Raw genomic sequence first — 56,509 nt, forward strand, 5'->3', positions numbered from 1 at the left:
GCAATACTCAACCATCCCATCCTATTCCTAATCCTAACGAAATTAATCTAGAACAATTGACAAACATTATAATGCGAACATAAACTTTTCCAAAACAACGGACGTCCATAGACCCCACATTAACAAACAACATTAACGAACTAGACAAAATACCCAATGTGGTAAGATGCCTCCGTGAATTTTCCGGGAATCCGGGAGAATTTAATTCATGGAAGAAGAGCGTAGACCGAATACTAGAAATATACAAACTTCAAAGAGGATCGCCAAAATACTATGGCATCCTTAACGTGATAAGAAACAAAATCGTGGACAACGTAGATATTGCTGTCGAATCATATAATACACCTACAGAGTGTAAGGCTATTTCGAAATGCCTCACTCTTCATTACGCTGATAAGAGGGACGTAGGTACCTTAGAGTACCAAATGACATCATTAGTGCAAGGTAGCTATACCATTCAAAAATTCTACCAAAGGGTATATTTCCACCTATCTCTTATTCTTAATAAAATTGGCTGCATCAAACTTGCAGCTTCCTCTACAGAGTTTAAGCAAGGACGATTTGATCAGTCTCTCCACAATATGGTAGCTGACTTCTTCAAGACCGAGAATTTCGCTGTCAGAGCCGCATCCCCTATAGAGAGTGAAGCATACACTCGGGCCAGAGCTATCTTGAAGTCTGCTACATGCCGCGTTGATGGACGGTTTGAAACAGGTCTCATATGGAGAACTGACAACGTCTAGTCAGCGTAGAGCAAAGAATGCGTCGAGATGCAATTTTCGCCACTCAATACAAGGACATCATGAACGCCTACGTGAGAAAGAAATATGCCCGTAAATTGTCACCAGCAGAAGCAGCTATATCTACACCTAAGACTTGGTATTTGCCGCACTTTGCCGTTGCCAATCCCAACAAACCCGGAAAGCTACGCATGGTATTTAACGCCGCTGCTGAGGTAAGTGGAATCTCCCTCAATTCACAGCTCCTGAAGGGTCCACAAGAATATCGGCCTTTGCCGTCGATATTATTCCACTTTTGTGAAGGCGCGATCGCCGTATGTGGAGACATCAAGGAGATGTTCCACCAAGTCCTTATACCAAAAGACGATAAATGCGCACAGCCAAATGTGCGTGATGCCGCAGATTATGTCGATGACTTCGTTGATAGCTTCTGCTCGGAAGAGGAGCCATTTTTATATCCCAAGAGGTCCGAGCGATTCATATGGATGCTGGTTTTGGGCTTCGCAATTTTACATCCAATGCATCGAAAGTAGTTGACGCACTCAACGGTACTGATGTCTCACGTCCAATTGATAATAAAGAAGGTTTCGTTGGAGAGCGGGTACTTGGTTTGTTATGGCAGTCATCGTCAGATTGTTTCGGTTTTAAATTGAAATTCCATAATGTTGGTGAAGCAGTGGTAAATGGAGAAAGACCTCCCTCTAAAAGAGAACTCCTAAGCATTGTTGAAAAGCGACATTAACCCTGTCTGGGAGAAGTGGCGTAAACAACTACCAGAAGTTGTGAAATACGCCATACCTCATTTTTATTTTGGAAATGGTGTACCTCAAATACTTCAGCTCCACGTATTTGTCGACGCTAGTGAAGATGCCTTCGCCGCTGTTGCATATCTTCGATCGCAAACCTCATCGGGTAAAATTGATGTAACATTCGTTTCTTCTAAGTCAAAATGCGCGCCAATGAAAACTCTTACCGTGCCACGACTTGAACATCAGACAGCTGTTTTAGGCACTCGTCTCATGCAGTGCATCCCCGATGAACACATTCTTGACATCACAGACTGCATTCTGTGGAGTGACTCAAAAACGGTAATCAAATGGATTCGAAGAGAGCACCGTCGTTACAAGCCTTTCGTACAGCATAGAATAGCAGAGATATTGGCCACTACAAACGTTTCCAATTGGAGATGGCTGCCCACAAAGCTCAACGTAGCCGACGAAGCTACTCGTATAAATGATTGCATCAATTTTAGTCCAGTGACGCGTTGGTCACGTGGTCCCCCATTCTTACAGCAGGATGAGCAATCTTGGCCTCTGAAGATGTCATAGTCGTTGGAAATGATGAACCTGATGAAGAACTACAGTCTAAATTTGCCTTACTCATCGTGAGTCGTAATTTTTTGAACTTTAATTATTTCTCTTCATTTAAAAGATTGGTAAGAGCTGTTGCCTGGCTTTTACGCTTTATCAACAATTGTCGCCGCCGCGGACAGCTAGACCAATGCTATGGTTTAACCGCTAAAGAAGTAGAGAATGCCAAACGCCTCTTATGCCGCCTAGTACAACGTGAAGTGTATGCAACAGAGACCCAGTCCATCGAAAACGGTCAGGAAATTTCCACCAACAGCCCGTTATTACAACTTTCGCCATACATAGACGAGGAAGGTGTTCTCCGAGTGCAGGGACGCATTGACGCAGCTAGCTGGCTACCAACACGGCTATTATTCTTCCGCCAAATCATTCGTTTACAAGGATGTTAGTGTTACATCATCACAGCCTCATAAACCACCAGAACTTAGGAGCTACCATTGGAGATATCCGTTGCAATTATTGGGTGCCGCGATTAAGAAGTTTGTTGCGTAGTGTGATTGCGAGTTGTGGTGTATGCCGTTTAAATAAAGCTGCCCCGGTAGCTCCAAGGATGGGACTGCTTCCTGTGGACAGACTCACTCCCTATGTGAGACCGTTTAGCTACACAGAACTCGATCACTTTGGGCCACTAACTGCCACTGTTCGTCGCAGCACTGAGAAGAGATGGGTGGCACTATTTACGTGCCTTACTGTGCGAGCTGTGCACCTAGAACTGGCTCATGACTTGAGTACCGACTCCTGTATCATTGCTATACGTAATTTAGTGAACCGACGAGGTATGCCCCTAAGGATTAGGTCGGACAATGGAAAGAATTTCGTTGGTGCTGACCGAGAAGCCAAGCGATTCACAGAAGTATTCGACTGCGTACGTCTACAAAGTGAATTATCATAGAAAAATATTCAGTGGGTATTTAATTCACCATTTAATCCACCGAAAAGTGGTTCATGGGAGAGAATGGTACAGTGTATCAAGCGAGTTTTATATCACACTTTGAAAGAAGTTGCACCAAGGGAGCATACCCTGAATAGTTTTCTTATTGAAGCTGAGAACATGATCATCACCGATTTCATTCTGGGAGCCGCAAATGTAGCACACACTCCGATAGTAGACACAGACTTGGAAAAAAACTTGTGTATCACGCAAACAGTGGCGCATCGCTCGTCATTTGAGGGATCTTTTTTGGAATAGGTGGATTACTGAATATCTTCCTACATTGACTCGCCGAGTAAAACGGGGCCAACGAACGCAGCCGAAGAAAGAAGGGGACTTGGTGTTCACCAACGATCCTAATGTTCCACGGCGAGAATGGTGCCGAGGGAAGGTAGATCGAGTGTATCCTAGGCTTGATGGAGAGGTGCGTCGAGCAGACATACGAACTTCCAGAGGAGTGAAACGACGAGCAGTCTCAAAGCTTGCTGTTCTGGACATTGATGGTGGTGAATCAGGTTGATTCACGGGGGCGGGGATGTTGTAGATTCGGGCCCCCCCTAAAATTATATTTAATTTCTATGTTTATTTTACAGTTGTATGTTTCAATTCCAATTTCTTTATATGCTCTTGATTTGTCTCGCATTCCATTTACATACATACATTTCCCGCTATACCTTTGCCATTCTCCCTTCGCATAAACAGGTAGGCACAAACTACATATGTTAAGTTATCTATATGCTTGTTTTTGTAAACTGCAGTGTGCAGTTCTCCTATTCTCCTGTGTTGATCTGTTCGGTAAATGACAATATTTGTTCTAAAAGTTAGTTAAGTTCTGGCAAATCATGTTCGAGCTTTGTCATCAATCAGCCAGCCAGGAAGGTGGAAGGACACACTGCGGTAAGTGAAATATATTACAATTCTTTGTAAGTGAATAATTTAATGCTTGTGTATTTAGAAATAAACCATAAACCAAATATGCGTTAAATTCGCTCCACCTCATCGGTGACAAATTCTTCATTTCGCATGACCAAACGTTTGCGTGTTTGGTTTGTGAAATTAATTTTCGATGCGTAAGTCACCCCGCCGCCAGACTACAACCGGTTCGCCAGGCATGGATGACAGTGCTCCTACATCATCTGCAGCATCGTCAAAACCCAGCCAGGGTAACAATGCATCAGCCACTGCCAACATAGCCACTGATTTAACAGCCGCCCCTACAGCCACCGGAGCCACCACTAGAGCATCATCAAAACCCAGTCAGGGTAGTAATGCATCCGCTGTGATGTGATGTGATTTACCAGCCGCTCCTACAGCCACCGGGACCATCACTCGAGGATCATCAGCTGCCTTCGCACGTCAAGAAAATCTTATTACCGCTCTACAGAAACGCATTGCTATGCTAGAGAGTAGTTTGTGTGATATTAGGGAGCACCAATCGCGTGGTGAAGCGTATAATACATCCAACAACAATATTGCCTCCGAGGTTCCATTACCGCAAACATCGAGGACAACAGTACAATTGGGAAGCGTTCAATTAACGGAACAACTGTTCAGTACCGTTGTCGCAGCCTACCGATTCCCATTACACTCCGCCAAACTTTGGAATAGGTACAGCTGCTACAAACCACATGTACAGTACAACTCATTTGGGGATGTATACACCTTCGATCCAGTCTCGATTGTCTTCAACGACAATGCCTACATTTGCCAATATAAGGTTCTACTGCCGCTCAGTCATCGAGTTTGCCCAGAAAATTGCAGGATTTGTCAGACTTTTCTGGACAGCCGGAAGATTGGCCAATATTTTATACGGCTTTCATCGAGTCAACCACGGTTATTGAAGAGCCTGAAGGGTTACGAGCGTGAAGCGGTCAAGTCATTGCTGATCCACCCGAACAATGTCGGCAATATAATTGAGTTGTTAAAATTTAGATTTGGGCGCCCGGAGCAGTTGATCCGTAGCCAACTGGCCCACGTAAAGGAAATCGCACCTATTTCGGAGAATGCAATGTCGAAAATCATACCATTTGCAACAAATGTATGTAACATCTGTGTCTTTTTGCAATCTGCACATGGTGGGGAATTACATTTGTCAAACCCTACATTACTCGACGAACTTGTGTCAAAATTGCCTATGAGCAAACGCGTTAAGTGGGCAAGTTTCGCAGCGTTCATACAGCTATATGCAACAGTGAAACATTTCAGTGAGTGGTTATCGAAATTAGCCAATATAATTTGTACGGTTTGTGTTGATAGTTCGTCCAAGGAATGGAAGTATCGCCCGGTTCTGCACACAGTACAGCAGCAATGATCAATGAGATATCCAATTTGTCAGGGGCATCATAAGCCAGCAGAGTGTGCGCGTTTTCTAGAATATTCAGTGCCAAACAGATGGATAGAGGCGAAACGACATCGCTTGTGTTTTGCTTGTCTCAATTTGGGTCATAATACACGAAATTGTCAACGTCGCAAGCTATGTTCAATTGAAGGTTGCCGGAGAGTGCATCATAAGCTCCTACATGAAGCCGTGGGGAATACTACAAATTCGTCAAGTCAATCAACCACGCATTTCTCTTCTGCGTATACCCAAGCTAATCGTAGGCCTACATCAATGCAGCATACACTCGACAGCCAGCATCCATCAAAAGATGCGGGCCAGCAGTCTTAAGTTGCAGTTCCACTGATAGTAAGCTCCTGTTCCGTATTTTGCCGGTCACCCTATACGGAAACCAAAGGCGTGTTGACACTTACGCACTCCTGGACGAAGGTTCATCCATCACAATGATAGACAGTGCTCTTGTTTGAGACTTGGGAATGCGTGGATGTGAGCAGCATTTGTATGTTTAGTGGTTTGGAGGACATGCCGCGCAGGAGTCAACGTTTGTGGTAGACTTGCTTATTAGTGGTGCCGGTATGCAGAAACAACACAAACTCCGCAATGTGTATGCTATATCAAACTTGCAGCTTCCTCTACAGAGTTTAAGCAAGGACGATTTGGATCACAACTTTAAACATGTAAGCCGGCTTCCAGTACAACCTTATGCCCAGGTCAGGCCCAGACTCTTGATTGGTCTTGATCATTGCCATTTGGGATTGTCATCGACAACTATGAAGGTAAACCCGCATGGTCCATTTATTGCCAATACGGAGTTGGGATGGGTGGGGTTTTACCAACTTTAACTACGCTACCATCTCCAGCTGATCAGTCTCTCCACAATATGGTAGCTGACTTCTTCAAGACCGAGAATTTCGCTGTCAGAGCCGCATTCCCTATAGAGAGTGAAGCATACACTCGGGCCAGAGCTATCCTGAAGTCTGCTACATGCCGCGTTGATGGACGGTTTGAAACAGGTCTCATATGGAGAACTGACAACGTCTAGTCAGCGTAGAGCAAAGAATGCGTCGAGATGCAATTTTCGCCACTCAATACAAGGACATCATGAACGCCTACGTGAGAAAGAAATATGCCCGTAAATTGTCACCAGCAGAAGCAGCTATATCTACACCTAAGACTTGGTATTTGCCGCACTTTGCCGTTGCCAATCCCAACAAACCCGGAAAGCTACGCATGGTATTTAACGCCGCTGCTGAGGTAAGTGGAATCTCCCTCAATTCACAGCTCCTAAAGGGTCCACAAGAATATCGGCCTTTGCCGTCGATATTATTTCACTTTTGTGAAGGCGCGATCGCCGTATGGGGAGACATCAAGGAGATGTTCCACCAAGTCCTTATACCAAAAGACGATAGATGCGCACAGCGAAATGTGCGTGATGACGTTTGGTGCTGCCTGTTCACCATGTGCCGCAGATTATGTCAAAAAAGTAAACGCATTGGAGCACCAAGATGATCGCAGAACGAATGTCCGTGCGGTTAAGGCGATATTGGACCACCACTCTGTCGATGACTTCGTTGATAGCTTCTGCTCGGAAGAGGAGGCCATTTTTATATCCCAAGAGGTCCGAGCGATTCAGATGGATGCTGGTTTTGGGCTTCGCAATTTTACATCCAATGCATCGAAAGTAGTTGACGCACTCAACGGTACTGATGTCTCACGTCCAATTGATAATAAAGAAGGTTTCGTTGGAGAGCGGGTACTTGGTTTGTTTTGGCAGTCATCGTCAGATTGTTTCGGTTTTAAATTGAAATTCCATAATGTTGGTGAAGCAGTTGTAAATGGGGAAAGACCTCCCTCTAAAAGAGAACTCCTAAGCATTGTTATGTCGATTTTCGACCCTCTAGGATTTCTGAGCAACTTCGTCTATGGCGACAAACTACTTATGCGTGAGTTATGGAAACACGACATCCAGTGGAACGACCTGTTGCCAAACGACATTAACGCTGTCTGGGAGAAGTGGCGTAAACAACTCCCAGAAGTTGTGAAATACGCCATACCTCGTTTTTGTTTTGGAAATGGTGTACCTCAAATACTTCAGCTCCACGTATTTGTCGACGCTAGTGAAGATGCCTTCGCCGCTGTTGCCTATCTTCGATCGCAAACTTCATCGGGTAAAATTGATGTAACATTCGTTTCTTCTAAGTCAAAATGCGCGCCAATGAAAACTCTTACCGTGCCACGGCTTGAACATCAGACAGCTGTTTTAGGCACTCGTCTCATGCAGTGCATCCCCGATGAACACATTCTTGACATCAGAGACTGCATTCTGTGGAGTGACTCAAAAACGGTTATCAAATGGATTCGAAGAGAGCACCGTCGTTACAAGCCTTTCGTACAGCATAGAATAGCAGAGATATTGGCCACTACAAACGTTTCCAATTGGAGATGGCTGCCCACAAAGCTCAACGTAGCCGACGAAGCTACTCGTATAAATGATTGCATCAATTTTAGTCCAGTGACGCGTTGGTCACGTGGTCCCCCATTCTTACAGCAGGATGAGCAATCTTGGCTCTCTGAAGATGTCATAGTCTTTGGAAATGATGAACCTGATGAAGAACTACAGTCTAAATTTGCCTTACTCATCGTGAGTCGTAATTTTTTGAACTTTAATTATTTCTCTTCATTTAAAAGATTGGTAAGAGCTGTTGCCTGGCTTTTACGCTTTATCAACAATTGTCGCCGCCGCGGACAGCTAGACCAATGCTATGGTTTAACCGCTAAAGAAGTAGAGAATGCCAAACGCCTCTTATGCCGCCTAGTACAACGTGAAGTGTATGCAACAGAGACCCAGTCCATCGAAAACGGTCAGGAAATTTCCACCAACAGCCCGTTATTACAACTTTCGCCATACATAGACGAGGAAGGTGTCCTCCGAGTGCAGGGACGCATTGACGCAGCTAGCTGGCTACCAACACGGCGTCCTATTATTCTTCCGCCAAATCATGCATTTACAAGGCTGTTAAAGTTACATCATCACAGCCTCATGAACCCCCAGAACTTAGAAGCTACCATTGGAGATATCCATTGCAATTATTGGGTGCCGCGACTAAGAAGTTTGTTGCGTAGTGTGACTGCGAGTTGTGGTGTATGCCGTATAAATAAAGCTGCCCCGATAGCTCCAAGGATGGGACTGCTTCCTGTGGACAGACTCACTCCCTATGTGAGACCGTTTAGCTACACAGAACTCGATTACTTTGGGCCACTAACTGTCACTGTTCGTCGCAGCACTGAGAAGAGATGGGTGGCACTATTTACGTGCCCTACTGTGCGAGCTGTGCACCTAGAGCTGGCTCATGACTTGAGTACCGACTCCTGTATCATTGCTATACGTAATTTTGTGAACCGACGAGGTATGCCCCTAAGGATTAGGTCGGACAATGGAAAGAATTTCGTTGGTGCTGACCGAGAAGCCAAGCGATTCACAGAAGTATTCGACTGCGTACGTCTACAAAGTGAATTATCATAGAAAAATATTCAGTGGGTATTTAATTCACCATTTAATCCAGAATGGTACAGTGTATCAAGCGAGTTTTATATCACACTTTGAAAGAAGGTACACCAAGGGAGCATACCCTGAATAGTTTTCTTATTGAAGCTGAGAACATGCCCATCACCGCGGACTAGGAGCAGTCGATAACTCCTAATGATTTAGTACGATACTACGATAGTAGACACAGACTTGGAAAAAACTTGTGTATCACACAAGCAGTGGCTCATCGCTCGTCAATTGAGGGATCTTTTTTGGAACAAGTGGATTACTGAATATCTTCCTACATTGACTCGCCGAGTAAAACGGGGCCAACGAACGCAGCCGAAGAAAGAAGGGGACTTGGTGTTCATATGCGATCCTAATGTTCCACGGCGAGAATGGTGCTGAGGGAAGGTAGATCGAGTGTATCATGGGCTTGATGGAGAGGTGCGTCGAGCAGACATACGAACTTCCAGAGGAGTGAAACGACGCGCAGTCTCAAAACTTGCTGTTCTGGACATTGATGGTATTGAATCAGGTTGATTCACGGGGGCGGGGATGTTGTAGATTCGGGCCCACCCTAGTATTATATTTAATTTCTATATTTATTTTACAGTTGTATGTTTCAATTCCAATTTCTTTATATCCTCTTGAATTGTCTCATACATTTCCCGCTATACAGTTTCTGTTTCCTTGTTTGTGCGATTTATATGTTTGCCATTCTCCCTTCACATAATCAGGTAGGCACAAACTACATATGTATGTTAAGTTATCTAAATGCTTGTTGTTTGTAAACTGCAGTGTGCAGTTCCCCTATTCTCCTGTGCTGATCTGTACGGTAAATGACAATATTTGTGCATATAAGTTCTGGCAAATCATATTCGAGCTTTGTCATCAATCAGCCAGCCAGGAAGGTGGAAGGACACACAGCGGTAAGTGAAATATATTACAATTCTTTGTAAGTGAATAATTTAATGCTTGTGTATTTAGAAATAAACCATAAACCAAATATGCATTAAATTCGCCCCACCTTATCGGTGACAAGCATCTTTACTTATTTAAGTAACCAATATTCTTTTTCATTAAGCTAAGACCACCCACAAAATATTGTTTACATGACTGAATAAGCGAATATTGTAAGAATTAAGCAAATAAGAAAATTGTATAAATAAGAGTAAATTGAAATAAAGACTGGTCATCCATCAGGATCACTCAAACCATCATATTTGATTTCTTCCGCGCGTTTGCGGAAAACTATATTTTTTAACACTTCCTAAACGAAGGAAGTTAATTGACGCCCAACAACGTGGGGCACGACGCGAATAAAATGCCCGAAAATAAAAAAGTACGGCTACGCGGGTGCACAAGTAAAAAAAAAAAACAAAAATCGATTCAAATAACAAAACAAAAACCGATTCAAATACCAAAAAACAAAAAGTTCTAATACTAAATCTCGAAGCGATTCAAATGTGTATATAATATTTTAAACAAACAAAAATCATAATACAAAACCCAACATTAAATACTAAATAAATAAAAAAACAAAATAAAAAAGAAGAAATAAGACATTGCACGCTAAGCCGAAGCGTCGCCAACGAGGGACACAATTAGTTAAAAACAAAACAACCAAGGGATTTATAACTATTATATAACCCAAAACGTGATACTAACCAATGGGAAGTTAAAACAGCAATCAACAAACCCCTTAGAAAAGGACGAAAAGTAGTAAGTTAATACTTTAATATATTTAATTTATATAAACAAAATTGTATAAAAATCCTAGTAACATAAAATATTTTAAGCCTAAGTATTGTGAGCATTGTAAATCTGAAACTTACAAGTACTCAAATTTATAAAAAAGCATGCTATAAATGAAGGCTCGACCAACCATATAACAAATATTTCCGCGAAACCGCGATTCACCACCGCAAGGGGGACCAATCACGGAACGGTTCTTAATTTCGATGCCATTTGTGCCAACTCGATTTTGCTTACGCGGACAAGCGACCAGCTCATATTATCGAACAGGAGATGAGCATTTGGCGACAGGGCACTTATTCAATTATTGAATACTATAATAAGGTCAATGAAAAATTAACTCTGCTTATTAATAAAACGATAATGACTTACGAATCGGATAGTGCCGTAACTAAAAAATTAAACGCAAAAAATAAGCGGGATGCGTTGCTTATATGTATATCAGGTCTAAATGGAAATTTAGCCAATATATTATTTTCACTATCAGCAAGTGATTTGCCAAATGCGTTTTCAAAAGCACAAGAATTAGAATCAAATAATATGCGAGCAATTTTCGCATCACAATTCGGGAAAAATCCGAATTATTACAGACAACGTACTAACATTAATAACGGAAATTTCAATAATAATTTACGGTTTCAACAAACCCAATTTCAAAGAGGCTACAACCAAAGGCCCTAACAACAAAACATTCAGACAAGACCTATCCCAATGGATGTCGATCCAAGTACTCGAATCCAAAACCGACCACATTATAACGTAAATAATAATGTACAGAATACAAGAATAAATACTACACATAAACGACCATATGCCAGCGCACAACTAAGTAATCAACTACCAAATAAAACACAAATAATAAATAATATTAAAGAGGATAATTTTTTAGATCAAAACTAAATCTGCCATATATTTTCTTACATGACAGGGTTAATGGCCAAAACTTTAAAATACTAGTAGATACGGAAGCAACATGTTGCTATATAAAATCAGGAATTTATGAGAATAATGCAGTGATGAACTTGAAATAAAAAAAGTTGATATAAATAATGAAAAGGAAGAAGACATATTTAGCTTAGGAGACGAATCTGAGCAACATGAGAGTAAAGGAAATTTAAAAGATGAAAACATTAAAGGAAATATAATTATTTTGGAAGCAGAGACTCCTAAAGCGCCAGCTGAAGATTAATACCAGCGCAATGAATATATTAAAAATAAAAAATATATTATGGAACAAGAAAGTTCTTCAACGCCAGCCGATGGTAATACCGGCAACAAAACAAATAAATTTACTGTGGAACAAAAAAGTTTTACAATGACAGTCAATGTACTTACCGACAATAAAAAGAAATTATCTAAACAAAATTACTTTGGAGAAAGAATTCTCTGAAGCACCAGCCGAAGAAAATACCGGCATAAATAAAAAAAATTGAATATTTGAGGGGAAAAATAAGAAATAAAATAAATCAAATCCATTCTTCAATAAAAGTGAATTTACCATTTCGAACGGATATAAAGGCAGAAATCACGACAATAACTAAAAATAACAATAAACAATACCCATATCTCTTTCGCTAGATATGGAATCAAAGGCAGAATATATGAGTATGTAATATATTGTACTTAAAAGAAAATAATAGGGGAGAGAAATATGCTAAAGCCTAAATACAAGAAACAAATAATAAAAGAAGATTTAGGCAATAAGGTTACAATTAACTACAGAAATAGAATAGTACATAAAGATAATATTAAATCTTGAATATATATAGTTCAAAATGAACACAGAAGATTGACTATAACTGATTTAATGGACAATTCTAACTTTAAGATATTACAAAATAAAGATGTAATTGTTATACATATAATATTAAGTATCCAAAAATTATAAATGATTGCAAAAACTATGAAGTAAGAGCAATCACACAAGAAGACGGTATATTAGTAATTGGGAAAGAAATTGCAAAATGCAAAAAATAATATATTAATATAAAAAATTGTAAAAAAGAAATGATAAACAGCTATTGTAAAATTAATAATACTTGTCTATCAGATATTTTGTCCAGAAAAAAAGGTAAATGTAATAAAATCAAAGACAAAAATAAAGAAATGAAACTTGAAAACATAAATATTTTAGCTGAACGAATGAAAGTTTTTAAACATCACTCATTTTTATAGTACATACTTGTAATTTTGTTAATAATGTACATAATTTATAGGATTGTAAAATTTAAAAAAATCTTATAAAACTTCTAAAATAAATAGAAATTCAGAATATCAAAAAATATCATACTTGTATAACGCTATTTTGGATAAAACAAATAACCTATCTAAAATGATATTAAATCGGTGACGATTCATCTTAGAGAGGGGGGCTGCCATTAGCCTCCACACAGTAGCTTTACGCTAATTATAAACGAAACTGTATCTTTGCACTTAGCAATAATACAGCTTCTTAATAAGCATATTTGCTTATTTAAGTAATCAATATTATTTTTCATTAAGCTAAGACCACAGCTTCTTAATAAGTATCTTTGCTTTTTTAAGTAACCAATATTCTTTTTCATTAAGCTAAGACCACTCACAAAATGTAAACAATAAAACCAATAACTGAATAAGCGAATATTGTAACTGACACTTATTGTAAGAATTAAGCAAATAAGAAAATTGTATAAATAAGAGTAAATTGAAATAAAAACTGGTCATCCAACAGGATCACTCAAACCATCATATTTGATTTCTTCCGCGCGTTTGCGGAAAACTATATTTTTTAACACTTCCTAAACGAAGGAAGTTAATTTGCATATCTGACGTGACATTTGTATTTTTTGTTTCAAGTATTTAATTTTTGTCTTTATGTTAATTTGCATATCTGTCGTGACATTTGTACTTTATGTTGGGAGATACGTATTTCTACAAGAGAACGTTGTTATAAAGTTTCATTTATGTTAACAGCGAATACAACAGAAAATGGTGAACTCCTTGATCTCAATTTTTCAGCTCTGTTAGCCGTCCAATCGAGCATCATACAAAATTCAATTTGCACCTTCTCGTTTTTCTAAGTTCTCTGGTCCAACTGCGGGCAAGCGTGTGAATTGTCAAAACCTAATGGCACAAACAGTTACCGACGCAAAACCGTGGACCGAATCAGCTGATACGACCTATCTTATGAGAGCGCAATGTAAATGAAAAATCACCACCGCTTCTACCGTCTGCTTCAACAGACCGTGCGGTAGAATATCCGCGTAAATTGGATTTTCTTCGTAGAAACGAGTGAGCTGAGAGAGAGAGAGAGCAATCTCTTGCAACGCAGGGTTCCCAATCTCGATATTTTGTAGTAATTAAGAAATTAACTTGAATATATTTGAAATATTTTTAAAATACCTCAAAATCACAGTCGAATACACTTATTAAAGGCAAACTATTTTTAATAGTTGGATTTTAGTTTTGAGTTGTTACATTATCAAAAATAATAACTAAAAAACTAAATGTGTGAAAATTCGTGCATACAAATAGATCATCCAATGGCAACATTAGTGAAATGAAAACAAAAGAGAACAACCGATTTCTGCGTTGCAACTACGGCATAACTTTTGACAAATTTGGTTTGATGCGGGACAGGGATAATGGGATGCCCAACTCTTTCCAGTGTGAGAGCGCCTAAAAATTAGCGTTTTTTACAACACTTTCCATTGTAGATTTTCATTGTTTTCCAATTTTGTTAGTGATCTGCAACAGCAGCACAAATCTCTCTGTTTATATATTTTTCTGTAGGATTTTAATCTGGCCGTCCCTCTTTTTCCAATTGCTAAACGTCAGACCTACTGAACTTTGACAGTTGCTTGAGTTCAGTAGGTTTTGACGTTTATCAATTGCGCTCTCATTTCCAGTGAGAGACGAGTTGGGCATCTCTTTATCTCTGATGCGGGCGGTAGGTACGGAAGGGAGGAATGTGCGTACTGCTCTATATGTGCATATAACAAACCTACATGCATATATGCATTATCGAAAATATTTTTCCGTGGCAACACAATGCTTTGTCGTCGCGTCAGTCCTTCGACACATTGACTCTTGGCCGTTTCAACGGAGATTTCACATGAAGCAATGAGTGTACATACTTACATACTAAGTCGTATGTAGACAAATTTACAAACATTATGCGCATGGTTCTTTCATATTTGTTTACATGCATACATAATAATACATATGTATATGTATGAGTATATGTGACCTGGCCTTTTCAGATGTTATCAAAACCTTTAATGACCAAAGCAAATAAATATATAAATACAACATGAACGAGTATATATCTAAATACAACATGAACGAGTATGCATACATAATAATACATATGTATATGTATGAGTATATGTGACCTGGCCTTTTCAGATATTATCAAAACCTTTAATGACCAAAGCAAATAAATATATAAATACAACATGAACGAGTATATTTATAGATTATCTATAAAGTATATGCGTCGTTTGCGCATTTTAAATAAACAAATCTGTAAGAGTACATATCTTAGCATTGGAATTAGCTTTTTTTTCTCATTTAACACTGAAAATATTCAATTCTACTTTTTTTGAGTTAATTGTGATGAAACACGCCAACACGCCCAAAAATTGAAATATTATAATAATGACCGCACCGTGGACCTTCTCTATAATATACGTTCTCTGCCCGCGGTACACATCACAAAACTTCACCAGTCCACAAACTGGGGCACCCTAGTATGTACTACTATGTACCACACTACACAAGATATCAGCACAAAAGACCGCCAGCTAACATAAAGGATGGTCCCCCAGCGGATTCAACACATTTGCTTCGTTTAGAGCCTGAGCGATACATCAACCTTTCATATTCACTTATACATCTGATTACGGCAACGAAACTGCGCGCCATTTCCTTCGTCATATACCATTCGCCACATCACAAATTCGATACAGTGATCCTGTGCTAATGGTTGAAACAGCGTATTTCGTTATATCAAACGGATTATGTTTCATATGCAACCTTATAGCTTTTGCTACATAAACTCCTACCCTCTTAAGTTCGATCGATTAGAAAGGAAGTAGGTTGATGGGTCTAATGTTTTCTTGATGTTGATTTTCTCCTTCGATTGTGCTTGTTGCCAAACACTGCTAACCGCTTAGATAATCAATGCGTTTTGTATTGTTGATGTGCAACTCGTTTAGAGCTTTCAACGACAATATGTTTATTCGTTTACTCTCAGATGGGGATAACTAATGGAACTGTTGCTAATCTGAGTGACGGTATCTCAATGTAGCGAAAATATTGATTGTTTATTTTAAGTGTTGTATTGTGGAACTTTATAAGAAAGGAACCAACAATTTTGTGGTCTTCTACGGTGGTCTTCTATGATGGTCTCAACTGTTCCGTTGAAATCATTTAAGATAGTAGGGCCTCTAGTTCTTCTATCGTTGGTATGTGGTGACCGCTTCTCATGGTACACGACGAATTCAGACTTTTTATTAATCTAGATATACAATTATCATTACTTATATCTACTATTTGATCTCTTTTACATATTTTGGAAAAACTATATTCGGTACATTTGTCTTTAATGCAAAGATTTACGTCCCATTTGTCAAAATTTGATAAAATTTTAATGTAAAGTTTTATTTATCCTTTTTACAGGTTTTATAATAACATTGTTGTAATTTTCTTTTTGTGATAATGTAATTTTAATGATATATAGTAACGTGGTTGCGTTAGTTAAAATGTTCACATTGGCATACTCTAGTGCTTCTTCTACGGTGACGAATGGCATATTCTCTTCTTGAAGATTTAAAACTGCATTTTTTATTTCGTTTTTATTTATTGTAACAACATTGACTTAGGCATATTTAATATAAACGAATTTTTCTTTAATTATTCTATTTCTACTTCCAATACTTAAGGCTAATTCGTTTTCGATACTATTATCTGTCTTAATATAATTAGATATTTCATTTTGTTTATTAAATTATTAATATTTTTATTAAATGTTTCGGTAATGAAAATTTGTTTGTTGTTTTTATTATTTAATTTGTTTATATGGTTACTTATGATTTCAACATCGACATAATCTGGACTACCGGCAATATACATACATATTTCCATGCCGTCCCAATAAAATTAATTGCCCTTTTACTTCGAAAGTTTTGCATTGGTTTTACATCTTTTAGAATTTCTACGGCTGCGTGATTTACGTATTTCGTGATTTAAAAATTGGTAAAAGATATCTTTCTGGTATTTTCCTGTCCACGTTGATTTGAGCGTTGTTTAATTATAGCTTCTAATTGTTTTGCATTTTCGTCTCTATTTCTGTGTGCACGTTTATGTTCTTCTAATATTCTTTCGTTTTGAATGTTTTTGTTCGTAATGTCATCAACTTTCTTTTGAGTATATCCAGTTTTATAATTAAAAACTGAATTGGGTATATTCGTTGAATTATTCCCATTATTTCTTCGGAAGTAAATATACCGTTTGTTACCGAGGGATTTACGTAACGTTTAAAAAGTGAAAGTTTTTCTGAGGAAAATGTTTGTTTAATTATTACATGTCTATGGTATGTACAGAATGGTATTTTAAATTGGTAACTATCTTCGTCTCCTAATGAGATGAGCTGTCATCTGAATGTGTGGCTACTGATAAAGAATTTATTTAAAATGGTCTTAAAGGGTATCTGCTACGATATTGGCTTTGCCAGGTTTATATCTTAATTCGTAATTATACTCTTTGAGTGTGGCTTTTCATCGTTTTAATTTAGAATAACTATTTTTAATGCTTAAGGCGTAAGTGAGAGGTTGATGATCTGTATGGATTATTACTTTCGCAGTTTCATAGAGATAGTTCCTAAATGTATTTAATGTCCAAATAATGGCAAGCGTTTCTTTTTCATTGACTGCATAGTTTTCTTTAGTTTTACTTAATGTTCTAGATATAAAGGTTATGGGTTTTCCATTATGTTCCAGGACAGCGCCTATGGCGTATTTGGAAGCGTGTGTGGCTAAATCGAACTCTTGTTTATAATCAGGATATTGTAAGATGACGTCTTTCGATGTCAATGTGGATTTTATTTGATTGAATGCTGCTTTTCTTTCGTCGTTTAATTGGATTTGAAGGGTTGTGAGTGGTTTTCCTCACTTTGCGCAATCTTTTGTAAAGCGTCTATAGTAACCTGAAAGTCCTAAAAATGATCTAAGGTATTTCAGTGTTTTGAGAAGGTGCAGGCTCGACGGCGAACATTTGTAAAATTTTATAGAGGAGTTCACCTCACACGCAGTAGAAACAAATAACATTTCTCGCTTTTATAACAGCGGTGAATCTGTACACGTATAGCTCTCTTAACATTCCCAAAGGTGAATATTGCAGAGAATATAATATGTATGCCAAACTAGGAATATTAATATGCCATTTGAAATATATATATATATATTATATTCCTTTTTATTGAACTATTATTTATTATTTTTTAAATTATTTTATGTTAATTCATTTTTAATTTATTATCAGAAATATATCAAAATACTTTTAAATTATTACTAGTAAAGTATTTTTATTATATTTCTTAAAATAATTCATGTACTTGACACCATAATCGAGTCACAAAAGTACAGAATTGTGTTTTGCCGTCGGCATTTTCATATCATGTGTGCATGTAAAGAAATATGAAAGAAAAATATTTGTACATTTATCTACAAACAACTTATGTATGTATGTAGATATGTATACTCATTACTTCATGTGAAATCTCCGTTGACACGGTCAACAAATGATCGAAGCTCATGTCAAAGAGTCAATCTGTCGAAGGGCTGATGCGACGACAAAGCGTCACAACATTGTGTTGTTGGTAGAAAATTCGAGATGTGCCGAAAAATAAACGAACGCTCCCCGATTGTCACCGCTATTGACGCAGATTTTTGCGAGTCACGGAAAAATATTTTAGAATTGTAAAATATTTTAAATTGACAAAAGCTTTGTTGCCACTTTTGTCCTTTTTTTGTGTTTTGTGGGCTAGCAGAGTTGTCACTTTTCCCTTCTAGAGGGAACATAAAAAAGTTGTTCAATTTATGATTTCTAGCTTTTGCCATCGCATCGAAAAGACGCTTGTGGGCAAACACATGCTCGGGGAGATATGTAAGGGGTTTGCTTTTATGAATGTTATGACATGGCTTACTGCATGTGCGCCAGCGTTCATGAATAACAATGTTGTTGCTGTGTGATTTACTACAAATTTAGGATTTGTCAATTTGGCTGCCATATTGATTTCTGACGCTGCTCCTGTTATTTGAGAGAATTGTTGTTTTTGTACAACATTGTACAAAACTGTACTTATTTTGCAATGTCATACGCATATTTGTACATAAATACTTACATATAGAGGAGTGCGCGCACATGTATTTATTGATAAGTGATAATATCAAAGATTCTATTTCTCAATGTGTACATACCAGAGAATGGAAATGAACTCCATATTGATGTACATATGTACACACATAAATTATTAATTTTGTAACAATTGAAATTAGAATATTATTAAAATTAAATTATATTTTTTTGCATAATCTTTCGCATTTTATCATGCCGCATTTGTGCAAACAAATCATATTTATCAATTTTTCATCATAAAAATCGTTTATATGGCAAAAAATAATCATGCATATCTGAAGTGGCATTTGTATATTTTGTTCAAAGTATTTCATTATACCCTAAACAGGGTATATTAAGTTTGCAACGAAGTTTGTAACACCCAGAAGGAAATGTCGGAGACCCTATAAAATAAGTACATAAATGATCAGCATGATCAGATGAGCTGATTTAGCCATGTCATGACAGACAGACGTCCGTCTGTGTGTCTGTCGGTATATATACAAACTAGTCCCTCAGTTTTTAAGCTGTCGATCTGAAATTTTACACCTGCCCTTTTCTCGCAAAGAAGCTGCTCATTTGTCGGAACGGGCGATATCGGACTACTATAGCATATAGCTGCCAAACAAACTGAACAATCGGAATCAAGTGTTTGTATGGAAAACTCTTTCATTTGACTAGGTATCTTCACGAAATTTGGCATGGATTATTATTTGAGGCAACAATGTAATCTCCGAAGAAATTATTCAGATCGGATGACTATAGCATATTGCTGCCATACAAACTGAACAATCGCAATGAAGTGATTGTATGGAAAACTCTTTCATTTGACGAGTTATCTTCACGAAATTTGGCATGTATTATTATTTAAGATATTTATATAATCTCCGAGAAAATTGTATAGATCGGATAGCTGCCATACAAACTGAAAAGTCGGAATCAAGTTTTTGTATGGGAAACTCTTTCATTTGACGAGGTATCTTCACGAAATTTGGCGTGGATTATTATTTAAGGCATCAATCTAATCGCCGAAGAAATTGTATAGATCGGATTACTATAGCATATAGCTGCCATATTAACTGAACCATCGGAGTAAAGTGCTTGCATGGAAAATTTGTTTATTTGACGAGGTATCTTCACGAAATTAGGCACGAGTTATCGCTTAAGCCAAAAAATTATTCTCCGCAGAAATTGGTCAGATCAGATCACTATATCATACAGTTGCCATACAAATTGAACGTTCGGAATCAAGTTCTTGTAAGGGGCCTTTGTAATTGTGAAGGATATTATAGCTTCGGTGCAACCGAAGTTAACGTTTTTTCTTGTTTTTCTCTTTATGTTGACAGATACGTATTTCTGCAAGAGAACGTTGTTATAAATTCTCATTTCTGTTAAATAACAGCGAATACTACAGGAAATGGTGAACTCCCTGATCTCAATTTTTCAGCTCTGTTAGCCGTCCAATCGAGCATCATACAAAAGTCAATTGCACCTTCTCGTTCTTCTAAGTTCTCTGGTTGGACATTATCTAAGTATAATATACGTTCTCTGCTGCGAGGGTAGGCTTAACTCATGTAAATAACAAGTGTACACTAACCACCATCTCTTATGTAATTCTTTTGAGTTGAGAAGGAGAAGCATTGAACAGCATGTAAATTGTAAACAAAAATGAAAACACTTTTGTTAATTCGTGAAATATATTATACTTAGTTTATTGGTTTATAGTGAACAATTTTCAGTGAAATGAATATAATATTACGGGAAAATATTTTGGTAATTTTTTAATAAATACTTTTATCTATACTTTATCAAAGCGCCGAGCTTGTCGAGGATAGCATTACGGGTAAGTTGTAATTGTATTGGCGTAGGTTCCATAATGCGCCGTATCATTTAATTAATTATATACTCTGTAAACATTGGTTCGTTTTAATGTCATTATTTTTATATATTTTATGTATTTTACGAGTATAGGTATTTAAATTTTCAGTGCATAATGACGACATAGGGCAAATACCAGTAGAGTCTGATTCAAATCATCTTTCATCTAGTAACGCTGGAAAAGCAAGAAAGAAGACAGCAGTGTCAGTGATGGAGGAGATGAGGGAAAATTTTTTAATGGCGACGCAGGCGATGAGGGACGACGATTTTTGCGCTATGAAGGACGTTTTCATTGAATCCCTTCGTCTCCAAAACTAGTATTACTACCATAAACATAAAAAAAAACAGTATTATTAGTATATATAATATATATATATTTTATATATAAAATTTTTTTTATATTATATTACAAGTACATTTATATGTATTAGGGTGGAGCGAAAAAAAAATTTAAATAAAATCTGTAGATTATAAAAAAAGAAAATTTTTGGACAAAAAAAATATTTTTTAACATCTAGAGGCGGCGCACTCAGTTTTAAAGTAAATGTTTTCTGGCAACAGGCGAGTTCGGTCTTCGATTTGTTGTGCTGCAAGCCCCCTTTCATTAATATCATCATTTCCCTCATTAGAAAAGTTGTGCAAAACACAGCACGCTTTTATGACAGTTTTCGTGTTGACTATGTTGTTATCCAAGCCTTTTCCAACCCGCCTAAACATTGCGTTTAAATGGCCGAAAGCATTCTTAACGACTCTTCGGTATTTCGAGAGTGTATAGTAAAATTTTTTTTTATACAATAGTTGGTTTATACAAAATGGGTATGGTTTCATAAAATATTCATCAAGTTTGAACGCAGAGTCGTTTAACAAGACGACTGGAACATTAACTGATGGTATTTGTCTACTCATGTCTTTAAATAGCCTAGATTGTACAAACTGGCATTTTAAATCCGAGCTCTTAAATATGAAAGAGTCATTACAACGGCATGTACTACCAACTTTGATGTATATAAAGCGACATCTATAACATTAAAGAAATAAATTAGGGGTTTGAACGAGCTTCATGAAAAAACTTACCTTGCATCATTGTATAAATCTACAAGTAATCAATCCTAAAAATTCTACTACTAAATGCACACCTGGTACGGGTTTCTACTTATATTCTACTACTAACTTCATCACACTTAATACGGGCTGCCTACTAATATTCTAGTACTAAAAAGTAGTATATTGTTTAGATTATTATTATGTTGTTACCTAAACTTAGAAGTCAAACTGAGGAAAACATTGTTAAATTACCAAAAGCAACCACCGATATAAAAAACTGATTGGTAGAAATTTGCTAAGCATTTATTATTAAAATGTTAGAGGTCTTAATACGAAATTAACTGACTTGTATTTGAACAGTTCCAATTTTAATTTCCATATAATTGGATTTACAGAAACTTGGTTATTTTTGATAATGAGATTTTAAACAGCGAATTTCAAATTTTTAGATGTGATCGACTGAACAGAATCGGTGGAGGTGTTCTATTTGCCGTGCATTCCTCTATCCTATCTGAAAATATTCTTGTTTCAGGGACCGACTCATTTGAATTTAAATGTATTAGAGTCTACGTTAATAGTTGCTTTATTTATTTAACCCTATCTTATATACCACCCCATTCGGACTTATCTGTATACATGCAGCATGCTTCTTTAATAAATAGTGCTACCTCGATTGCAAATAATGCAGATTCAATAATTGTATTAGGTGATTTGATTTACCGTGTGCTTCGTGGAAACCTTTCGATGACTATATCGTGCCGATTTGCAATCGGTCATGTTTTAATGAGTTTTTCAAAAAAATGTCCGAGTTAGGTCTGAACCAAATTAATTTGATTCCGAATAAATTTGGTAAATGCTTAGATTAAGAGTACGTTGATACCTCTTCAAAGTGTTCCGTTATTCAGAGTAATCCTCTTGTTCTCATCAAATTTCGTGCTTCTGTACTCGGTTTAACTTTGCAAAAGCTAATTTTAAAAAGTTAAAGTGTCTCTCATTTTAATAAAATTATGAAATTTTTTGAAAATATTGTCCAATAGTAATTGTTAATAAAAGCAAAAGTATAAGTCTGTGGTTTTCGAAAGAGTTATATAAATTGAAAAACAGAAAAACTCGAGCCTTTAAACATTTTAAAAAAACCGGTTCACTTGTCGACTATTCTAAATATTCTCTATTGCGTCGACAATATTTTGACCTAAACAAAAAATGTTATAATAATTACTTAAATAAAGTAAAAAAAATTATGTAAGTAATCCAAAATCGTTTTATGATTTCGTCAACTCCAAACGCTGGATCTCCAAATTTCCGTCCGCAATGAAATACAAATCTATCATTTCAAGTGACAATGATATTATATCCAATATGTTTGCAGAATTTTTCAAGTCAAACTACTGTAATAATTCTTCCAAAACTTTTTCTTATCAGCACGTGCTTTGTTCGAATACTTTAATGACCGCTCCAATTATTTCTGAAGAAGACGACGTCCTACTTAATTTAAATAAGTTAAAACCATCTTTTAGTTATGGCCCAGACATGATACCCTCATGCTTCCTAAAAAATATTGCCAAATATATTTACTTGCCTTTGACAAGGATATTTAATTCCTCTCTTAAACACGGTATATTTCCTTCAATATGGACACAGTCATTTACGAGTGTAACTCCTTTGCATAAAAGTGGATTTAGATCCAACATTGAAAACTATAGAGGTATTGAAAAACTATCAGTTATACCTAACCTTTTTGAAGCTATCATCACTGACCATATAACCTTTTCGATTTCTCCGTTAATTTCCTCAGCTCAGCATGGATTTCATAAAGGGAATTCGACTATAACAAACTTACTTGAATTTGTAAACCATGTATCATTAGGTTTTAGGGAACATAAGCATACGGATGTTATATACACAGACTTTAGCAAAGCTTTCGATAAAGTAAATATCTCGATTCTCATACATAAACTTGATCCGCTGGGCTTTCAGCCAAGATTCCTTCAATGGGTATCTTCCTGTCTTTATAATAGAACACAACGAGTGATATTTGAGGATACACCTTCAGATCCAATTAATGTTTCTTCAGGTGTTCCGCAAGGTAGTCATCTTGGCCCGATTCTGTTCTTGTTATTTATTACGATATCTCTTCAGTAATAGAATTCTCAAAAATTTTATTATACGCTGACGACGTAAAGTTTTTTAAATCATATACTTCAACTGAGGAAAGGTGTCTGTTGCAAACAGACTTAAACAATTTGGTTGCATGGGTGATAGAAATGATTTGCCATTGAACCTCAATAAATGTAAGATGATGTGCTTTTCCCGTAGATCTGTGCACCACTCTTCTTATGTAATAAAACACCATATTTGAGAGCAAGTTTTTAATTATGTTGATTTGGGAGTTAATATGGACCCTAAGCTTAATTTTAGTCTTCATATTGATACCATGGTCTTGAAATCAAAAGCTGTCCTCAGTTTTGTTAAACGTTGGTCTAAAGAATTTAGAGATCCGTATATTACTAAAACACTTTATACAACTTTGGTTAGACCTATATTGGAATATGGCTCTGTTGTATGGAACCCTAGCTACCAAATCCATTCTGACAAGTTAGAGTCGGTTCAAAAACAATTTTTACTTTTCGCTTTTGCGCATTTCCGATGGGATTCTAGGGTAAGTCTACCTCCATACACTAGTCGTTTAAAACTTATTAATCTACCTACACTTTCTAGTCGTAGGAAAATGCTTGGCATAATATACTTAGTGAAAATTTTGAATGGAACAGTTTGCAGTTCTTCTTTCCTGTCTGAAATTAAATTTAATATCCCGGTTCGCCTTTCGGGGCAGTTAGACCTTTACTGCTAAAATCCTGTAGATCAAATTTTGAACTAAACGAGCCAATTTTCAGTGAAATAAATATAATATTACGGGAAAATATTTTGGTAATTTTTTAATAAATACTTTTATCTATATGTGTCATTATTTTTATTAAACGGCGTTTTTTGAACATTTACAGTACTTTTATGTATTTTACGAGTATAGGTATTTAAATTTTCAGTGCATAATGACGACATAGGGCAAATACCGGTAGAGTCTGATTCAAATCATCTTTCATCTAGTAACGCTGGAAAAGCAAGAAAGAAGACAGCAGTGTCAGTGATGGAGAAGATTAGGGAAAATTTTTTAATGGCGACGCAGGCGATGAGGGACGACGATTTTTGCGCTATGAAGGACGTTTTCATTGAATCCCTTCGTCTCCAAAACTAGTATTACTACCATAAACATTAAAAAAACAGTATTATTAGTATATATAATATATAATATATATATATTTTATATATAAAATTTTTTTTATATTATATTACAAGTACATATATATGTATTAGGGTGGAGCGAAAAAAAAATTTAAATAAAATCTGTAGATTATAAAAAAAGAAAATTTTTGGACAAAAAAAATATTTTTTAACATCTAGAGGCGGCGCACTCAGTTTTAAAGTAAATGTTTTCTGGCAACAGGCGAGTTCGGTCTTCGATTTGTTGTGCTGCAAGCCACCTTTCATTAATATCATCATTCCCCTCATTAGAAAAGTTGTGCAAAACACAGCACGCTTTTATGACAGTTTTCGTGTTGACTATGTGGTTATCCAAGCCTTCTCCAACCCGCCTAAACATTGCGTTTAAATGGCCGAAAGCATTCTCAACGACTCTTCGGTATTTCGAGAGTGTATAGTAAAATTGTTTTTTATACAATAGTTGGTTTATACAAAATGGGTATGGTTTCATAAAATATTCATCAAGTTTGAACGCAGAGTCGTTTACCAAAACGACTGGAACATTAACTGATGGTATTTGTCTACTCATGTCTTTAAATAGCCTAGATTGTACAAACTGGCATTTTAAATCCGAGCTCTTAAATATGAAAGAGTCATTACAACGGCCTGTACTACCAACTTTGATGTATATAAAGCGACATCTATAACATTAAAGAAATAAATTAGGGGTTTGAACGAGCTTCATGAAAAAACTTACCTTGCATCATTGTATAAATCTACAAGTAATCAATCCTAAAAATTCTACTACTAAATGCACACCTGGTACGGGTTTCTACTTATATTCTACTACTAACTTCATCACACTTAATACGGGCTGCCTACTAAAATTCTAGTACTAAAAAGTCCAAATGCCTCAAATCTGCTACAATGTGATGCCGTGTTATGTCTTAAAATTTATAACTTTACATTTACATTTAATAAGTATTAGGCTGTGAGTGATTTAGAATATTTTGTAAATATTATTTACTAATTAGTATATTGTTTAGATTATTATTATGTTATTCATGAATTGTACCCGATCTTTTATATATATTTTTGTTTCAGGTGATTATTTCGACTTATATTGTTAATGTAATTACTATCCATGAAGTGTACCTAATTTTATGTATATATTTTCTTCTAGTTATATATGTTATGAAAAGTAGATTGTTTTAAAACTGTTTATACTATACAGTTAAATATAAGCCTCCTAAGGAACGGAACACCCAAAAAAGATCGATAACACGCCTATATTCCAAAGAGCTCAATTCCCCAAAAGCTTTATCTAATAGTAATAAGTGTCTCACAATTCCAGAGGCTCCCCCTATTAACTTAGTAGCATCAGTTAATAATTTGATAGTTATTCCACCTAAAAGTCTATCTTTATTTCGAGACTTGCCAAAGATACCTTGGTGGAGGACATTAAATCTTACATTTCGTCACGTTTAAAAATCGATGATATCAATATCCGTAAATTTAACTTCAATTATGATGGAAGTATATCATCGTTTAAAATATACGTATCTCTTGAAACATTCAAAAAGATCTTAGATAGTTCATTCTGGCCACCTGGGGCTTTTGTACGCGAATTTAAACCTAAACTTAGAAGTCAAACTGAGAAACATTGTTAAATTACCAAAAGCAACCACCGATATAAAAAACTGATTCGTAGAAATTTGCTAAGCATTTATTATCAAAATGTTAGAGGTCTTAATACAAAATTAACTGACTTGTATTCGAACAGTTCCAATTTTAATTTCCATATAATTGGATTTACAGAAACTTGATTATTTTTGATAATGAGATTTTAAACAGCGAATTTCAAATTTTTAGATGTGATCGACTGAACAGAATCGGTGGAGGTGTTCTATTTGCCGTGCATTCCTCTATCCTATAATATTCTTGTTTCAGGGACCGACCCAAATTAATTTGATTCCGAATAAATTTGGTAAATGCTTAGATTAAGAGTACGTTGATACCTCTTCAAAGTGTTCCGTTATTCAGAGTAATCCTCTTGTTCTACCAGAGGACTTATATCATCCTGCTTTGGAAATATCTGTCGAAATCTCAGGCAATGTACGGGATAATAATCATCAAACTTCGTGCTTCTGTACTCGGTTTAACTTTGCAAAAGCTAATTTTAAAAAGTTAAAGTGTCTCTCATTTTAATAACATTATTATGAAATTATTTGAAAAGTATGTTCCAATAGTAATTGTTAATAAAAGCAAAAGTATAAGTCTGTGGTTTTCGAAAGAGTTATATAAATTAAAAAACAGAAAAACTCGAGCCTTTAAACATTTAAAAAAAACCGGTTCACTTGTCGACTATTCTAAATATTCTCTATTGCGTCGACAATATTTTGACCTAAACAAAAAATGTTATAATAATTACTTAAATAAAGTAAAAAAAATATTGTAAGTAATCCAAAATCGTTTTATGATTTCGTCAACTCCAAACGCTGGATTTCCAAATTTCCGTCCGCAATGAAATACAAATCTATCATTTCAAGTGACAATGATATTATATCCAATATGTTTGCAGAATTTTTCAAGTCAAACTACTGTAATAATTCTTCCAAAACTATTTCTTATCAGCACGTGCTTTGTTCGAATACTTTAATGACCGCTCCAATTATTTCTGAAGAAGACGTCCTACTTAATTTAAATAAGTTAAAACCATCTTTTAGTTATGGCCCAGACATGATACCCTCATGCTTCCTAAAAAATATTGCCAAATATATTTACTTGCCTTTGACAAGGATATTTAATTCCTCTCTTAAACACGGTATATTTCCTTCAATATGGACACAGTCATTTACGAGTATAACTCCTTTGCATAAAAGTGGATTTAGATCCAACATTGAAAACTATAGAGGTATTGCAAAACTATCAGTTATACCTAACCTTTTTGAAGCTATCACCACTGACCATATAACCTTTTCGATTTCTCCGTTAATTTCCTCAGCTCAGCATGGACTTCGTAAAGGGAATTCGACTATAACAAACTTACTTGAATTTGTAAACCATTTATCATTAGGTTTTAGGGAACATAAGCATACGGATGTTATATACACAGACTTTAGCAAAGCTTTCGAAAAAGTAAATATCTCGATTCTCATACATAAACTTGATCCATTGGGCTTTCAGCCAAGATTCCTTCAATGGGTATCTTCCTATCTTTATAATAGAACACAACGAGTGATATTTGAGGATACACCTTCAGATACAATTAATGTTTCTTCAGGTGTTCCGCAAGGTAGTCATCTTGGCCCGATTCTGTTCTTGTTATTTATTACGATATCTCTTCAGTAATAAAATTCTCAAAAATTTTAATATACGCTGACGACGTAAAGTTTTTTAAATCATATACTTCAACTGAGGAAAGGTGTCTGTTGCAAACAGACTTAAACAATTTGGTTGCATGGGTGATAGAAATGATTTGCCATTGAACCTCAATAAATGTAAGATGATGTGCTTTTCCCGTAGATCTGTGCACCACTCTTCTTATGTAATAAAACACCATATTTGAGAGCAAGTTTTTAATTATGTTGATTTGGGAGTTAATATGGACCCTAAGCTTAATTTTAGTCTTCATATTGATACCATGGTCTTGAAATCAAAAGCTGTCCTCAGTTTTGTTAAACGTTGGTCTAAAGAATTTAGAGATCCGTATATTACTAAAACACTTTATACAACTTTGGTTAGACCTATATTGGAATATGGCTCTGTTGTATGGAACCCTAGCTACCAAATCCATTCTGACAAGGTTCAAAAACAATTTTTACTTTTCGCTTTTGCGCATTTCCGATGGGATTCTAGGGTAAGTCTACCTCCATACACTAGTCGTTTAAAACTTATTAATCTACCTACACTTTCTAGTCGTAGGAAAATGCTTGGCATAATATACTTAGTGAAAATTTTGAATGGAACAGTTTGCAGTTCTTCTTTCCTGTCTGAAATTAAATTTAATATCCCGGTTCGCCTTTCGAGGCAGTTAGACCTTTACTGCTAAAATCCTGTAGATCAAATTTTGAACTAAACGAGCCAATTTTCAGTAAAATAAATATAATATTACGGGAAAATATTTTGGTAATTTTTTAATAAATACTTTTATCTATATGTGTGCGTTTTTTGAACATTTACAGTACTTTTATGTATTTTACGAGTATAGGTATTTAAATTTTCAGTGCATAATGACGACATAGGGCAAATACCGGTAGAGTCTGATTCAAATCATCTTTCATCTAGTAACGCTGGAAAAGCAAGAAAGAAGACAGCAGTGTCAGTGATGGAGAAGATTAGGGAAAATTTTTTAATGGCGACGCAGGCGATGAGGGACGACGATTTTTGCGCTATGAAGGACGTTTTCATTGAATCCCTTCGTCTCCAAAACTAGTATTACTACCATAAACATTAAAAAAACAGTATTATTAGTATATATAATATATAATATATATATATTTTATATATAAAATTTTTTTTATATTATATTACAAGTACATATATATGTATTAGGGTGGAGCGAAAAAAAAATTTAAATAAAATCTGTAGATTATAAAAAAAGAAAATTTTTGGACAAAAAAAATATTTTTTAACATCTAGAGGCGGCGCACTCAGTTTTAAAGTAAATGTTTTCTGGCAACAGGCGAGTTCGGTCTTCGTTTTGTTGTGCTGCAAGCCACCTTTCATTAATATCATCATTCCCCTCATTAGAAAAGTTGTGCAAAACACAGCACGCTTTTATGACAGTTTTCGTGTTAACTATGTGGTTATCCAAGCCTTCTCCAACCCGCCTAAACATTGCGTTTAAATGGCCGAAAGCATTCTCAACGACTCTTCGGTATTTCGAGAGTGTATAGTAAAATTTTTTTTTATACAATAGTTGGTTTATACAAAATGGGTATGGTTTCATAAAATATTCATCAAGTTTGAACGCAGAGTCGTTTAACAAGACGACTGGAACATTAACTGATGGTATTTGTCTACTCATGTCTTTAAATAGCCTGGATTGTACAAACTGGCATTTTAAATCCGAGCTCTTAAATATGAAAGAGTCATTACAACGGCCTGTACTACCAACTTTGATGTATATAAAGCGACATCTATAACATTAAAGAAATAAATTAGGGGTTTGAACGAGCTTCATGAAAAAACTTACCTTGCATCATTGTATAAATCTACAAGTAATCAATCCTAAAAATTCTACTACTAAATGCACACCTAATACGGGTTTCTACTTATATTCTACTACTAACTTCATCACACTTAATACGGGCTGCCTACTAATATTCTAGTACTAAAAAGTCCAAATGCCTCAAATCTGCTACAATGTGTTGCCGTGTTATGTCTTAAAATTTATAACTTTACATTTACATTTAATAAGTATTAGGCTGTGAGTGATTTAGAATATTTTGTAAATATTATTTACTAATTAGTATATTGTTTAGATTATTATTATGTTGTTCATGAATTGTACCCGATCTTTTATATATATTTTTGTTTCAGGTGATTATTTCGACTTATATTGTTAATGTAATTAAAATCCATGAAGTGTACCTGATTTTATGTATATATTTTCTTCTAGTTATATATGTTATGAAAAGTAGATTGTTTTAAAACTGTTTATACTATACAGTTAAATATAAGCCTCCTAAGGAACGGAACACCCAAAAAAGATCGATAACACGCCTATATTCCAAAGAGCTCAATTCCCCAAAAGCTTTATCTAATAGTAATAAGTGTCTCACAATTCCAGAGGCTCCCCCTATTGACTTAGTAGCATCAGTTAATAATTTGATAGTTATTCCACCTAAGAAGTCTTTCTTTATTTCGAGACTTGCCAAAGATACCTTGGTGGAGGACATTAAATCTTACATTTCGTCACGTTTAAAAATCGATGATATCAATATCCGTAAATTTAACTTCAATTATGATGGAAGTATATCATCGTTTAAAATAGACGTATCTCTTGAAACATTCAAAAAGATCTTAGATAGTTCATTCTGGCCACCTGGGGCTTTTGTACGGGAATTTAAACCTAAACTTAGAAGTCAAACTGAGAAACATTGTTAAATTACCAAAAGCAACCACCGATATAAAAAACTGATTCGTAGAAATTTGCTAAGCATTTATTATCAAAATGTTAGAGGTCTTAATACAAAATTAACTGACTTGTATTCGAACAGTTCCAATTTTAATTTCCATATAATTGGATTTACAGAAACTTGATTATTTTTGATAATGAGATTTTAAACAGCGAATTTCAAATTTTTAGATGTGATCGACTGAACAGAATCGGTGGAGGTGTTCTATTTGCCGTGCATTCCTCTATTCTATCTGAAAATATTCTTGTTTCAGGGACCGACCCAAATTAATTTGATTCCGAATAAATTTGGTAAATGCTTAGATTAAGAGTACGTTGATACCTCTTCAAAGTGTTCCGTTATTCAGAGTAATCCTCTTGTTCTACCAGAGGACTTATATCATCCTGCTTTGGAAATATCTGTCGAAATCTCAGGCAATGTACGGGATAATAATCATCAAACTTCGTGCTTCTGTACTCGGTTTAACTTTGCAAAAGCTAATTTTAAAAAGTTAAAGTGTCTCTCATTTTAATAACATTATTATGAAATTATTTGAAAAGTATGTTCCAATAGTAATTGTTAATAAAAGCAAAAGTATAAGTCTGTGGTTTTCGAAAGAGTTATATAAATTAAAAAACAGAAAAACTCGAGCCTTTAAACATTTAAAAAAAAACCGGTTCACTTGTCGACTATTCTAAATATTCTCTATTGCGTCGACAATATTTTGACCTAAACAAAAAATGTTATAATAATTACTTAAATAAAGTAAAAAACATATTGTAAGTAATCCAAAATCGTTTTATGATTTCGTCAACTTCAAACGCAGGATTTCCAAATTTCCGTCCGCAATGAAATACAAATCTATCATTTCAAGTGACAATGATATTATATCCAATATGTTTGCAGAATTTTTCAAGTCAAACTACTGTAATAATCTTATTCTTATCAGCACGTGCTTTGTTCGAATACTTTAATGACCGCTCCAATTATTTCTGAAGAAGACGTCCTACTTAATTTAAATAAGTTAAAACCATCTTTTAGTTATGGCCCAGACATGATACCCTCATGCTTCCTAAAAAATATTGCCAAATATATTTACTTGCCTTTGACAAGGATATTTAATTCCTCTCTTAAACACGGTATATTTCCTTCAATATGGACACAGTCATTTACGAGTATAACTCCTTTGCATAAAAGTGGATTTAGATCCAACATTGAAAACTATAGAGGTATTGCAAAACTATCAGTTATACCTAACCTTTTTGAAGCTATCATCACTGACCATATAACCTTTTCGATTTCTCCGTTAATTTCCTCAGCTCAGCATGGATTTCGTAAAGGGAATTCGACTATAACAAACTTACTTGAATTTGTAAACCATGTATCATTAGGTTTTAGGGAACATAAGCATACGGATGTTATATACACAGACTTTAGCAAAGCTTTCGATAAAGTAAATATCTCGATTCTCATACATAAACTTAATCCGCTGGGCTTTCAGCCAAGATTCCTTCAATGGGTATCTTCCTATCTTTATAATAGAACACAACGAGTGATATTTGAGGATACACCTTCAGATACAATTAATGTTTCTTCAGGTGTTCCGCAAGGTAGTCATCTTGGCCCGATTCTGTTCTTGTTATTTATTAACGATATCTCTTCAGTAATAGAATTCTCAAAAATTTTATTATACGCTGACGACGTACAGTTTTTTAAATCATATACTTCAACTGAGGAAAGGTGTCTGTTGCAAACAGACTTAAACAATTTGGTTGCATGGTGTGATAGAAATGATTTGCCATTGAATCTCAATAAATGTAAGATGATGTGCTTTTCCCGTAGATCTGTGCACCACTCTTCTTATGTAATAAAACACCATATTCGAGAGCAAGTTTTTAATTATGTTGATTTGGGAGTTAATATGGACCCTAAGCTTAATTTTAGTATTTATCATATTCATACCATGGTCTTGAAATCAAAAGCTGTCCTCAGTTTTGTTAAACGTTGGTCTAAAGAATTTAGAGATCCGTATATTACTAAAACACTTTATACAACTTTGGTTAGACCTATATTGGAATATGGTTCTGTGGTATGGAACCCTAGCTACCAAATCCATTCTGACTACTTAGAGTCGATTCAAAAACAATTGTTACTTTTCGCCTTAGCGCATTTCCGATGGGATGCTAGGGTAAGTCTACCTCCATACACTAGTCGCTTAAAACTTATTAATCTACCTACACTTTCTAGTCGTAGGGAAATGCTTGGCATAATATTCTTAGTGAAACTTTTGAATGGAACTGTTTGCAGTTCTTTTCTCCTGTCTGTATTTAAATTTAATATCCTGGTTCGCCTTTCGAGGCAGTTTAGACCTTTACTGCTAGAATCCTGTAGATCAAATTTTGAACTAAACGAGCCATTCCGCCGTATATGTCATGATTTTAATTCTCATTCCAGCACATTTGACTTATCTGACTCACTTTTCAAAATTAAAAAGACTTTATTGTTTTCTCTTAATAAATGAAAATGTAACAATTTATTATATGTAACTTTAGATCTTAGCTATTGAAATTTTTGTTTTTGTAGCTGAGCAGTTTTAGATCTCAACACTTAAAAAACTCTCTTGCCTTTTCTGACTCGGCTAATTCCGCACGTATGCCGATTGCGCCCCTCGCTTCGGTTGGGCGGGAGGAGGGTAATCGTTGGGTTATTATTATTATATTGCATCCTCAGAAGTGGTGAGGAAAAACAATAAATATGCAACAAACTTTTGTTTCGAAAATATACTTGATAGTTTTCATTAATGTTTTTCGTTACAAATACCTGTTCACAAAGAAGTTATTAAACTACATACTTTTTATATACATCTCTGTTTCAAATAGGGCAGATATCGATCAGGTGATCTCAGCTGTGTTACACACATAGGAAAACAGCTGATTCTTTTGTTACTTGTAGGATTATACAATGCCTTGCATCTACTAAAGCTAAAAGAACTGTGGAATACCAGCCTTTATAATTATAATAGTAAACAGCATCTTCTGCTGGTGGGCGAACTTTTGTCTGACAACCACCTAAAACTTAAAAATAAACAAAAGCCCATTATAAAGAGTTGAACTTCTTATCAATGGCTCCTAACACTTGAGGGAAACCTTATGACTTAAAACCATTTAAATACTCCCGCAATTGAACTTCGTTCATAGGAAATTTATTCAAATACAAAGGCCATAAACATCGCCAGACTTCATGGCAGAACTCAATTAGAATGGTGCAGACAGAGCTCCGCCTTTTAGGATGTCTTCTTCTGCATTTTTACTATTTAAGTAAGAAGTAAAAATAATAATAATAAAAATATTTAATAAACTTGAAATTCATAATATGATTTCTAAAAAAAAGCCCATCACTGGAAAAAACTTCTAAAATTTCGGCAATTTGAATATTCAGAGAAGATAAACTTGCACATAAGATTTATTTAATAATTTTGTATGATAGGTATACATATCAAAATCAAATAGGCTAGTAGTGGGCTAAGATGTTGCCTAAAATTCCCAATTTATATCAAATCTTCAAATTAATGCTTTTCATTAGTCGATTTGTGATATATTAAAACAACTGATTTTTGAATATTCAATCCTTAATCAAAAGAATAAATGTATTAGCTCTCAACTAATATATTTTTTTTATAATTTTCAATTGAAATTAATACTACTAAGCATGGCATCTCAAAAGATTTCATAACATGCATTTCAATTTCGCGTGTTCTTAAATTCATTGTTTTATAATTTTTGTTAGTGCTCTTCAACAGCGGCAAGAAATTGGCCGTCTCTCTTTTTCCAATTGCTAAACGTCAGACCTCCTGAACTTTGACAGTTGCCTAAATTCAGGAGGTTTTGACGTTCAAGACAGAGAAAAATGTTACCGTTTGGCAGGCAGCCAACATTGTTTTGTTCATTTCACTAAAACTTGTTCACCAAAAACTAGTAAATTAAGCTTATTTCCCGAATTAACAAAAGTGTATACTTTTTTGTTTACAATTTACAAGCTGCTCTATTTTTCATCTTCTCATCTCAAAAGAATTAAGTCATTAAGATGGCGGCCGGCGTTATCTTATGTTCTATCATTCTTGTCTATAGTCAAAAGTCTTCGTGTGAACGCAGTCTTCGGGTGTTATCGAATGTAAAAAAAAATCGACAGTTTTTGAAATTTTTATCATTGTAAATTATTCCACGTATCAAAAGAATCAGCTGTTTTCCTATTGGCTGAGATAACCTGCCTTTTTTGACACAGAGTTGTAAATAAAAGGAAATAGTTTAATATCTATTTTTTGCACAGGAATTTGTAACGAAAAACATTAATGAAAACTTACCGAAGTATTTTCGAAACAAAAGTTTATTGCATATTTATTGATTTTCCTCACCACCTCTGAGGATGCAATGTAGCCGTGTTATCGATTTTTTTGGGTGTTCGGTTCCCCAGGAGGCCTGTATTTACCTGTATAACATCATATCACGCACACTTAATGGATAGTAAGTACATTAACACTATCAGTTGAAATAATCACCTTCAACCAAAACTAATATGAATATGTAAAACCAGGTACAATTCAATTATATTAATTAACAAATACGTAACAAAATAATTTTCTTGTAATAATTTCAACAAAAACAAACATATAAATAACAAGTAAGGAAGGCCTAAGTTCGGATGTAACCGAACATTTTATACTCTCGCAAAGTCAAATGGTATACTCGTTTGAGATTTCTTTGTGGATTGACTGATATGTTCGGTAGAAGGTCAACTATAGGCACTGGGGTCCACATAGTTAGTACTTAGGGGTTTGAACAGTTTTGGTTCGATTTAGACAATTTTTGGCCGCAAGGTGGCATACTTTAATTGCATAATTCACGCAAAGTTTTACCCCGATATAATCATTGTTACCTGATTTGCATAGTGGAAAGTGAAAGAATCAGATGGAATTGAAAATGGTGTTACATGGGAAGTAAGCGTGGTTGTAGTCCGATTTCGCCCATTTTCGCACTATGACATAGAAACATGAAAAGAACGTTACGGACCGAATTTGGTTGAAATCGGTTAAGCAGATCTCAAGATATGGGTTTTCACCTAAAAGTGGGCTGCGCCACGCCCACTGACTAATTTTGAACGCGGTTCCTATAAAGCCAATTTATACCATCTCAGAGATAAAATTTAATGTCTCTGGCGTGTTTAGTGCTTGATTTATCGCGCTTTTAGTAGTTTTTAACAGTACCGTTATATGGGGAGTGGGCGGAGTTGCCACCCGATTTCAACTATTTTCACACCGTCAATAGAAGTGCTAAAAACATTTACTTCCAGTGAATTTTGTTATTATAGCATTAGCGGTTTAGGAGATACGCACATTAAACCTATTAGAGGCGGGACCACGCCCACTTTTTAAACAAAAATTTTAACTGCAGATGCCCCTCCCTAATGTGATCCTGTGTACCAAATAACAGTCTTGTATCTTATTGCGGAGCTTAGTTATGGCAAGTTATTTGTTTTTGATTAATGGCGTTTTGTGGGCGTGGCAGTGGTCCGATTACGCCCATCTGCAATACCAACCGTCTCACGGTACCATGAAACATGTCTACCAAGTTTCATAAAGATATCTCAATTTTTACTCAAGTTAGAGCTTGCACGGACGGACAGACGGACGGACGGACAGACAGTCACCCGGATTTCAACTCATCTCTTCATCCTGATCATTTATAAATATATAACCCTATATCTAACTCGATTAGTTTTAGGTGATACAAACAACCGTTAGGTGAACAAAACTATTATACTCTGTAGCAACAGGTTGCGAGAGTATAAAAAGTTGGTACAATTCATGAACAATGTACCAATTAGAAAAAAATATTTGCAAAAGATTTTAAATCACTTACAGCCTAATACTTATTAAATGTAAAAGTTAATTTATAGGAATTTTAATAATCGAAATATATTTGTATATGTAATAAAAACATTCTTAAAGTTATAAATTTTAAAACATAACACGGCAACATACTGTAGCAGATTTGAGGCAGTTCGTTGTTTTAGTAGTGGAATATTAGTAGGCAACCCGTGCCAAGTGTGACGTTAGTAGTAGAATATAAGTAGAAACCCGTGCCAAGTATGACTTTAGTACTAGAATTTTTAAGACAACCCGTACCAAGTGAGAAATTTTTGTGGAGGATCGAATTCTATTGGCAAATTTCAGAATAATTAAGATATATATTTATGCCCCTTTTTAACTGTGGTAAATTAATTAATATTCACCACAGAAAAATGTAAGGTGCAATTAGCAACCATGTCAAATAACGTGATCCACAAAATGCTTATTCAACGAGCCTGGAGACAAGTATAATATAATATAAGTATAAAACTATGTTCGCACCGAATGTACATCCTCTTGGACAAACACAATTTGTGGATTGTGGAACCAAAGTCGTTCTGACTGACATTGTGTGTTTTCGATGAGTTTTCATTGACAGTACACACATCTATTTGTTTACATTTGTTATGTACCCTACAAGAACAGTGACGGTCATCTGATGGGCAGTATGACAGTCATAGCTGAAAATAATTTGTCAGAGCACACAACAAAGTTTCTATCATTTTCTTAAGAGCCTTGTGCAAAAACTGATGTAAACCAACGTATATGTGTGAGTTTCTCTCTTTAACACATGGGTATTCGGAATGAATTCACTATATATCTATACTGTTCACTCTCATGTCCTTTTCTGAGTCATTGCTGACCATAAATCCGTCATAGCTGAAAATTGTCAGTTATGACTGAAACGCTATCAGAATTAAAAAATTATCTTACGCAGTAGATAATATAATTTTCATTTTTATAATAAATTTCAAACTTTTAATCAAAATTAGTTATAATAATATACTTAGATATAAAAAGGAATGCAACAAAAAATATAATAATATATGAAAATATAAAAATACATTTTCACTTGATGCCATCTCCTCCTCTGCGTAGGTCTTTCTCCAATCAGTGGATAGTTCTGAATTTAAAAATGCAAATGTAAATTCACAGTACTGACATATCAAATGTGAGTGTATTAGTGAACCCATCAGGAGTTTCTTGTAGGGTACGTTAGGCCAATTATGGAATGTAAGCAAATTGTCAACTGACATTTAGGGCTGGCAAAATATGTCTTCTAATAATATCGATTAAACTAGAGCAGACACCGATTATAATGAGTGGAATGTAAGTTTTCAATAGGTTTTCAGTTTAAATTATTTATACTATGTTCACACCGAATTGAAATCCTCTTGAAAACACAATTTGTGGATTGTGGAAACAAAGTCGTTCAGACCGACATTGTGTGTTTTCGATGAGTTTTCATTGACACTTCACATATCTATTTGTTTACATTTCGTATGTACCCTACAAGAACAGTGACGGTCATCTGATGGGTAATATGACAGTCATAGCTGAAAAATTTGTGTCAAAGTTTCTATCATTTTATTAAGAGCCTTGCGCAAAAACTTATGTAAACAAACGTATGTGTGTGAGTTTGCATCTCTCTTTAACACATGGGTATTCGGAATTAATTCACTATATATCTATACCGTCATAGCTGAAAATTGTCAGTTATGACTGAAACGCTATCAGAAGTGAAAAATTCTTTTGCGCAGTAGATAATATAATTTTTATTTCTTTATTGAAATTCAAACTTTTAATCAAAATTAGCTATAATAATATACTTAAATGTAAAAAGGAATGCAACAAAAAATATAATAATATATGAAATATAAAAATAAATTTTCACTTGAAGCCATCTCCTCCTCTCAATAGCTCTGCGTACGTCTTTCTCCAATCAGTGAATAGTTCTGAATTTAAAAATGCAAATGTAAATTAACAGTACTGACATATCAAATGTGAGTGTATTGGTGAACCCATCAGCAGTTTCTTGTAGGGTACGTTTAGTCCAATTATGGAATGTAAACAAATTGTCAACTGACATTTAGGGCTGGCAAAATATGTCTTCTAATAATATCGGTTAAACTAGAGCAGGCACCGATTATAATGAGTGGAATGTAAGTTTTCAAGGGGTTTTCAGCGAAAACTGTGTTTTCGTTTGACCGATTTTGTATGGATGAAAACACAAGTTTTCGCGTGAAAACCTCTTTTTAGACTTGTATAACAATGATAAATTTTGCTGTTTTTAATTGGGTCGGTTTTAGTATACCGTTCCAGAGATAAAATGGGTATGGGCGGATAGAGGAGATTCTCCAGATCAAGAATATATACCGATATAGCCGCCGAAAACTTATAGTTTTTGAGATACTTACGAAGGCCGCCAACGAAAAAAAAAGCCTTGGTGCACCTCGGTGTTTGATTGACGAGGGTTATTTTTTTGAAACGAGGCTGAAGGCCGCCAATGCAAAAAGGAGTTCTAACCGAAAAGACCTTGGTACACCTAGGTGTTGAACCGACTAGGGTTATTTTTTTTTGAAGCGCAAAAAAAAGTTCCAAAAGAACAAGTAACATTGTCATAGGTGGTATAACATAATCCTTAACATCAATGCTCTCTAATAGTTTATTTTTCAAGTTTTGGATTTCTGTATTTGGGGTATTATGTGTTTTCATTTCTATCAGTTCATTTACAAATGATGTCGATAACGTAACACTGCTTATTTCACATTTTTCAACTTTTATGTAATTGTCAGAATTATTAGAATTTAACAATAATTTAAATATTGAATTAAACTATTTTCGCACTATATAATATAAAATAAATATGTGCAAACGAATTAGTAAAGTGTTAGTGGATATAAAAGTGAAAAATATAAGTGTATAATTCGTTTTAAATCGAAAAAATGCGTACTTTAAATAGTTGATATTTTCAGCTTTAAACGTAAATATCTCAAAAACTATAAGTTTTCCGCGCATATCTATATATATTCTTGATCTGGGGGATCTCCTCTATCCGCTCATACCCCAAAAGCTTTTTCCATTTTGATTATATGAACTATTATGACTTATAGTATCAAATTCTGTTATTATTTAGTTATTTATTCCCGTCCACTCACAGTTAAATCGAATTTTCAGTTTGTCCTTTAATAAGTAAATTAAAATGCTTCAAAATATGCCGCATATTTACCTACCTCAACATGGTATAATAACATATTTTGTGTACAGCATTAAACATCATTCCATAACCAAAATTTAAAATATTTATATATAATTATTATGGTGTTTTTTGTTATGCGCAACACGTTTTAACCCCTCGCCAACCTAACTCACCAGAGGCGGCCATGTTGGTTTTATTGTGAACGTACACCTCGAAGGTGGCGAAAGTATTGTGAATGGGCACTTTCGTTACTTCCTAAACCATGCCATGACCGGTGGTACGTACCTTTGCATAAACCACAAGTAGCCAAAGAATCAGATGTTTTCCTATGGGTGTGAAACAGCCGTGATCACCTGATCGAATCTGCCTTTTTTGACACAGAGATGTAAATAAAAGGATTGTATTGTAGTTTAACAACTTGTTTGTGAACATGTATTTGTAATGAAGAATATTAGTAAATACTTTCAAGAATACTTTCGAAACAAAAGATTATTATATTTTATATATATTGCTTTTCCTCACCACCTCTAAGGTTCCAATATAGGCGCGTTACCGATTTTGTTTGGGTGTTGGGTGTAATATATACAGCTCTAAAATAATCTACTTTTCATAGCAATTATAACTCGAAAAGATTTATACATTAAATCAGGTACATGAATCAGGTTCATGAATAATAATGACAACAATATAAGTAGAAATATTTAACTTGATTTGAACAAAAACGAAAATAAATATATAAAAATCAGGTACAATTCAATTGTATTCATGAACAAATATAAGTAAAATAATCTACTTGTATTCATTTTAACAAAAACAAAAATATATATAAAAAAATTAGGTACAATTCAGGAACAAAAACAAAAATCAAAACAATCTACTAAGTAATAAATAATACTTTCAATATATTCTAAAACACCGTTACACAATAATATATTTGATAAAAGTGGAAACATTTAATAATATTTCAATACAATAAATAATCCGAAAAATATTTGAATATGTAATAAAAACATTCTTAAAGTTATAAATTTTAAAACATAACACGGCAACACACTATAGCATATTTGTGTCATTTGGACGTTTTAATAGTAGAATATTGGTTGGCAACCCGTACCAAGTGTGGCTTTAGTAGTAGAATATAAGTAGGCAACTCGTACCAAGTGGGACATTTTTGCGTGTGTATTAGTGAAAATCTTAGAATTGGTTTCTTTTAGATTTATACAATGGCTGACTGTCTGCTAGCTTTCCGCCAAGCCTTGTGTTGCTTGCTCGCGTGTTCGCAACATGTTGCTTTAGGATGGCAAGTGTTGCTAGAAGAGGCATGGCTTTCCCGTTGCAGCCCAATACTTGTTTTGTTGTTTACGTGGTGTGGTTTTACTGTTGTGTATGAGTAATTGCTATGTCTAGCTTTTCTTCTTGTATACTCTTGCTATGTTGTATTTGTTTAACAGGGTGCGTCTTCGTGCGTTGTGGGGGTTAAATTCCGTATGGATATTTAGTTCGCACAATATAATAATTGACTGCCTGTAGATGCTTACCTTCGTGTATTCAAACACAATATACAAAAAAAAATTTAAATATTTAAATACTTACCATATTTTCCGGCAATACCCCTTACGCAAAGGTAAAGTCAATGTTAAAGCACAAAAAAAACAAATAATAATAGTGTAGACAAAAGTTAGTAAATTTAATCTGTAGTAATTTTAATAATCGAAAAATATTTCAATATGTTATAAAAACATTCTTAAAGTTATACATTTTAAAACATAACACGGCTACACTTGAGCGTTTTAGTAGTAGTTAGGAAGTAGTACAATATTAGTAAGCAACCCGTACCAAGGATGTAGTATAATATTTGGGGCAACACGTACCAAGTGAGACATTTTTGCGTGTGTATTAGTGAAAATCTTAGGATTGGTTACTTGTAGATTTATACAATGGTGTCGGTGACTGTTTGAAGCATTACGATTGGACACATGTAGACATCGTAAAGGGGGGGCATAAAACTGCTCACATAAGAATTTTTATCAATAAGCAGGTGTGTATTAGTGCATATAAAGTAATAATAAATAATAACTAAAATAATTTTTTTCCAGAGGAAACCTGTAGAAAATAATAAACCTATTTTAACCCGCCCATAATGTGCTTGATCGGTATATCGTTTTAGAAAGATTTTATAAAAAGTTTCGGTGTCTTTGGGATGAAATTTACATTACATATAATTTTATTAATAGACGCCCTGATGCTTTAGATTGCGTACATAGTGATTTCAATTTGGAAACTGATTTATGTATGACAACAATTTGGAAAGTGAAATTGCAAAAAATATGTTTCGATGTAAAGAAACAAACATTACGTTGTAAATGATACAATATTGCGTATTTGTAAATTACCATACTCCTACGATCAAATTGCTTTTATCAAAGTAAATGTTTTAGTGTGCATCTAATTGTTTTCAAAGCTAATATGTGGCCAGTATTATAGTGCTCACCACCAACAAAAGTTAGAATCATGGGAAATTTCTTCATTTGCAACACCTCTTTGCATTCATTGAAACAATTTAAAAATCTAACCTGATAATATGAATACTTTGTTTAAATAAAAACAGGATTTTTTCTATGCCAAATGTTATTTGTTTTATTTCGTTAGATCTTTATACCATTCCTTATATCTATATCGCATTTTCCTCACCACCATGAGGTATGCAAATTGGCGCGTTACCGATTTCTTTGGGTGTTCGGTTCCCCAGGAGGCCTATTTTCACCCATATACCTTAAAACTAAATAACAAAATTATATATAATAAGTAAATTTACAAAAACATTCAAAAAATTCATTTTACAATAATACTTATATAAATACATTTTATGTGCATGTATTACCAACAGTGGAGATCTAATAAAAACCCTTTTAATTCAAATTATAGAAAATAATGCTAACCTGTTGATCCAAAATAAGTTGTTAATAAATGTTTCTATGTAAAAAAAACATAAAATAATTATATTAAAACAATTATCAAAAACAAAAAACAAGTCCGTCCGTTTTACAAAAAGTTGTTAATAAATTCAAATGTGTTGCCAGTATTGCTATTGAGCATAGCGTAAGATAATTTAAAATTACTTTTTAAAAATTAAATATATCTACCGTATTTTATACCATAAAGATATTGCAACTTCAACAAATATCTTATTTTAGAAGTCTATATATTAAAAAACTAAACTCAGAACTATATAACAATATGGTAATTTATTTATGTGAAGAGTTATATGTAAAATATTGTACATATTATAATCGCTACATGCTGAAATACAGAGACAGCTACCTGGTATGCCTACCGTATTTTATACTATAAAGATATTGCAACTTCAACAAATAATTTATTTTAGAAGTCTATATATTTAAAAACTAAATTAAGAACTATGTAATAATATGGTAATTTTTTTTGTCAAGGGTTGTAATAATATATTGTACATATATCCACCGCTAAATGCTGAAAAAATATAATTAAATATTAATAAATGGAATTATAAAACGTAAATAAAATTTGTGATTAAATAAATCTACACTTAAATTAAAGAAAACGTCGGCACAGTAACTATGTTTTTGATATAAGTACAATGAGAAATTTTACTTTATTGTTTAAATGAATTATTATCACTTGTATGACAATGATAAGTTTTGTTTTTTGATTATATAAATTATTATTACTTATAATTCTGTTACAATAGTTATTTCTTCCCTTCCACTCATAGTTAGATTGAATTTTCAGTTTGTCCATTAATAAGTTAATTAAAATGCTTAAAAACATGCCGCATATTTACCTATATCAACATGGTTAATATCATATATTGTTAGCATTAAACATCATGCTATAACCAAAATTTAAAATATTTATAAATAATTATTAAGGCGTTTTCTATTATGCGCAACCCGTTTTAACCCCTCGCCACCCTAAGTCACCATGGCCGTCATGTTGGTTTTATTGTGAACGTACGACTCTGACGTGGCGAAACTATTGTGAATGGGACTTTCGCTACTCTCTTAAGGATGAAATGATGCAAGACTCTTTCAATAGAGAGAGAGCTGTCAAAACCCACATTTTTTGTAACATTTGCCAATCATGCCACTGTCGAACGAAAATGGGTTGGGTATTATAAAAAAAACTTGTGGGTATTTTGCATATCGATATTATTTTTAGGTGCTCCGTCCCCGAGTAGGCCTATATAACGCATATACATCCCTATATACTTGTATTTATATTATAAAATTTTTAAAAAATCATATAACATAAAAAAATAGCATATAAATAAAAAAAATTATAACAAAGAAACAATACAAGTCATAATAAAAGATCGTGGTTTTTTAATAAACGTTTTAAAATAAATTAACAAATAAAATTTAGTTGCACGTTATTCAAAAGTATTTGTGTCGTTCCTTGAAATTTCGTTTCGCACTGCTTTTGTTAGCTATTTTTAGCGGGTTTATTTCTGGCATCCCGCCTTTTTTGACATCAGCTGTTCCAAATTCCCTGATTTTAATAATCAGGGAAAGAGAATAACAGAAAAATCAGCGAAAATGAGAGAGTCTTGTATCATGTCATCCTTGTCCCTGGATAAAATGATCGAAACTCTTTGATTTGAGAGAGCGCTGTCAAAGTCCACATTTCTTATAACATTTGACAGTGGTGCCATTAAGGGATGAAATAAGTTTTGAGATTTTTAAATTTATTTCTTGGGTATTTTTAGGTTTCCATTTTACAGAAAAATATACCTAATTAAAATTAGTTTAACAAGCTAGATATCCTATATGACTTCTAAATATAAGTACATGTATATTTTAATCACAAAAGATTTTCAAAATTAACGATATAAACTAAATTTAAAAAAAATTTTTAATATTTCAAAACACACAAGTTTTAAATAACCTAAACATGATCCTTATTTCTTTTTTATATACTCAATTAACAAATATCTTTTGATAACTTATTCGGAAGTCAAAGTTTACATAACATTTGCTGGGAATTCTAACCAAAATAAGTATATACGTTGGCAATTGGTACTGCTAAGCAAAAGAATACTCTGCCACAAAATACCGCTCTTTCTTAAAAACAAAACTATATTAAATCTCTTTAAATAAAGATTACAAATATACGTAAAAGTTAACAAAAATTTGATCTCACAAATTACCCACTGATTTCGCAATTTATTTCTGCGGGATTCTTAGTGGTAGTTCATTGTTTTGCTTGTCATCTGTTCAGTAGCTCATGAACTCGTGGTTTTTCTTGGCAGCACTGAAAGTTCATGAGCTCTCTCGAAAGGCAGAGAGAGGAGTTTCAGATCATTTTATCCATGCTATGCTGTTTTGTTAAGGAATTCCTGCTGAATTTAATTAAAAATCCATAATATAGGTCTAATTATAGCAACTGTAAGTATAATTTATTAAGTGGGAAATAATTTGCACAAAACAGAGTCGAGACAAAAATTTCATATAGAAAAATGCGGTTAACCAACAAATTGTGCGCCCAACATCTAGGATGGACTTTCAAGAAACATTGGTTAGTTCAAGGAAAAAGAATACCACGTGACACGGGAGCTGCGGCAGAAGTGATAAAGAATGGAATTGCTTTACAAAGTGTTCATGATTTATCAAAATCTGAAACTTATAACAAGCGGGAAAGGTAGAAATTTATGTATAAAAATAAGTGGTTATTCAAATTAAGTATGCTTTTGATGATAGAAAATATATTGGCGAGAATGACATTAATCTTAATTGGAACACAAAGCCGGTCTACTTATTTGGTGACAATAACATTTTACTTAAAGGAATTCAGCAAGCTGTACTGCTTACTAATTCTATTGAAGTACCAAGTTTACCCCAACATATACAGGAATCCATAGATAGAATTCAAATGACTGGATTGAGTGAGCGCAATATGATAGAAGCCATTATGGCATCAAATCTATTTTCAGCAGATCAAATAAAGTTGCCTAAAACAAAGAACCCTTTGCGTATTGGATATAACCTTCGCCGAGAGTATGGTATACGAAAAGAAAGAAAAATGTAAGTAATAAGTATTTAAACAATATTATGTTAACCTTATTTTTTTCTAGTACAATGTTGTTAAATAAATTACTTAGCGAATGCGAGAAGATTGCGGGTCGCAACATAAATTTCCAACGCCGCATAATTGACCAGGTCAATTATAATTTTACTTTACCTAGAAAAGAGGAGATGTTATTATTTCGCATCAAAACAGAAAAGCTTATTACTTCAAGTCGACCTCTGACATCCATTGAAGGAAAATTCGAGTCGGAATTGCCAAATTTATATCCTCTAAAAAGCACAATATCTATGTCAAAAGAACACAAATACTCAAATAAAACAATAAGTCGTAAGGATTTGTAAGATTTTATTAATAACCGTGAAATTTAGGGTTTATCGTTTCAGCTTTTAGCCACGATTTAAATTTTCATCCCCATACAATATTTATATATTTTGATAATGACGAAGTGACAAACCTTCATGACGTCCCCGTAAACGTATCCCAATTTCAAAGTCGCAACATGTTTAAAGCTTTTGCAGTAGCTGCAGCACGAGCTAAACAGCTTTATGGAGTAATTTATAAATTTTGATATGCGTATACATAACATATATATATATATTTTTTTAGGAATCTGAAGATAAATTGTCTAGACCCATAGTTGTGCAAAGTATACAGACTGATGGACGCACATTTCACTTTGGCGTATTTCAATTAAATGACTTAAGTATCAGTGCCATAGAAGGACCTAAAAATTATTGGTTTCATTCATCAAACCTTAATCTTTTTGAAAAATGCGAATACGTTTCTGGAAGACCCAAACTAAAAGGATTTAATAAGGATGTTTTGCGATATCTGTATGCATTTTATATCAATTCGTAACTTCATATACAGATATTTTAAAATTTTGTGAAACGCCTAAAGGTCAACCTAACCAACTAATCTAATATCAACCCTGTTGATGAAATAAAAACATAATGTAGTGATGCACATTAAACTACTATTATATTGCGTTGATATAACTTTGAGGGTTAGATAATTGAGGCTAGTCGGGTCAATAGATGTGACGTATAATATGCTGTCGTGCAAATTGATACTGCAAAACAACAACCCTTCTAGTAGGAAATATTCTTATTGTAATAAACATTTTTTCTTATACTAATGTTTTGCTCAATTGATAATTTCTTTTTCTTGGATTTGTTGGTCCAAAAACATCAGCTTAGTCATCGGAATCAATTTAATGATCTAGTTTAGCTTCAAGAGACAGTAATGCCAAAGAATTCAGTCTATCTTTGTCCATGCTTGCGCGTAAATAAGATTTAATTAACCCTTTTCCAAAGTTGTCAAAGATTTTTCTCCAGAAAAATTCGTGGCGGTATCGCTCAAAACAAGCAGCTAAATGTTGAACTTTCAATAAAAAATAAACCGAAATAAACTAGTTAATTCTCTATTAATAAATATTTCCTACACAAACCATTTCATCAAATATGTTTGAATTTCGCATTCCCTATCGCATTCCCCTGATTTAGTTTAGTTAGATTTGATGTATGCACCGCGACCTATGGTCTATTGTGCCCTCCCCTAACTCATACCGTATCATCTAAGCCCAGCATGTTGATAAATTCCAAAATTCTGCTGGGTGTTAGTGAGGCGATACAATCCCTGTGTGGAAACATGGATCCCAGGGCCTTGATTCTGCGTCTGCAGACTGCTGTGCAGTTCATCATCGGCTCTATGTCGCAGAACCGGCAGTTTGCAGAAGAGGCTATACCCATGTTGAAGAGGTGCTGGTGTAGAACGCGACAAGTAGCCGGAATTTGTTCCTCGGGAGATTAATTATGGCTTTGAACCGTTTGAGGTCGTAACCCCGCATTAGCAGTCTGGCATGGTGCATGCCCTGAAGTTGTTGCCAATGTGTCTCCCTGCCTGCTCTTTCCTCCCTACGGAGGAGCTCTTTAATGGTATGTGGACCAACCGCTATGAATGGTTCCGGTCCTACCATTTTTGTAGAGGCTGCAGAGCGGGCCAACTCGTCAGCCAGTTCGTTCCCGGCTATACCCCTATGGCCAGACACCCAAATAAGGTGCACTCGGTTGTGCTCTGATAGGCTGTTCAGCCGTTCTGACCTCATAGGCAGAGATCGCTCTTAGTGCCGCCTGACTATCGCTGAGTATAGCAATACTTTTATTGCGATAGTTGCGTTGGAGGTTTATCCCTACACACCGACTTATAGCATAGACACCGGCTTGGAAAATGCTCGGGAAACTTCTCATGCACCAATCCCCTCCTCCGTTTTCAACCCGTCGGTGTACCACTTGATAGTGCTTTCCCTTAGCAGCAGGTCCAGTGATGAATCATTCCATTCAGACTTGCTGCCAAGGGTAACTTTTAACTTCCTGCTGAAGTTTACTACTTTGGTAAAGCTATCCCTTGGGAGAAGGGCTAGTGGTATTTCCTCACTTAGCGCCTTCATCTGCTTGATTACCAGGTGTAGCGGTGAAAGCTCTAGCATGACTTCCAGTGCTGCGGTCGCACACGTTCGCATTGCTCCCGACGCGCAGATGCAGGCAAGTCTTTGCTGCCCCTGATTTAAATCTGGCCATTCCAGTCAGTATTCCATTATAATAACATTTATTAAGAGAAATACTAAAATTTTTTGAATTAATAATAAATTTAAAATTATAAATATAAAATAAAAAATAAAAAATATTTCTTTCTATTTAAAATATTCTATCTAATACTTCAATCTTTAACATCTGTTTAAGGCCGCAAGTTTATGTGCCATATCGAAGTACAATGAAGCTGTCTGCGTCATCATATTATAGGAATTAAACTCAGTCACTTTCAAACAAGTCCCCCTCAACGAAGGAGGCCACGAAAATTAAATTTTTTTTAAATCATCTTATTTTGACGCGAAGATTACAAATTCATGAGTGGAAAGTCGATTTTTTTAATAATTCTATATATTTTGAATTAAAAAAAATGAATTTTTACAAAAAAAAATTTTTTTTAAATGACTCACTTTGCTCATGTTCTTTCGTGTGGTAACTACTTTCTGAACTGGCGGCCGCGCTTAAAAAAAATAATCTTGATCTTTCCAAAACCGCTATCCACTGTTGCTTTTCTCTCCCCTTAACATAAACTTTTAAGTTTTTTAACGCTGATATCAAATAGTTCCTTACAACTTTAAAACTATCACTTCCATAGGACCATAATAAATTATGGTGGTGTAATCAATTAGCTTGCCGTTGATTATCCTTACTCAGGTCTGAGAATTCTAACGGAGCTTTGATGTGGAAGCAATGAAATTCTTCATTGTTGAAGACGACAGCTATTTCCTTTACAATAAATTTATTATCATAGGCTTTGAAGCCTTGAACATGTAGGGTGCGTAAGATTTTCACTAATACACACGCAAAAATATCCCACTTGGTACGGGTTGCCAACCAATATTCTGCTACTAAAATCACACTTTGTACGGGTTGCCAACCAATATTCTACTACTAAAACGTTCAAATGACAGAAATCTGCTATAGTGTGTTGCCGTGTTATGTTTTAAAATTAATAACTTTAAGAATGTTTTTATTCCATATTCAAATATTTTTCGGTTGTTTTAATTCCTAAAGATTAAATTTACATAGTATTATTTAAATTATTATTTATTGTATTGAAATATTATTAAATGTTTCCAATTTTATCTTTTTTAACTTACATGTTTATGTTTTTGTGAGTGAAAATTCTTTGTCTGTTGAATATTTAAATTCTTAGTTTACCGGTTTAGTCCTGGGGAAACAAACACCCAAAAAAGATCGGTAACGCGCCTCAGAGGTGGTGAGGAAAAGCAATGGGAAAACTTTAGTTTAGCATCCCACGATTTCAGGGTTAAGAGGGGTATGGTTGGATAGAGGAGATTCTCCAGATCACGAATATATATAACTATTGGCGCCGGAAACTTATAGTTTTCCAGATATTTCCATTTTAATTGCAAATTGTTAAACTACAACCTTTTATTTAAAACTCTGAGTCAAAAAAAGGCATATTCGATCAGGTGATCACGGCTGTTTCACACACATAGGAAAACAGCTGATTCTTTGGCTACTTGTAGGCATAAATTGCGAACAAAAAATGACAGCAGAACGTGATGCTGTTGCAAGTGTTGCCAAAAATTCACGATATACGTTCTCTGGTGATACTTTGACAAATTTGCAACACTGCTGTCGTGATTGCCATCTCGAACGCACTCATTCTGTCGCAAACATTATGAAATTTAATAATGAAATATATTTTTAATGGCAGGCTTTTTATACGTTCATGCACTTTATTTATGTGGTTTCAAAAATGCACATACAAACTTGCCCTTAAATTAAAAATTTCAAAAAATCCTCATGCACTTTTACCATACGAAAAAAAGTCCCACCACACACACACATTATTGACAATATTGGTACATGCTTTTTTATCTGCAATTATTTTTGGTAGTAACGAGCCTCTAATTGGTTGGTATTTATTCATGTTTACTTCTAGATGAAGAATTTCACTTAGACTCCAACCACTGTCTCGCTCTTGATATGTTAATTTTTTCAATCAATTTACTTTACTTTTCCTTAATTATATCAATAACATTGTCGTTCTCCATAAATGCTTCAGTCATTAATGTTTGGTGTGAAACTATAGCACATTCTTCAATGTTTTCTTTTATTTGAGTATATAATATTAACAAAATAGTTCAATGTTAAATTTGATGCTTTTATGATTTTCTATTGATTTCTGTAAAAGTTCAGATAATTCATTTAAATGTTTTTCAAAAAAATCTTCAACAGTTAAATCATTGGACTGATCGTTTTCCCAAACGTATGTTTCGATACGATTATTAAACATGGCATAAATACATTCAAAAGTACTATTTACACTATACATACAACATATGCATGTTTGTTCTCACGTGTGCTGACCATACATTTTTTTCACTTCAATTTTACATTGCTAACAAAAAATTATTATTTTTGAAACTTGTTGTTTCATTGTTAAATGTATTGTCTGAACTCCTCTTCCAAACATATATCTTTTCACAAAAACTACACGGATAATGTGTTTTTTTTTTTAACTCTTTGAAATTCAAATAATGCTGAAGTAAATTTTTCACCAGGCTTAAAATTTATATTTATATAAAATGTATTATCGGTTATGACTTCAATAGTTGAATCTTTTAAGGAGTTGTAGGACTCCGGAAGAAAAAGAACATTTTTGTCTAGTTCTAGCATTACCTGCCACCAAACTTTGTCTTCACTCTTTTGGCTTTTAATACTCTCAATTTTTTATTGATTAGTACATCAGTCGCTTTTATTATAGGTTTTTGAACTTTTTCATTTTTCGAAACTGATTACAAATCCTTTAGAGCTTGGTTCATAATGTGTATGTCTACAATAAGACAACATTTGATAAGTTTAAAAATTATAGTTTATTATCGTTTATTTAAAGAGTTGCTGGTGTCACAATGCTAAAATTTCTTACAAAACAATTTTATAATGAGTTGAAACAACAACCGCTTGAAACAATTTACTGATAAGACGTCTAATTTATATGCACTGTAACAAGTGGGGTGCTTATAGTATATATATGTAGATGTGTATGTAGGTATGTATTTTACGGATTGTTGATATATATCGTGCAGTGAAAACTATAGTTCCGCAACCCACCAGTTTCGCGCTACTACTACTACTCTACTTTATAATTTTTATACCCTCGCAACATGATGCTAGTATAATAGTTTTGTTCACCTAACGGTTGTTTGTATCACCTAAAACTAATCGAGTTAGATATAGGGTTATATATACATATATAAATGATCAGAATGAAGAGACGAGTTGAAATCCGGGTGACTGTCTGTCCGTCCGTCTGTGCAAGCTGTAACTTGAGTAAAAATTGAGATATCTTTATGAAACTTGGCACACATGTTTCTTGGTACCGTAAGACGGTTGGTATTGCAGAAGAACATAATCGGACCACTGCCACGGCCACAAAACGCCATTATTCAAAAACAAATAAATTGCCATAACTAAGCTCTACAACAAGATACAAGACTCTTATTTGGTGTACAGGATCACATTAGGGAGGGCCATCTGCAATTCAATTTTTTTAAGTGGGCGTGGTCCCGCCCCTAATAAGTTCAATGTACATATCTCCTATACCACTGAAGCTATAATAACAAAATTCACTGGAAGCAAATGTTTTTAGCACTTCTACCTACAGTGTGAAAATGGGTAAAATCGGGTGACACTATAACGGTACGGTTAAAAAATACTAAAAGCGCAATAAACCAAGCACAAAACAAGCCAGAGACATTAAATTTTATCTCTGGGATGGTATGAGATGACTATAGGAACCGCGTTCAAAATTAAACAGTGGGCGTGGCACCACCCACTTTTAGGTGAAAACCCATATCTTGGGATCAGCTTAACCGATTTCAACCAACGGAACATAACATTCTTCTCATATTTCTATGTTATAGTGCATATTGGGTGAAATCGGATTACAACCACGTCTATTTCAAATATAACACCATTTTAAATTCCATCTGATTCTTTTACTTTCCACTATGCAAATCAAGCAGCAATGATTGTATCGGGGTACACCTTTGCGTAAATAATGCGTTTAAAGTATGCTACCTTGTGACCAAAAATTGTCTAAATCGAACTAAAACTGTTCAAGCACCTAGGTACTGAATATGTGGACCCCAGTGCCTATAGTTGACTTTTTACCGAAAATTTCAGTCCAATGTGTAAAATAACAATTTTAAATTAATATAATAAAATAAATAAATGAAACTATCGATATATATGCCAACACCTGAAGTAATTTCGCGGGCTTTGATCCTTGCAAGTTGCGAGAGTATAAAATGTTCGGTTACATCCGAACTTAGAACTATCTTCCTTGTTTAATTTAGTATCAAGCAGACAGTACAATAAAAAGGAAAAAAATGTCGTTCCCGCAATATTTAAAAAAGATTTTAAAAAAATATAACGATTTAATTGATAATGAACATCAAATATTTTTTTATTCTATAATGAATGAATTGCGACCATGTTTATCTTAACCATTCATATATGCACCAAATGGATTACACAAGAAAGATTGTCATTTTGCTGATAAGTCATACAAGGGAATAGTAGATATATGTAATTGTATTTCGCTTTATTCCCGACACAAAACATTGAAAAAAATTTATAATTTATATGCTGTCATGTTTAAGGAGTAGAGATGGTTGTAATCAACGTGAAAGCACAATTTATCGAAATACAAAATGACAAACTAAAAAAATATATTGTAAATAAAACAACTGCCACGTTTTTGCCTAGATTGTTGTAATCAGCGTGAAAATACATACACGAAAATACAAAATGGTAAACTAAAAAATGGTTCAAGGAGATATAAATATGAATTTTATTTTATAATAATCATATTAAGGTGGAGCAATGGGTTCTGAAAAATATGTAAATTTTGATAGTGATCAATAAATGTTCATTTTTGTGTTTGATCCAGGAGAATTTGATAAGATGTTACAAAATTTCGATGAGGAAGAGTTTAATAAGCCGCTTCAAAAACTAGAAGAGCCCGCTCAATCCCTACAAGGTACAATTGAAGGAAGACACATATGTTAAATAAGCGTAAGAGACAACGACCTTTAAAGATAATACAAGATAAGGGTTCTCCACAAAAGCAACCCAACTAAAAGCTAATACTGCAAATGTAAATAATTATATTGATCTTTGTGAATAAACATTAGCAGATGTTCCTATAGATGGGAGTTTAGACACTAAAGGGCTATTAACGGTTTGAAAAATTAATTTAAATAGTAAGATGAAAGAAGATCCCTCATTTAAAGTTAATTTTAAAAATGACGGAGATATTCAAAAATTAAAATGTTTAATACAACAGTGGTTTGATGATGAAATTAAAGCGGATGTTATTGATTTAGAATGCACACAAACTTCAACAATATAAAATAAATTAGCTGTGATGTTGAATTGATCCGTTAAGATAAACTTTTAGGAATTGTTTATAAATATAAATATAAAAGTATTGAAAAAAAGTTTATATGCATTTATTTAATTTAGTTGTAACAAATGTTTTATTTATAAATGTACAAATGTTTTAAATTGGAAATAATATATGAATATACAAAAGAAAAATATAATATAAAATAGTTTAAACAATTCTGTTACTTTAATTATTACACATTCATCAAAATTGACTGTAACAAGAAATTGTGTGGCATATGTATCGCGCTGTTCAAATAGCTTAGTTGCTAATACATTAACTTCAAATTCTCTATATGTTGCCTCCTTTTCAAATTTTCTAAGAGTCCCATTAGTTTCTAAGTGAAAATCGTATTCCATATGTTCTGTAAGTAATTGAAATATAAAACTTTCACAAAGTTTTTGTAAATCAAAAGCTTGTTCATTGGATCCCGTATTTATACATGGAGACAAAATTCTAATTCCTTCACGAATAACACAATCCACAATAATAAGATCATCATCTACATCAAAATTGAATGGTGGACTAAGCCTTTTAATTATAAAAAAAATTGATTTCAATAATGAACTTTTAGGACTAGTGTTAGAATAATTAATATAAGTGAAAACAGAAAGTTTAATGGTTTTATACACTCTCAACACGTATGAACTTCAATTAAAAAATTTAATCATAATATCCAATCTTCATATTTATGTGGTTTCAAAAATCAAATAAAAACTTGCACTTTAATTAAAAATATCAACAAAATGTGCTTTCCAAAAATTCCCATGCGCTTAATTTATGTGGCATGCATACATATTGACGGAGATTTTTGTCATGGAAAAATATTTAAAAATTGAAAAATGTTTTAAAATTGTGAAATATTTTAAAACGACAAAAGCTTTGTTGCCAGTTTTGTAAATTTTTTCTGTGTTTTGTGGTTTTGCGGGGTTGCAACTTTTCCTTGCTAGAGGAAATATCCGAAATTTGTTCAATTTATGATTTTTAGCTTTTGCCATCGTCGCGAAAAGAAGCTTGTAGGCAAACGCATGCTCGGGGCGATGAGAGGGTGTCTATTTTTATGAATGAAACGAGGTTGCTTGTTGTAAGTACGCCTGCGTTCATGAATGAAAATGTTGTTGTTGTGTGATTTACTAATTGGCTGACATATTGACTTGTGATGACTGTTGTTTTTGTAGCACAATTTTCGTAGTTTTTGCGGGTGACATATTAACATGTGTACGGATATTCATATGTATGTAGGTTGGTTTGTGTATGCATTATTTGTTCGGCACTGTTATATGTATATGTGATAAAATTATGATTTGAATTTTTGAATGCGTACATTTAAATGCGCATGTTCAGATATATGTACAATACATATGACTATATAAGATTAATATGATAAAAGATGTATGTATACGTTTTAATAAATTTAATCACTATCACATTTATCATACAAAATATTGGTAATTGTACACTTTCACGGTCACCTGGTTTTTTGGCTGTCAAAAATCGAAAAATGCATGGATTTTCATGATTTTGTTTTTTAAATGTTCGTTTTTACGGCGGATTTATGATAAAAAATTCAAATATCATCTAAATGCAAAATTTCCGCACTCCTTTTTGCTGCAGTTTGACGCGATTTAATTGTGAACAGTTTTGGACCGTCCAGGGTTATTGTTTTGAAGCGCGGCCGAAGGCCGCCAGTGCGGAAAGAAGTCTGTCAGTGATTATTCACAGGAACTTGGTTTTTTAATATATCTAAAGCCACGAAACTGATAGACATTTTGCATTTAGATGATATTTGAATATAAATCCGCCGTAAAAACAAACATTTGAAAAAAAAATCATGAAAATCCATGCATTTTTCGATTTTTGACAGCCAAAAAACCAGGTGACCGTGAAAGTGTACAATTACCAATATGTGTGAATACGCATAAATAAGGGAACATTCAATAAACCTAAACATGTGAACATATTTTCTTGAAATATTATATATTATCTCA

At 34.2% G+C, this 56,509-nt stretch overlaps 2 protein-coding genes, 2 long non-coding RNA genes and 1 pseudogene across 5 annotated transcripts; 3 read left to right on the forward strand and 2 right to left on the reverse strand.

Annotated features, from left to right (window-relative positions):
• The first annotated feature begins 7,397 nt into the window (after positions 1-7,397).
• On the forward strand, positions 7,398-10,149 carry LOC138858928 (uncharacterized). Its single transcript, XM_070112984.1, has one exon. The coding sequence runs from the start codon at positions 7,595-7,597 to the stop codon at positions 8,900-8,902; it is 1,308 nt and encodes a 435-aa protein (XP_069969085.1). The 5' UTR covers positions 7,398-7,594; the 3' UTR covers positions 8,903-10,149.
• Positions 10,150-29,788: 19,639 nt separating this feature from the next.
• LOC138858933 (putative nuclease HARBI1) lies at positions 29,789-34,536 on the reverse strand (annotated as a pseudogene).
• A 6,940-nt stretch (positions 34,537-41,476) lies between these two features.
• On the forward strand, positions 41,477-43,071 carry LOC118682398 (uncharacterized). Its single transcript, XR_004978199.2, has 2 exons — positions 41,477-42,483; positions 42,542-43,071. It is a non-coding gene; the product is annotated as an uncharacterized lncRNA (long non-coding RNA).
• Positions 43,072-45,709: 2,638 nt separating this feature from the next.
• Positions 45,710-47,487, forward strand: mRpL37 (mitochondrial ribosomal protein L37). Of its 2 annotated transcripts, XM_014243330.3 has the most exons (6): positions 45,710-45,868; positions 45,936-46,121; positions 46,181-46,504; positions 46,555-46,835; positions 46,892-47,058; positions 47,115-47,487. In XM_014243330.3, exons 2-6 carry the CDS (start codon positions 45,940-45,942, stop codon positions 47,364-47,366), a joined length of 1,206 nt encoding a protein of 401 aa, XP_014098805.2. In that variant the 5' UTR covers positions 45,710-45,868; positions 45,936-45,939; the 3' UTR covers positions 47,367-47,487. The 2 variants fall into 2 exon arrangements, with proteins under 2 accessions (XP_014098805.2, XP_014098804.2); XM_014243329.3 differs by having other exon boundaries at positions 45,729-46,121.
• Positions 45,785-49,906, reverse strand: LOC138858987 (uncharacterized). Its single transcript, XR_011398029.1, has 2 exons — positions 49,507-49,906; positions 45,785-49,443 (listed from the first exon to the last, which is right to left on the reverse strand). It is a non-coding gene; the product is annotated as an uncharacterized lncRNA (long non-coding RNA).
• Positions 49,907-56,509: the final 6,603 nt, after the last annotated feature.

This window comes from Bactrocera oleae, chromosome 2 (assembly GCF_042242935.1).
Source record: "Bactrocera oleae isolate idBacOlea1 chromosome 2, idBacOlea1, whole genome shotgun sequence".
NCBI lineage: Eukaryota > Metazoa > Arthropoda > Insecta > Diptera > Tephritidae > Bactrocera > Bactrocera oleae.

Coding starts and splice junctions, on each gene's coding strand:
- LOC138858928 (XM_070112984.1), top strand. CDS start 7,595: ATGAAAACTCTTACCGTGCCACGGCTTGAACATCAGACAGCTGTTTTA.
- mRpL37 (XM_014243330.3), top strand. CDS start 45,940: ATGCGGTTAACCAACAAATTGTGCGCCCAACATCTAGGATGGACTTTC. Junction 46,122..46,180: donor ACTTATAACAAGCGGGAAAG/GTAGAAATTTAT, acceptor TTTTGATGATAG/AAAATATATTGGCGAGAATG. Junction 46,505..46,554: donor ATACGAAAAGAAAGAAAAAT/GTAAGTAATAAG, acceptor ATTTTTTTCTAG/TACAATGTTGTTAAATAAAT.